Source organism: Chionomys nivalis, chromosome 15 (assembly GCF_950005125.1).
Source record: "Chionomys nivalis chromosome 15, mChiNiv1.1, whole genome shotgun sequence".
In the NCBI taxonomy this organism is placed as follows: Eukaryota; Metazoa; Chordata; class Mammalia; order Rodentia; family Cricetidae; genus Chionomys; species Chionomys nivalis.
In genome coordinates, this window is record NC_080100.1 from 68,766,689 (window position 1) to 68,838,777 (window position 72,089).

At 38.5% G+C, this 72,089-nt stretch overlaps 1 pseudogene; it reads right to left on the bottom strand.

The window, feature by feature from the left end:
• Window positions 1-28,427: 28,427 nt before the first annotated feature.
• Window positions 28,428-37,114, bottom strand: LOC130887224 (NACHT, LRR and PYD domains-containing protein 4C-like; annotated as a pseudogene).
• Between the last annotated feature and the right edge of the window lie 34,975 nt (window positions 37,115-72,089).

Here is a 72,089-nt window from a genome sequence, read left to right on the forward strand (position 1 = left end):
ATTGTTTACAGTTGAAGATCATTGTCTTCATATATTGCACAGTTGTTTATTCTCTTAGTCTTCAAGTTAGATAGGTATTGATAATTATATATTTGTCATATTTATTTTTAAGTTAATCAGGTCTTTTAGTTACATAGAGATTATATTTAGTATAGATAGTATGATCTTCAGCCTCTTCGAAGAGCTGTAGAAAATGGCCTTTAATCTAACCTAAAATTTCTGTGCCAACGAGACACAATTACTCCTGGCAACGCCACTCTACTCCTGAGAGAACGTTGAGCACCAAAGACACTCCACTGGGAGCTTGTCTTCTTGGCAGAACTGGCCTTTGGGTTAAGAAAAGCCCATACCTCAACTTCTGACAAAGATACGGAATATCCCTAAGTGGATGAAACAGAATTGTCTTATCCTGCCAAGACAGGGTAGGATAGTTCTAAGAATGGTATGTCAGTTATGTTAGGCCTTAGCCAAAGTTGGTTGACTCAACATTGCAAACGAGACTTTGGGTGATTGCCCAGGTAGTCAGTTGTCTCTGTCAATTGTTGCACATTTTGGATATCTCTCGATTGTTAAGTAATATTTATTCCCTTCTCAGATCTTTGACAGAGTTGAAGATTATATAATTGTAGTTACTCTTTATGTTATTTAGACTCCTTGAGATAGAATGTTTAGCAAAAGTTTTGTCCTCAATATTGTTTGTTATATTTATTATTTGTTATTATTGCATATAGTTGTATTTGGTTTAGTTCTATCTTATTTAGACAAAAGGGGGAGATGTAGGGATATAGCCCCACCCATTGGGGGCGTGTTCGCCTTGGGCTAATGTTTACTGATAAATCTGCCAGGAATGATCCCAGCAGCCCCTTTTTTTCTGCTTTTCCTGTTCTCCAGGGGATCCTGTGATCCTGTAAGTCGATTTCCTTATTAAAGCTGTATATATTTTTATAATCTGTCTGCATTGATTTACGCCGTCACATATCCAGGTGCAAGACAACCAGGAATGGGCTTTGTCCTATATACATATCATCTCTGGCCCCATACAGGTCTTCCAGGTCCTCTAGCACAAGGTAATGCAGAAAATGCTCAATTATTGATTGGAAGCATGTTGCAGGCCTCAGAATTTTATATAAAAAAAATCATGGAAATAGCAAAGGTTTAAAGAAAGAGTTTTCTATTACATGGCAACAAACTAAGGAGATTATAAAGAGATATCCTACTTGCTCTTCCTATAACCAAACACTGCTACCTACAGGGACTAATCCAAAGGGTACTCAAATGAATGAAATCTGACAGATGGATGTGTTCCACTTTGCAGAATTTGGAAAATTAAAATGCGTACACCACACCATTGAAACTTATTCAGGTTTTCAGTGGGCGACTTCTTAAAACTCCGAAAAGGCTGATTCAGTAATCACATATTTTTTTTTTACAAGTTATGGCCATCATGGTTATACCCGCACAAATAAATACAGATGGTCTAGCATATGTCCCCAAGAAATGAAACAGTTTTTTGCTTATTATAATATTAAGTGTATTACAGGTATATACTTATATAGGTATAATAAACACAAACCTATAGGTCAGGCAGTTATAGAAAGTTCAAATGGAACTATAAAGGATATCTTAAACAAACAGAAAGGGGTGGAAAATAACCCAAGAAATAGAGTACATAATGCTTTATTAACCCTGAATTTTCATAATGCTAATGAGAAAGGAACAACAGCAGCACAGAGACATTAGATAATAGAAAATTCTTCTGAATGAATCAGAGAGTGTATTCAAAGGATGTGTTGACCTCACAATGGAATCTACAAGATGTGCTACATTGTAGAAGGGGTTTTTCTCATGTTTCCACAGGAGAAGAAAAACTATGGATATCATCAAAATTAATAAAGATTAACCTTGAAAATTAGAAACCTCTTGATAAAGAGAAATGACAGCTCATCTACAATGGTGGCAACCATACAGGTGGTAAGGAAACCCCATAAGGTTTGGGGCCGAGTTCGGTTCTTATTTTTACAGGAAAATACACATCTTCAAAAATTCAAGAGACCTGGATATTTGAATGCTGGCAGAAGGAAAAATAACTCTTCAATAAGGATCATTAAGAAAAAGCAATATAATTCATAAGGACAGATGATCAAAACATATAACCACACACATATGTGTGAATATATAGAGCTGGCTTTGGTGTTGGACAGCAGCTTTGTCCTTCTCTATATCTAAGCATGTTGTTAAAAAATACTCAGAATTTTTGTCTCATGTTATGAGCTGTCTGGTATGGGACAGAAAGAAGAAAGATTTTTAAAAAAAATTACTTTTATTCATACCTATTTTGTCTCTATTGTACCTTTTATTGAATATTTATGTCTGTATATTCTACATAAATAATGCTTAAATTTATACAATGAAAAATGAGTTTTCATGCAGCAATCTTTGAAGTTTCCAGGAAGAAGATGGGGCCCCACAACAACAACTCCACTTGGTTGATATTATGTCATGGTGCTGATAATACTACTTACAGCCCTGTTTTGGGTACTAGCCGCTCAAGACGGTTCCAGCTTGGTTTGCTGAAATGGTGCACTTTTTACAACATTATGGCCAGAGCTCCAAACAGAAAACTCAGAAAAACCCTACCAAATACTCAGAGAATATTTGCAATTATACTAGACAGTAATCTAGGAACTTAACCATCATTTTACTTTTACAGGATCCTATAGAAAGAATATAATTCCCATGACATCTGGGAGTAATTCTAGAAGATGATGTCCCCTCTCCCAACAAAATTTGTCCTCTGGGTTAGCAACATCATTTAGGGTTTGATTATAATTGGTATAAGGTTGGGGTTGGGGGATTATGTAGGCTCAGGGATCTCTTTGGGAAAAAACAGGGAGGAATTGGATGGGATAATATTAGTGTGAGCTTACTCACACTAATAATAATAGTGATTAATAGAGTGAATACTTGTGTGATATTATTTATTATTTATTGGCAATTTATATTGAGCATGTTCCTATTCTCATCTACAGTATTTGCATATCTAGGCAAACTTATTTTGTCATATTGTATGCATATATGCTTCTTCCTTTGCTTAAAACGTTTTTGCATATTGATACAAATTTAGGATATATTTGTCATATTGCAATGTACATTTCTACCTCTGATCATAATACTTACACATTGTTTACATTTTGAGGTCATTGTCCTCATTTGTTGCACAGTTGTTTATTATATAATATTCTAATATGAAATCTTAGTCTTTAAGTTATGTAGGTATTAAGACAAATCAGGTTCTTTAGATACATAGAGACTGTATTCTGCATTGATAGGTAATCTTCAACCACTTCAAAGAGCTGTAGAATATGACATTTAAATAACTTAGGGTTCTGTTGAAGTGAGGCACAATTGCTCCTGGCAGCATAAATCTGTTCCCAAGAGCACCAAAGACACTCCACTCAGAGTTTGTTTTCTTATTGGCACAATTGGCCTTTGGGCAAGGAACTGCCCATGCCTCAACCACTGACAAGGTACATGATATCTGGAAATGAATAAGCAACACACAAGGAATAAGACTGTCAAACCTTGACAAGACAGGGTAATATGGTTTTGAAATTTTTCCTGTCTCTGAAAATGGTCTGTCAGTTTTGCTAGGCCTTAGCCAAAGTTGGTTGCTCCAATGTTGCAAATGAGACTTTGGGTGATTGCCCAAGTGGATAGTTGTCTCTGTCATTTTTGCACATTTTGGAAGTTGCTTGATTTCACTTCATGCTTATTTAAGTAATATTACTTCCCTTCTTGGATCTTTGATGAGGTTGAAAACTAGATAGTTGTAGTTACTTTCCTCTTATGACTTGGCCAAGCTATTTATTATATAAGACTTAAAATAATTAGGATAGGATAATGATTGAATATATTTATTCTTATTGTATATAATTTTGTATTAGGCTTAAAACTCTCTTATTTAAACACAAGGGGGAGGTGCTGTAGAAAAACATACAGCAAATAGCTTTTAAGTTAACTGCCCACTGGGGCATGGCCTCTTATACTATTTATGCCAATGCAAAGCATTTGTTTGGCCTCTTTCCCAGCTGTGGAATTTGGTTGCTATTTTACATTCCTGCAGAGGATTCTGATTCGTGAGTCTAACCCTAAATAAATAACCATCTATTATTCTCTATTCTGAGCTAATGTGGCATTTCTTTTAAGCATCCTTCAAACATCTGCATAATGGTCAACAGTAGATTGTATTATTACTATTTTTTGTAAATTTCCAGAATAATGCACCAATCTGTGATGACAACATTGTGAAGTGGTGGTTTGTAGAACTCTGGCCCACCAGGTTCTTGATTTTTCTGTTTACACAAGTCAGGACTTGTACTAGTGACTTGGAGACTATAGGCCATGGATAGCAGTTGTTGGAAGGTGGCCTAGGCCTAGTTATCAAGATAAGAGGCAACTTCAAGTCTGAGGTGGTGGGTCAAATGTTCTCAAAAGGCTTGCTACCTTGCAGCGCTGACATGTTGCTAGGGAAATGAATTCAAAGTTGACTAAATCAGAGTCTTAAAGTCATGAGTGAATAATAAATACATAATAAACGAATCTTTTCTCAACCATCATAGATTGGTTTATTTGCTTATACACTGCTGAAGACAACTAAAAACTCTCAATTTCAAGATTATTTTGAGACTTTTTGGCTTCTCTTCCCTCTCATCCTCATTTTCCTGTCTTCTCCTCCTCACCCTTTTCCCCCTGATTCTTTTATAAAAAGTTATTTTATTTTGTTAATATTGTGTGTGTGTGTGTGTGTGTGTGCATGAATGCTCTCTCCATCCTTTGTTAGCGAGCAAGGCCACACCATTCCTGAGTCAGGACATCCTTATCACCAGATGGTCCCATCCTGACTCTATGCTTTGTATTCTTTTGAGTGGGGAGGGGCCATTATCTTTCCTGGAGCATGAAGATAGCCTGGGGTTTCTAATTTTAAAACATTTTGCTAGCAAATTCCTTCTCACCCCTTAAGAATAAGGGGTGAGGATCTTACACTTGTGTAAGCATTGTAGGTAACGAACAATGTATACTCCATAAAAGATGAGAATCTGCTTGACTCCAGCAGAAATTAGCCAATTAACTTTGAGATAGTGGCAAAGGCTGTTACCCAAAAGACATGTTGACCTTTGATTTTTAAACAAACCATGACTTTTGAAATGGTTGTGTCATAACTGACTGGGCTGTTGGATTTCTCATTGGAAGTAAACCATATTTTAACTCACCTCCAGATGCACAAGGTCTGTTCATTGACTCAATGAGTCACCATTACCTTTAAAATTTCATTAAAAACAAGGACATTATTAAGGCCCTGTGTTAGTCACACTTTGATCCATGTTCAGCTAAACATCTGAGGCAATAATTCATAACATACCAATTATGTCAAAAAGTACCAGCTAATATGGCTGGGCTTTCTCCACTACTGAGGTCCCAATGAGAAAAGCATGTGTGTTTGTGTGTGTGAATGTGTGTGTGTGTGTATGTATGTATATCAGTTACTTGATGTCATAAATCGTATTCCTTTTTCTTGATGATCCTTAGTGGATTGTTATTTTTCTGTCTGTCAGCATTCAAACATCCAGGATCTCTTGAATTTTTGAAGATGAGTATTTTCCTACAAAGACAAGAACTGAACTCTGCCCCAAACATATATGCTTTTCTTACCATCTGTATGGTTGTCACCTCTGTGGATGTGCTGCCATTTCTCTTTTTTAAGAGGTTTCTCATTTTCAAACCGAATCTTTATTAATTTGATGATATTCATAGTTTTTCTTCTCCTGTGGAAACAAGATTAAAAACCCCTTCCCCAACATAGCACATCTCCTGGCTTCCATTGTGAGGTCAACACTGAGTTAATTCAGAAGAGTTTTCTATTATCTAATGTCTCTCTGCTGCTGTTGTTCCTTTCTCATTAGCATTAAGAAAATTCAAGGTTAATAAAGCATTATGTAATCTATTTCTTGGGTTATTTTCCACACCTTTCTGTTTGGTTAACATATCCTTTATAGTTCCATTTGGTCTTTCAATAACTGTTTGACCTGTAGGATTGTGTGGTATACCTGTAATATGCATAATATTATAATAAACAAAACACTGTTTCATTTTCTTAGAGACATATGCTGGATCATTATCTGTCTTTATTTGTGGAAGTATACCCATGATGGCCATAACTTGTAAAAAAATATGTGATTACTGAATCAGCCTTTTCTGAGCTTTAAGAAGTTGCTCACTGAAAACCTGCAAAGTGGAACACATCCATTTGCCAGTTTTCAATTTTTTTGTGTGTACCCTTTGGGTTAGTCCCTGCAGGTAGCAGTGTTTGGTTATAGAAAGAGCAAATAGGGCATCTCTTTATAATATCCTTAGCTTGTCGCCATGTAATAGAAAACTCTTTAAGCCTTTGTCATTAACATGATGATTTTTATGAAACTCTGAGGCATGCAACACACTTCCAATCAATAATTGATCAATTTCTGCATTACCTTGTGCTAGAGGACCTGGCAGATAGTAATGGGATTGGATGTATGTTATGCATATAGGACAAAGCCCATTCCTGGTTATGTCTTGCACCTGGATATATAATGAAGTCAGTTCTGTATCATCTGGTATAAATTAAGTGGTTTCAATATGCAGGACAACTCTTTCTGCATATTGTAAATATTGTGCTTTTCTCTGTTGTTCCAAACTTTTTTGCCTTTTCCATGAAATAACATTTATACATCAACTGGGGCCCATCATCCAGGACTGCTGAAACTAACCGAAGCCAATTATGTGGTGTTGCCTTGATGATAGAAGGCCATGTTTTTATCATCTCCTTAACAAATGCAGAATACAAGCCATAAGTTACAACAGCTTGCTTAATTTCTTTTAGATCATTCATTCCTATAGGTATCCATCTACCTTCTTTGGATCCTTTTGGGCCTTTATAACTGGATGCTTTGTCAGAGTAAATTACAGGTTAGGAAGCTAAAACTCTGGATCTCTGACAGCTACTGGTGATGTTGAATCCTGTCCTTGCGCCTTCTTTCCCTATTCATCAGCTCCAATAATTTCCTCAATTATTTCAAATCTTTTTACCATTGTCTTTTGTAAAACCTGAGTCTCCTGGCCTGTATATATTTCTAGTGATTTCATTGAGGCACCTAGCCTCTGACTTTTAATCTGCACATGTGATTCCAAGGTCTGAAGTTTCTCCTTTAAAGATAACACCTCATCCTTGGACATTACTTGCATGCAGATTGCCATTCTGGAGAGTTACCCTATCTACTAATTTATCATAACTTTTTAACAAATTTAATTGTCAAGTTCAACAGTATGAATTCTTTCAGATAATTTCTCAGTACCCTTAGTCATGGATTCAATTTTGTCTGTCAAATTAATGTTACCCTTTTTAATAGTATTAATTTTTCCAAGTAACTTTTGATTTTCAATGGTATTAATCCTATCAACTAGCTATTCATTATTAGTCTGTAAAGACTGTATCATTTCTAAAAGTGTCACATTCTTTCTTAATGATAGAATATGAAGAAAAAACTGAGTCCCAATATCCAACAAATTGAAGTATCACCATAACTATAAAAGCCTCACAGAATACCATCCATAGTATTAGCAAAAAAAATTACTAAAAGTTTCTAAATCAATGTAGTCTGCCATATTGATTTATTAATTATCTGTTATAAAATCCAGTCATTTGTTTTAGGTGTAATAATCTTTATGGTTTAGTAGATGTCATGTTGCAGAGTCACAGTGGCGACAGAAATGGTCCGGAGCAGATTTAGTTTCCTGCCTTGGTATTTGTTAAATACTGAGAAATTAGAATTGATTTAGTTGCTTTTAATATGTCAAGCAAAGCATATTTCTTTCTTTATTTTATATATATATATATATTATTATATTAAATATATTGTATACTAAGTATATACTAAGTATATAATATATTTAATATATCAAGCTTTGCCTGACATATTAAAAGCAACTAAATCAATTCTATACATGGAGCAAAAAACCCAGAACTCATGGGCAGAGATCACAAACTGGAAGCTGCAGAAGCCGCCATGCTACAAGGAACCACACCAGGAAATGTGGCAGTTGTGCGTGTGCTTGGGAAATTTCCAAGTTACCACATGCAGTAAGCTCCACTGTGGCGGGGGATCCTTAAAACAAACAAACAAAAAACCCACTTAGGTAAAAGCAAGCTAAGCTAGGCCTTTAGGTCACCCACCCAGTAGGTGTGGCATCAGAATCCACATGGGCACTGGATGAAGAAGGACGCATAAAAGAAATCCCACACTAGCTCGGAATTGAGAATAGTAGACAGTTATTTATTTAGGGGTAGACTAGACTCACAAATCAGAATCCTCTGCTGGAATAGAGAATAGAAACCAAATTCTGCAGCCAGAAAAGAGGCCAGGTGCATGCTTTACACTGGCATAAATAGTATAAGAGGCTACACCACAGTGGGCGGTTAACTTAAAGGCTATTGGCTGTACGATTTCCTATAGCATAACAGAGTTCTGTTTTCTTCCACTTCTTGTCAAACCATCTGAACAGGATTGGATGACGCACACAATTCTAAGAAACAAAGATAGCAATACAAAAATCCATAGCAAGCACATAAAGGTTGATGTGAGTACCCTGTTATTATTATTATTATTTTGAGTGTTCTTTCTTTTGCAAATAATTTTTTATTAAAATACATATGATTTGTTTTTTAAAAAGTAAAAAAAAAATCCCTGACTATATAAGCATCAACATTTGAGAATAAAAGTCAGTAATTTGGAAAATGCCTAAATTATTATTTAGTACAAAACAGAAAACAACAGTTTCCATTATTTGAGTGGGTGCCTGGTCTAGGCTCTTTGCTAAGGGTTTCTCATGAATAGCCAATTAAAATTTCCCCCCAAACCTCTAGGGTGACATTGTTGCCTATATAACCTATTAGGGCTCTAGTAATCCAACAGATAAATCTCATTTTAAGATATTTCCAAAGTATTTACAAATAAAACACTTTATTAGATACTTAGCATACCTATGTTGAATAAATAAGGTAGTCATTTTTAGCACACAGGTCTTTGGATGCCCTCCAAATAAAAAGCCCCATCTATCTTATGAAACATCTGGATGGGAGGGGGAAAGAATTGCTATCTCATTGGAATGTTAGTGATCTGTTAATTTTTGTTTGCAAGTGGGCTGAAAGCAGTACCACACTCTTTTGGGTTCAGAATACACTCATTTTTCCTGCACTGGAATGTTCACTCTTGTTTTCTGCTGTATCAAGTTTTATGTTGGGGTGCCAGTCCCCTTAAACCTCTCAGGTTTCAGAAGGAACACTATCACAGGCAAAAACTGACTGAAAAGATCTGAGGGTAAATAAATTAACTCACATAAGTCTTTTCATCATATTCTATTTATTCTTCCTATGCTCACTCCAATGCTCTCTCCAAAATTCCCTCAATATTTGTCTTGATTTTCCTCACTGTCCCTTGCTATTTGCTTTTGATGTTCCTCCAAATTTCACAAGGTTTCCAGTTTATTATATACTCATACACACATAGTTAGCAATTACATAGGCCATAGCAATGATAACGAGCATGCATTTCTTAGTGCTAACAAGATGAATGGAAACTGACAAAATAGGCATAGGCACTTTATGTCTCAGAAGAGGTATGGCTATGAAGCTCCTCTGTAAATAATGGGAGGATTAGGATGAGCTTTAAATCAGTACAGAATTCTAAGAAGAGAAAAAAATGTGTGTTAACTACATTGGTGTTGTTAGTTAAGCTAGAGTTTGCAATTGGTAAATGTAGAAAATGAGAGAGGAAAAATGTTCTGGTGTTGTGGACTCTCTAAGTACTTCTAGTTGTGGCTGGGAACACAGGCTTTGTGGTTGCTGTGGCAACCACATAAGCCACAAGGGAGGATATCTCTTGGTCCCAGGGCCAACAGAGAACTGTGGAGTGCTATATCTGCTGGCAGTAAGGTGAGAAGGAATTCCTTTCTCTGGGGCTGGTTTAGCAAATCAGGTTTTATTCCTGTATGTTTTAGTGGTACAGGTATAAGCAGTTAATTTCCTAGACTAAGACTTTGCATCAAATGAAATGTGAAGTTAAGCACAAAATATTAATAACCTGTAAGGGTAGAACAAACACTAGTGGATTACACCTTCCTGAGTCTTCTGCTAGAAAATTCAGAGCCTCCCAGATGTGTTTATCAGTAAGAGCACACTGCGCTGTCTCTCCTACTCAATGTCAGTCCCTACTAATATTCTTATATGACCACATATTTTCAAGGTTTCTTTTTTTGTTAAAAGTCCTGTTAGTAAAAATAATTGTCTGGGACTAGCTTTGTGTAGATTTGACTATGAGAACAAATGTTTGGTCTAGTGAATATTTTTACACTATGGCCCAAAGTGTGGTAAGGTCATCCAGTTGCCAGTACTGGAAAAGTCATGTTTAAAGAATGATTTATACACTGCTGGGATATTTTGGGAAGAATTCCTAAATAAAAAGGCAAGAACATTATGGCTTCACAAGGGTTTCTACAGGAATAATAGTGACTATTCAGAAAGCAGGTTTCCAAAGCCTTACAAGTTGGATGTTAGCCTAGAGACTGTCAGTGTACTTTCACTGTACAATGCTTGTGGTCACCAACATCACCCCCTCTTTTATTTAATAAATGCTGCATGTGTTTGTCTGGGTAACAAGTAATGTAGATAATTAGAAGTTTGGGAATGACTGGAAGAATAATAATGATTTAAAATTGATAGTCAATAATTTATAATGATGGCAAGCTGAGAACTAGATTGGTCATCTTGCAGATGAGTTGTATATGATTTTAGAGTAACTCTCATCTACATTAAGACAGAGAAGTAATAAAAATCTATAATAGTATGACATGATGTGGTTAATTGTGTCTGAAAGTTGTAGATTTGAGTTGTTAAAAGTTTCTGGGCTATAGAGCTCAATACAGTACAATGGTGAGATAGGGTGTAGACGTCATTCAAGTTGCTTCTAGCTAATATGGGTCAAAGTTGTAGGTCTTGAATCTTGGAACACAGTGGAAACCTGGGAAGATCAGGCTGTCTCAGACTCTGTGAGGCATGTAGGCGGCTCTGGAGCAGTCTGTGTGCAGAGGATGCAATGGGGCCTACTTGAGTGAGAGCTGGAGGACAGGGCACAAAGCTGCAAAAAGGCAGTGACCAGAGCAAGAGCAATCTGTAACACCTTAAATGATTATAAGTCTGGTGGAATAAATATGTATTAATGGAAAAACATGAAGTTAAGGAATCTTAGAGAGGATTTTTTTCTCTTAAGTGCTTACTTGGAATTTTTAAGGGCACAGTTTTGGCAGATGGGAGAAAGGCATTTCAGGCCAGGAAGAGAGGGAAAGTTCTCCCCAAAATAGGCAGGTGGGAAAACAAACTGTAGATAAGTAATACTTATCTGAGTTTATCTTTACCTGTGATGATGTTGGTGTATTTAAATTTATCTATTAAAGTTCATAAGAGCCTTTCTTAAGAGGTAAAAAAATCAGATATTATTTGTGGTTTGTATTGAAATTCATGCTGTAGAAGAGGCAAAGAGACTCATTTTGTGAGTCATATTAGAAGTTTGGAAACCTAAAAATAATTTAGTTAAAAGTAGTAACATCCCCTTTCCTTGTTTAGAAGGCTGTATGTATATAAATCAAAGAGATGTCTCCATCAAGATGAAGAGAATTTTTTAGTTTCACATTTAAAAAATAGCTAAAGGAAATATAAAATATTAAGCTTGTGGCTAAAGAATATATATTGCCATAGCCTCATAGGGGGCAATGATTATAGATGTTAAATTTAGGTTTTGCGATTACTTTTGGAAAGGAGTAACTTGAAGAATTGATCCTGTCTTTTTAACAGATAAGGGAGAACAATTTACTCCAAAGTATACATAATTAAAACAGAGATTTAGCAGAAAATAGAACAAGACATAGTTTTGTTTATTATGAGTTTAAACATTTTAAAGGGCAGGAAGCTAAACAAGGAATTATTTCCATGAATAATAGTATGTTTATAAATGTAGTTTTGAACATATAAGAGAATATATTCAAAGATTATTCAAATATGTTTGAATAATATTTATAAGATTAGTCAATAATTTGAATTTTAATTATTAATAGTTTATAATTTAAGCAAATTTTCTATTAATAAGTTGTATAGTTTATAATTAAATTTATTTTATAGTAAATTTATTTTTAACAGTTTTTTATCTAAATTAATTACATATTTATAGAAATATCATATAAATATATAGTATATTTATACATATATAATAATATTACAGTAATTAAATTATCCAAACAGTTGATTAGATAATTAATTATTAGGCTGTATCTCTTAATTATCTTTAATAGTTTATGATTTAAGTAAAGTTACTGTTAATAATTTATGTTAGCTGTCTTATACATTGGGAATTTGTGCTTTATCTCTGATACATTTGGCAAACAAAATAATAATGAAGATATTTTAATATGGAGATGAAAGCTCTTGACCAGAAATAAAAAGTTGGTAATTATGAATCCTTTGTAATGTATTATAAGATAAAGCAGAAAGAAAAAAAGATTAATACAAGTGCTTTGTGGGTGAAGAAAGGGGGAAAGTGTATTTTAAACTGCTATGTGAATAGCAGAATAACACAGAGAATATGTAAACTCAGATTATTTAAAAAGAAGACAAAAAGATAGATGAAGAAATATTCCTAGTGTTAGGATGAGAGATTTTAGTGTTAAATGAAAATGTAGAGTTCAAACTTAAAAAACAAATATTAGCGTGTTTTTTAGACTTCCTGGATGGGAGGGCCTGGTAAGTGCAGGAAAGTGGCAGAGTGCTGAAATCTGAGCAAGCTGGGACAGACAGTGAAAGGAGCAATGAGCAGGGGCAGAGAGATAGACAAAGGTGTGGGAGAGTATAGGCAATTAGACAGACACAGAATATCAGGGGCCTTCAGTACCAGCCTCAGCACCTCCTTGGGGCTCAGAGTAGGACATGTACAGCAAGTAAAAATATGACTCTTAAGGTCTGAGAGTAAATGAAATAAATTAACACACATAAATTCTTTTATCCTACCATATTTATTCTTTCTATACTCTCTCTCTAATACCCATGCTGTTTCTGATTCTTTGCTGATTCTGTTGTTCTTGCTGTATTTATTGCTCTCCCCTGTTTTTTGCTGTCCCCCCATAAAGTTTCCAGTCTATATAATCTACAAAGACATCGGCAATGATTCCAACAAGCATTTTGGAATTATAGGAAAAAACAGATAGGACCTGAGAAAGCAGAGCTCCAGGAAAAGGTGACACCATCCAAAACAGGCAGCATCCAAGGAGAAATATCTGATTTTCCAAACCATTAGATAAGATCAGTTGACATCCCGGAATCCTGGAATCACCCACTCCTCTTACTCCAATCTCTCTTGTAATAACCAGTTTTGGGGAAGTCCAGACCTGTTTGTTGGTAAAGACAGACACCATCTTCCTATCTTTTTGAAATTCATACATGATTTATTAGCATAGATAACTGTGGGGAATTGCCTTTATGCAGATTTGACTATTAGAAGAAAGGGTGAATGTTATCACTCTAAGGCCCCATGGAAGGTTATTGGTTATTCCATTGCCTGTAGAGGAGGAAGTTACACTGCTGAAGTATTTTGGGAATGAATCCCATTTTGAAGGGGAGAAGAGTAATGGCTTCACATTGTTTTTACAGAATCGACAGTGACTATCCAAAAGACAAGTATTTCCTAGGTTCTGCAATCAAATTCCCATAAGTTGTATACTTGTGGGTCTGTCTAGGAATTTGTCAGCTGTACATTTAATGCACAATACTTGTGGCTCCAACAGCAGAGAACAGAGATCTAAGGAGATAGGGCTTATGAATTAATGTTTGTAAAGTCCACTCAGGTGTCTCTAAGTGAACTGAGAATCCCTGTAGAATTTTTACAAATTGTCAGAGAGTATCTTGTCTCCAAGATTTAGTCTCACATAGGCTAACTGAAAGTTTCTATATGTGGCAACATGTTTTTGTAAACAAACCAGGAGTGGAATAGCCTTGTCTGACTAAAGAGAAAGGCAGACACTTATTGTAGCTGTAGGAAGAAGAGCTGTAGGAATATTCTATGAAAATTTGAGCAATTATTGAAGCTTTTAAAGCAACTGAAATAGTTTGTCTACCCAGCCTAATGCTATACATATTATGGTTTAGAAAAAGGCTGAATGGAGTTCCCCAAGGGGCAGCTGGGTCCCAGGCAGGGAGCCACACAAGGCCTCTGTGGGTCTCAGGTGAGTAGAAGGTGACAGGTGAGAGACTTCTGTGGGTTGGCTTCAGGGCAGCCAGTCCCACAAGGACCCATAGCAGGTGAGAGATAGAGAAGAATAGGTATGACATGTGGAGAGAGGGTTGGGTTATTATTTATTTAGTGGGTTATGGGAGGGAAGAGATTCAGGGGAGGGAAGAGAGAGAGAAAGAAACAGAGAAAAACAGAGAGGGGGAGAGGAAGGGAGAGGAGCCATGATAGCGACCACCTTTTCCAAAGAGAGACTGGGCAGAGAGTGAGCCAGGGCTGGATCGAAAGGAAGATCCACTTGCCTCAGCAGAACAGGGAGGAGTGGGCAGGTCTTGTCTCTTCAAGGGACAAGACAGACCATTATATTCCCATCTCTTTTTTGTAATAAGAAGGGCGGGAAGTTAGGCACAACAGGTTAAAAGTATCGGGGCTGCAAATTTTCAAGACTGCTTCTTGCTTATTTGTGGGCATTGTCTGAGAAAGCTGTTTGCTGGTCATATCCTGGGGTAGCTGGTCTCTTTGCATCTGTCTGGTGTTTGTGGTATGGAAATGTCCAGTTTCTTTCAGACCTGTTTAAGGTATTGGCAGAACAGAGGACTGATGTGGGATTCCCCTCTATATACTGTGAATACCATTGGTTAATAGAAGACTGCTTTGGACCTATTGCAGGGCAGAGCAAAGCTAGGTGAAAAAACTAAATTGAATGGGAGAAAGGAGGAGGAGTTAGAGAGAAGCCATGTAGCCCCACCAGACACAGTTGCTGGAACTTTTCCTGTGGTAAGCCACAGGCTTGTGGTAATACACAGATTAGTGGAGATGGATTGAATTGAGATATAAGAGTTACCGGGTGGGGAGTGAGAGCTAATGGGGTAAGCAGTGATTTAAATAATATGATTTCTGTGTGACTATTTTGGGGCCAAGTGGCTGGAATAATGAAGTGGCCACACAACAAATTGGCACAAATATGGTTGAAGAAAATCAACTTACAACCTGAGAGGGCATAAGAAGAAATTCTAGACAAAAAAAAAAAATACAGAATATAACACAGGATCTTGCAGTTTGCTGGTGGCATGCCACAGCTCCATTTAGAGAGGTTTTCCTGACTCAGCAGCAGCAGAAAAATGCCATGACATTTTGAAATGCCAGCTTTCTGGGCCATGTTACCAGCACAAACTCTGGCTCTTTGACCAAGCATTTGAATGGGGTTTGTGATCAATGTGCTATGGCTTGCTTGGTGGTAACATGGACTGGCTGTGTGCCTAGAGATGGGAAATTGTACATGGCTCTCGAGACAGCAAGCAGCTCTTTCATGCTAGACTGGGTGGGCATGGAGGAAGTGACATATTTCCCCTAGCAATAGAACAGCTTAAGTTCATAAGAAGTACTTAGCATTTTAAGAAGTGCTTCTGGACAGAAAAGAATTATGGATATGCAATAAAGACAAATACAGACATAAAAGACCTCTAAATGATACACAGTGTGTTTAAAAAATGCACATAAGCTTAAGTGAGAAAAGATAAAGAGTAGAAAAAGGTATAAAAAGAAGTAAATGGTTTATAAAAATAATGAAAGAGACAAAGTATACACAATCATAGATTAAAGGAGTAAAGAAAATAAATATTAAAAAGTAATAGAGTAAGAAAAGCTGCATAAAGATGAAATATGCACAGAGAGTCTAGATTATGTATTAATTGTGTTTTTTCTGAATTTTTTGAGTGTAAAGGAGCTAAGTAAAAAGAGACATTTCATTGTATGGGCTGATAAGTTAAACTAGCATGTATATTATAAAGGTATATTGACCTCAGAATTTATGTCTAAGGATATGTTGTTTCTTTTGCTTCCACAGAGGATGAGAACCTGTGGACTCCTTCTATACTAACGTGGTTTGATGGACTAAAACCCCTTGAAAGTTTGCCAAAAACACCCCCAAAATTACTTCGCCCAACTCCTGACTAAGATGAACCTAGCACACAGGATATACACCATGCAAAACCTGATGAACAGCACCCCAATCAGCAGAAAGTAGTCTAGAAGAACTACACCCATATTCCCAAATATTGTTTATAAATGTTTGCTTACATTTTAAAGGGGATATGCTATAGAAATGAATACATTGCATTGATATGTATGTTGGTTTATTGATACAAATTTAAGGTCAATATATATTTTTCTGCTCGTGATAAGGTATTGTGTTTGTTCAACTCATTTAAAAATATAATGTACAGTTAAGAAATATAGGATAGTAGATAATCATCTACAATAGTCAAGCTTGTAATCACATTAGATTTTCTAGATGTACAGAGATGTATTTCAGATGCATAGGAATTCTTTAAATCTTTCAGAGAATTTCAGAATATGGCACTTAAAATGTTTTAAGAGCTCAAGATTTTTTATGACAGCAAGACACATATGCTCCTGGCAGCACTAATTACTTCAAGAGGAAGATGGGCATTGAAGAGGTTCCATATGTTTGCTAGCCATTTTTGCAAAACCTTGCTCTTGTCTGTAGTGCTTGATGAACTGGACATACAGGAACCACAGAGAAATGACCACTGAACTTGCCTAAATGTGAGATGATCTTTTGGGCTTCTGCTTCAGGAAAGAATTGAGTCTGCCAGACATTCTACAGGACACAGAAAATACTATGGGCCTATAGGTTGAAGATGGATGCCCCAACAGTACAGAAAACTTTGGGTGACTGTCCAGGCAGCAAGATGTCTCTGTCATTTCTAGAATTTTATAAGTTGCTTACAATGAACCTATTGTTTATTTAGGTAATATTATATCCTTCTGTAGTTTTTGATGGAGTTGAAGAGTATTATTATAGTTTTCCTTATTTATGATAAAAGATAAAGTAGATATAAATATTATGACTGTAATTCTTGCTTGATACCTGTTTTGTAATATGTAATTTTACTATGGTAAAGTTAAAACCTTCCTTTTTATTTAAAGGGAAGGTGATGTGGGATTCCCCCCTGTAATGCTGTGAATACCATTGTTTAATAAAGGACTGCTTTGGCCTTATAGCAGGGCAGAATAGAGCTTGACAGGGAAAACTAAACTGAATGCTGGGAGAAAGGAGAAGCCATGTAGTCCCGCTGGACACAGATGATGAAACTTTTCCCAGTAAACCACAGCCTCATGGTGATACACAGATTAGTGGAGATGGGTTGAATTGAGGTGCAAGAGTTAGCTGGTGGGATGCTAGAGCTAATGGGCCAATCAATGATTTAAATAATATGATATCTGTGTGATTATTTTGGGGCCAAGCAGTCAGAATAACCAAGACACCCTCCAACAGAGGACAAAATTAAGTTTAGGAAAAAAGTATTATAGAACCAGGGAATTGAGAGGGGTATATCTGACCTATTTAAGGGAGATTCTTTAATTTGGCTCCCTGAACCTCACAAGAATTTTTTATGACAAGCGACTAGCTTTTTCAGGTTCCCCCACCCAAGACAGCACCCACAAATAAGAAAGAAACAGTCTTGAAAATTCGCCATTTCAATTCCTTTAACCTGTTGTGGCCAACTTTCTGCCTTTTTATTATAAAAAAGAAAAAGAAATGAGCAGGTAATGGTCTATTCTGTTCCTTTAAGAGACAAGCCCTGCCCACTCCCCCTTTCATGGAGGCAAGTAGATCTTCCTTCTGCTTCCAGCCTGTGCCCTCTCTGCCCCATCTCTCTTTAGAAGAGGTGGCTAAGGCCTCTGCTCTTCTCCCTCCTCCTCCTCCTCCTCCTTCTTCTTCCTCTCTCTCTCTCTGTCTCTCTGTCTCTGTCTCTGTCTCTGTCTCTCTCTCTCTCTCTCTTCCTTTCCTTTCTTTCCCTTTTACTGAACAAACTCCATCCAAACTCACTTTGCATGGTGTGCCTATATGTCTGTCTGCCTCTGTGGAGTGGTCACCCACCTTCTGCCACTTTTGCCATCCCTCAGGGAACAGCACTGTTAGTGAAACTTGCTGTTGTTTAAATGAAGAACATCAGGGGCATCTGACTCCAGAATGCAAGGCAATTTTAGAGTTTAAAGTCCAGGTTTAACCATTTAGCTTCCATGAGTTATGGTAAAGAAAGCCACTTGGAGCAGGCAGGGAGCTGAACTGTCAGTTTTTAAGGCTGGGGGAAAGCATAGAGACCATTACTGACCTTTGTTTATAGACAAAGGTTTGGCTAAATGAATGCTTTCACACCATTGGCCCATAGTGTGGTTAAGTCCATCCAGTTGCCAGTACAGAAAAAGTCTTGTTTAAAGGATGATTTATACATTGCTGGGATATTTTGAGAAGAATTCCATAATGAACGGGCAAGAATGTTATGGATTAACAAGGATTTCTACAGGAATAACAGTGACTATTCAGAAGGCAGGTTTCTAAAATCTTGCAAATTGTGTGTTAGACTAGAGACTGTCAGTGTCCTTTCATTGAATAATGCTTGTGTCACCAACACTGCTCCAGCTTTCAAACTGCTTAGGATGGTCAATCAGAACTCCTGGGTTTCCTTATCAGAAACTCCTGGTAATTTGCAGCACAAGTATGATTTGGGAGTCCCCTCTATGTTTTGCTTTCATTGGTTAATGAATGGCCTGATATGGTAGAACAGAACTTAGGTAGGTGGCCTGCTGCACGAAAGAAAGCAGAATCAGGAAGATGCCATGGACCTACCACTGGAGATAGATGTGCTGAGACTTTGCTCATAGGCCATGACCTCATGGTAATATGGAGATTAATAGAAATAGGTTAACCTAATATATAAGAGTTAGCCAATAAGAAGTTAGAGCTAATAGGTCAAGCAGTGATTTAATTAATACAATTTCTGTGTGATTATTTTGGTGTTAAGCTAGCTGGTGGCTGGGGTGAACAAGAAACCTTGCAATAATTGGAGCTCCAAAGTGGTTCACTATATCCACATAAAACCTGAGAAAGCTTAAAAAGTAATTCTAAACCAAAAAAATTTACAGAGTTTAACACAGCTTCTTGCTGTTTCCTAGTGGCATGCCACAGCTCCTTTAAGAGAGATTTTTCTGATTCAGTCATACCAGGAAAAAGTCACAGCAGTTTTGAAATTTAGGCTTTCTTGGCCCTGCCAGCACTAACTCTGACTCTTTCAGATAGGCTGTCTTTCTACAGAGCATTTGATTAGTTTGTGAGCAGAGTGCTGTGGCTTGCTTGATGGAAACTTGGACTGGCTGTGTGCCTGAAATTAGAGTGGTATGCATGGCTAAGAGGTGCAAGCAGCACTGCCATGCTGAACTGTGCTGAGTGAGCAGGAAGTACCATATTTATCATCATAATAGCACAGCTAAAGTTTTAGACTGGGCAGGAAAACATGCAGTACCAAATTACTCCTAACAATGTTGCAGCTGAAGTTCTTAAGAAGCCCTTAAAATTTGTAAGAAGTGTTGCTGGACAGTAAAGAATTACAGATTCACAATAGGACAGATTCAGACATAAAAGACCTCTAAATGAGTCATAGTGTTGGATAAATGTATGTAGGCTAGGGATAGAGAAGAAAAAAAGTATAGAGAGTCATAAGATAAAGTTAATGCTTTTTTAAAAAAAGTCTTTAAAGAGACAGAGTACATATAGCCATAATTAGGAGTAAAAAAAAATAAGCCACATTGTGGCGGTGTAAATGAATGCAGACAGATTATATAGATATATAAAGCTTTAATAAGGAAATAGACTTACAGGATCACAGGTTCCCGCGGAGAACAGGAAAAGCGGAGCAAAAAAGGGCTGCTGGGATCACGCCCGGCAGATTTATCAGCAAACATTAGCCCAAGGTGAACACGCCCCCAATGGGTGGGGCTATATCCCTACACCACATAAAAATTGAAAATTCACAGAGAGTCTAGATTATGTACATTGTGGGTTTTTTGAATTTTTTGACTGTGAAGGAGGTAAGTACAGAGAGACATTTCATTGTCTGGTCTGCTAATCTAAACCAGCATGTATACTGTAAAGGTATCTTGATTTCAGAACTTCGGCTAAGAATATGGTGCTTTGAAAAAGAGGTTCTTTTGTTTTCACAGAAGATGTGAACCTGTGGATTGCTTCTAGACCAATGTGATTTAATAGACCATTCCCTCCTGAAAAGTTGCCATGAACACCCTAAAAATTAACTTTGCCCAACTTCTGACTGAGGTGAACCTAGTAAACAGGATACACCTGATTAATATCTCCCCCAAACAGCAGGATAGTGTTTATAAATGTTCTTTTACATTTAAGGGAGGATATGATATAGATAAGAATAATTTGCATTAGTATGGATATTGGTTTGTTGATAAAAAATTTAAGGTCAGTTTTATTATACTGTGTATATGTATTCTGATCTTGATTAAGGTATTGTGTTTGTGTTTAAAAATATAATGTATAATTAAGAAATATAGGTTAAGAGGTGCTGAGGAGTTTCATCTGGACGGGTGAGTGTGTGCTATCCAGTGGCGGACTGTCCCGGAAGAGAGCACAAATCCCCCTCCCCCAGCTCCTGCTGCAGGCCCCTTTTCTTACACATGACCCAGCCCCCAAGCTACCCCCCCAAGCCTGCCCTGCTGTCTGCTAGGTCCTCTGCTCAAGAACAATTTTCCCGCTTCTACACTAAGGCTACCCACCCTGAGCAGTGAGTGCCTGCCTACCAGCCAGGCCTCAAGGTCCCCTGCAAGAGAGTGCAGGGACCTTCAGCTTGGGCTGCAGGGTCTCCTATGCTCTACTGGACCCCGTCCTGCCTGCCACATTCTTCCCTTTGTCCCTGGCTCATTGGACTACCAGGCGTCCCTGTTTAGGTGCTGAGGAGTTCCATCTGGACGGGTGAGTGTGTGCTATCCAGGGGCGGACTGTACCGGAAGAGAGCACAACCCCCCTCCCCCAGCTCCTGCTGCAGGGCTTTCTTTACTACACACGACCTCCCCCCAAGCTTGCCCTGTCTGCAAGGTCCATTGCTGAGGAAGAGTTTCCTGCTCCTACACTAAGGCTACCTACTCAGAGTGGTGAGTGCCTGTCTACTGGGCAGGCCTCAAGGACCCCCTGAAAGGGAGTGCAGGCACCTTCAGCTTCTGCTACAGGGTCTTCTGTGTTCTACTTGACCCCGCCCTACCCCACATATTTGCCCTTTTTTTCCTCAGGTCATTGGACTACCAGGCGTCCATATTTTGGTGTTGAGGAGTCCATCTGGAAGGGAACGATTCCTGCTCCTATGCTGAAGAGATACACCCAGGGAGACAGTCACAGCAAAGACTGGACTAAGACACCAGGCCTCTCCTGGCTCCATTTGAAGGAAGAGATGGGCAGACGCCAATGCAAGAATTCCTCCAACAATTTGAAAGGCAACATGACATCACCAGAATCCAGGAATCCTGAAATAAGAAGAATTGTACACCCTATTCCAGAAGAATTAGAAGAATTTGACTCAAAAGTGAATTATATGAAAATAATAGAGGACCTTAAACAGAAGGTAAAAACTGCCATAAAAAATTAGAGATTACAAACAAAAAGGTAGAGGAAATGAATATATCAAAGATACACAAGAAAAACAAGAAAAACAAGAAAAAGCAATCAAACAGGTAAGGGAAACAGTTGAAGACTTAAAGAATGAAATGGAAGTAATGAAGAAAACACAAACTGAGGGAAGGATGGAGATGGAAAAATCTGGGTAAATGAACAGGAACTACAGAGACAAGTACTACCAACAGATTACAAGAGATAGAAGAAAGAATCTCAGACACTGGAGATACATAGAGAAAATAAACACACTGATCAAAGAAAACAGCAAAACCAACAAGTTCTCATCACAAAACATTCAGGAAATCTGGGACACAATAAAAAGACCAAACCTAAGAATAATAGGAATAGAAAAAGGAGAAGTACAGCTCAATGGTCCAGAAAATATATTTAATAAAATTAGAGAAGAAAACTTTCCCAACCTTAAGAGAGATATTCCTTTGAAGGTCCAAGAAGCATACAGAACACCGAATAGACTGGATCAAAAAAAAAATCTCCTTGCCATATAATAATCAAAACACAAAACATACAGAATAAAGAAAGAATATTAAGAGCTGCAAAGGAAAAAGGTCAAGTTACTTGTAAAGGTAAACCTATCAGTCTTACACCTGACTTCTCTATGGAAACCATGAAAGCCAGAAGGTCCTGGATAGATGTACTGCAGAAACTAAGAGACCATGGATGCAAGCCCAGACTATTATACCCAGTCAAGCTTTCATTCACTATAAATGGAGAAAACAAAATTTTCCAGGATAAAAACAAATTTAAACAATACGTAGCCACATATCCAGGCTTAGAGAAAGTAATTGAAGGAAAATCACAAACCAAGGAGTCCAACAATGCCCACAATAACTCAAACATCTAATGACCCTTCACCAGCACAACACGAAGAAGGGAAACACACAAATTCTATTACAAAAAAAAGAAAGAAAGAAAGAAAGGAAGGAAGGAAGGAAGGAAGGAAGGAAGGAAGGAAGGAAGAAAGAAAGAAAGAAAAAATGACCAGAGTTAACAACCACTGGTCATTAATATCACTTAAAATCAATGGACTCAAATTACCTATAAAAAGGGACAGGATAAGAGATTGGATAAGAAAACAGGATCCAACATTCTGCTGTTTACAAGAAACACACCTCAACCACAAAGACAGATATCTTTACTCAGAGTAAAGGGCTGGAAAAAGGTTTATCAAGCAAACGGACCTAAGAAACAAGCAGGTGTGGCCATACTAATTTCTAACAAAGTTGACTTCAAACTAAAATCAATCAGAAGAGATGGAGAGGGACATTTTTTACTCATAACAGGAACAATAAATCAGGGCAAAGTCTCAATCCTGAATATCTATGCCCCTAATATAAAAGTACTCACTTATGTAAAAGAAACATTACTAAAACTCAAGGCAGTCATCAAACCACACACACTAATAGTAGGAGATTTCAACACTCCTCTCTCACCAATGGACAGGTCAATCAGACAGAAACCTAACAGAGAAATAATAGAATTAAGGGAGGTAAGGAATCAAATGGACTTAACAGACATCTATAGAACATTCCACCCAAATAGGAAAGAATATACCTTCTTCTCTGCAGCTCATGGAACCTTCTCGAAAATTGACCACATACTCGGTAACAAAGCAAACTTACATAGCTACAAAAAAATATTAGTAACCACCTCTGTCTTATCACATCACCATGGATTAAAGTTAGAATTCAACAACAATGCTACCCCCAGAAAGCCTACGAACTCATGGAAACTGGACAGTCAACAACTGAACCACACCTGGATCAAGGAAGAAATAAAGAAAGAAATTAAAGTCTTTCTTGAATTCAATGAAAACGAAGACTCAACATACTCAAACCTATGGGACACTATGAAAGCAGTGCTAAGAGGAAAGTTCATAGCACTAAGTGCCCACTTAAAGAAAACAGAGAAAGCACACATTGGAGACTTAATAGCCCACCTGAAAGCTTTGGAAAAAAAAGAAGCAGACTCACCTAGGAGGAGTAGAAGACTGGAAATAATCAAACTAAGGGCTGAAATCAACAAAATAGAAACACAGAAAACAATCCAAAGAATCAATGAAACAAAAAGCTGGTTCTTGGAGAAAATAAAAAAAGATTGATAAACCCCTATCCAAATTAATCAAATAGCAGAGAGAGAATATGCAAATTAACAAGATCAGAAACAAAAAGGGAGACATAACCACAGACACAGAGGAAATTCAGAGAATTATTAGATCTTACTACAAAAGCCTGTATGCCACAAAATTGGAAAATGTACAAGAAATGGACACTTTTTTAGATAAGTACCATATACCAAAGTTAAACCAGGACCAGGTGAACAATCTAAATAGACCTGTTAGTCACGAAGAATTAGAAGTTGTTATAAAAAAACCTCCCTACCAAAAAAAGCCCGGGTCCAGACGGCTTCAATGCAGAATTCTACCAGAACTTCTAAGAAGACCTAATACCTATACTCCTTATTGTATTTCACAATATAGAAACAGAGAAGTCATTGCCAAATTCCTTTTATGAAGCTGCACTTACTCTGATACCAAAACCACACAAAGACACAACCAAGAAAGAGAACTACAGGCCAATCTCGCTCATGAACATCGATGCGAAAATCCTCAATAAAATACTGGCAAACCGAATCCAAGAACACATTAGAAAAATTATCCATTATGATCAAGTAGGCTTCATCCCAGGGATGCAGGGCTAGTTCAACATATGAAATTCTATTAATGTAATCAATCATATAAATAAACTGAAAGATAAAAACCATATGATCATTTCATTAGATGCTGAAAAAGCATGTAACAAAATTCAACATCCATTTATGATAAAGGTATTAGAGAGATTAGGGATACAAGGGTCGTACCTAACTATAATAAAAGCTATTTATAGCAAGCCGACAGCTAAGAACAAATTAAATGGAGAGAAACTCAAAGCCATCCAACTAAAACCAGGAACACAAGGCTGTCCACTCTCTCCATACCTCTTCAATATAGTGCTTGAAGTTCTAGCAATAGCAATAAGACAACATAAGGGGATCAAGTTGATTCGAATTGGAACGGAAGAAGTTAAACTTTCATTATTTGCAGATGATATGATAATATACGTATGCGACCACAAAAACTCCACTAAAGAACTCCTACAGCTGATAAACACCTTTAGTAGCATGGCAGGATACAAGATCAATTCCAAAAAATCAGTTGCCCTGCTATACACAAAGGATAAGGAAGCAGAGAGGGAAATCAGAGAAGCATCACCCTTCACGATAGCCACAAATAGCATAAAATATCTTGGGGTAACTCTAACCAAGGAAGGAAACAATCTATTTGACAAGAACTTTAAGTCTTTGAAGAAAGAAATTGAGGAGGATACCAGAAAATGGAAGGTCTCCCTTGCTCTTGGATTGGGAGGATCAACATAGTAAAAATGGCAATTCTACCAAGGGCAATTTATAGATTCAATGCAATCCCCATTAAAATCCCATCAAAATTCTTCACAGAACTTGAGAGGACATTAATCAACTTTATATGGAAAAACAAAAAAAACAGGATAGCCAAAACAATCTTATACAATAAAGGAACTTCTGGAGTCATTACCATCCCTGACTTCAAACTCTATTACAGAGCTTCAGTATTGAAAACACCTTGGTATTGACATAAAAACATAGAAGTCGATCAATGGAATCGAGTAGAAGACCCTGATTTTAACCCACAAACCTATGAACACCTGATTTTTGATAAAGGAGCTAAAAGTATTCAATGGAAGAAAGAAAGCATCTTCAACAAATGGTGCTGGCAGAACTGGTTGTCAACCTGTAGAAGAATGAAAATAGATCCATATCTATCGTCATGCACAAAACTCAAGTCCAAATGGATCAAAGTCCTCAATATCAGTCTGAACACACTAAACCTGATAGAAGAAAAAGTGGGAAGTACTTTACAACATATGGGCACAGGAGATCACTTCCTACGTATATCCCCAGCATCACACACATTAAGGACAACATTGAATAAATGGGACCTCCTGAAATTGAGAAGCTTCTGTAAAGCAAAGGATACTGTCACTAAGACAAAAAGGCAAGCCACTGACTGGGAGAAGATCTTCACCAACCCTGCCACAGACAAGGGTCTGATCTCCAAAATATATAAAGAACTCAAGAAACTAGACTTTAAAATGCTAATTAACCCAATTACAAAAATGGGGCACTGAACTGAAGAGAGAATTCTCAACAGAAGAAATTCAAATGGCCAAAAGACACTTAAGGTCATGCTCAACCTCCTTAGCAATAAGGGAAATGCAAATTAAAACAACTTTGAGATTCCATCTTACACCTGTCAGAATGGCTAAAATCAAAAACACCAAATGATAGCCTTTGCTGGAGAGGTTGTGAAGGAAGGGGCACACTCATCCATTGCTGGTGGGAATGCAAACTTATGCAACCACTTTGGAAATCAGTGTGGCGATTTCTCAGGAAATTTGGAATCAATCTACCCCAAGATCCAGTAATATCACTCTTGGGAATATACCCAAGAGATGCCCTATCATATGACAAAAGTATCTGTTCAACTATGTTCATAGCAGCATTGTTTGTAATAGCCAGAACCTGGAAACAACCTAGATGCCCTTCAATGGAAAAATGGATGAAGAAAATGTGGAATATATACATATTAGAACACTACTCAGGGGTAAAAAACAATGAAATGTGAATTTTGCATGCAAATGGATGGAAAAAGAAAACACTATCCTGAGTGAGGTATACCAGACCCAAAAAGATGAACATGGGATGTACTCACTCATAACTGGTTTCTAGCCATAAATAAAGGACATTGAGCATATAATTTGTTGTAGTGGGGAGCTGCGGGCTGCGTTCCTGCTGCCCCAGCTCCTGGTCGCCTGGCTAGCTCATGCCCCAAAATAACAACACAGAAACTCTATTCATTTAAACACTGCTTGACCCATTTCTGTTCATGTGTGTAGCACCCTAAGGTGCACTTACCGGGAAGATTCTAGCCTAAGTCCATCCTGGGTCAGAGCTTCATCGCATCTGCTCTGGAGAGGAGAGCATGCTGTCTGTCTCTCAGAGGAGCTGTCCTGCATCTGAGCTCACTTCCTCTTCCTCCCAGCATTCTGTTCTGTTTACTCCACCCACCTATGTTCTAACCTATGAGGGCCAAGCAGTTTCTTTATTTTTAACCAATGACCTTCCTCCATCAATTTGTGATCCTAGAGAAGCTAAATAAGAAGGTGAACCCAAAGAAAAACATATAGTCATCTGCCTGGATAGGGGAAGTAGACAAGATTGCCGGGCAAAAACTGGCAACTTGCAGGTAAGGTGGCATGGGGCTAAGGGGAAATGGGGTGAGAAACGTGAGAAAGGGAGGATGGGGGGAACTTGGGGGAATAGGATGGTTGGGATATAGGAAGGGTGTATACAGGAACAGAGAAATATATATCCTAGTTAAGGGAGCCATCTTAGGGTTGGCAAGAGACTTGACTCTAGAGGGACTCCCAGGTGTCCAGGGAGATGTCCCCAGCTGGTACCTTGGGCAACTGAGGAGAGGGACCCTGAAATGACCCTATCCTATAGCCATACTGATGAATATCTTGTATATCACCTTAGAACCTTCATCTGGCAATGGATCGAGATAGAGACAGAGACCCAATTTGGAGCAATGGTGTGAGCTCTTAAGGTCCAAATGAGGAGCTGAAGGAGGGAGAACATGAGCAAGGAAGTCAGGACTACGAGGGGTGCACCCACCCACTGTGACAGTGGAACTGATCTATTGGGAGCTCACCAAGGTCAGCTGGACTGGGACTGAATAAGCGTGGGATGAAACCGGACTCTCTGAACATGGCGGACAATGAAAGTTGATGAGAAGTGAAATACAATGGCACTAGGTTTCGATCCTAATACATGAATTGGCTTTGTGTGAGCCTAGCCTGTTTGGATGCTCACCTTCCTGGACCTAGATAGAAGTGGAAGGACTTCCCACAGGGCAGGGAATTTGGACTGCTCTTCAGTACCTACAGGGAGGGGGATGGAGTGGGTAGAGGTAGAGAGGAGTGGGGAGAGGGGGTGGGGAGCTGGGGGAGGGGGAGAGGAGTGGGTAGAGGGGGCGATGTGTGGGAGGACAGGGAGAGAAATGGGAAATGGGGAGGAGGCGGAAATTTTAATTAAAAAGAATAAAATAAAGAAAAAAAAGAAATATAGGTTAATAGATAATCATCTATAATAGTCAAGCTTGTAGTCATATTAGTTAGATTTTTCTAGATGTATAGAGGCATAGTTCAGTTAGATTGGTATTTTTCAAATGTTTCAGAGACCTTCAGTATATGGCATTTAAAATGTTTAAAAGCTTAAGACATTCATGACAGTGAGACACATCTGCTCCTGGCAAAACCAATCTACTTCAAGAGAAAGATGGGCATTGAAGAGGCTCCTTATAGAGTTGGTTAGCCACTAGGGCAAGAAACTGCTCTTGTCTCGACTGTTGCATAAACTGGACATACAGGACCCACGAAGCAATGACTGCTGAACTTGCCTAAAGGTGAGACAATCCTTCAGCATTCCTGTTTCCTGAAAGAGTCTGCCAGAAATTCTGCAGGACACAGAAGAAAATGACAGAAAACTGCCAATATAGGTGGAACTGTCTTTGAAATTTCTTGCTTCATGGAAAAGTCTGCTGGATACTATCAGCCTGTGGGCTGAAGATGGATGCCCCAATGGTATCGATGAACTTTGGTTTACTGTCCAGGCAGTGAGATGTCTCTGTCAATTCTAGAGTTTTGGAAGTTATTTATAATTCACTTTCTATTTTCTTAGGTAATATTATATCATTCTGGAGTCTTTGATGGAGTTTAACAATTTATAGTTAATCTTGTCTACTTCCCCTATTCAGGCAGATGCCTATACGTTTTTCTTTGGGTTCATTTTCTTATTTAGCTTCTCTAGGATCACAAATTATATGCTCATTGTCCTTTATTTATGGCTAGAAACTCATTATGAGTGAGTACATCCCATGTTCCTCTTTTTGGGTCTGAGATACCTCACTCAGGATAGTGTTTTCTATTTCCATCCATTTGCATGCAAAATTCGAGAAGTCATTGTTTTTTACCGCTGAGTAGTACTCTAATATGTATATATTCCACACTTTCTTCATCCATTCCTCCATTGAAGGGCATCTAGGTTGTTTCCAGTTTCTGGCTATTACAAACAATGCTGCTATGAACATAGTTGAACAGATACTTTTGTCATATTATAGGGCATCTCTTGGGTATATTCCCAATAGTGGTATTACTGGATCTTGGGGTAGATTGATCCCAAATTTCCTGAGAAATCGCCACACTGATTTCCAAAGTGGTTGCACAAGTTTGCATTCCCACTAGCAATGGATGAGTGTGCCCCTTCCTTCACAACCTCTCCAGCAAAGGCTATCATTGGTGTTTTTGATTTTAGCCATTCTGACAGGTGTAAGATGGAATCTCAAAGTGGTTTTAATTTGCATTTCCCTTATCACTAAGGAGGTTGAGCATGACCTTAAGTGTCTTTTGGCCATTTGAATTTCTTCTGTTGAGAATTCTCTGTTCAGCTCAGTGCCCCATTTTTTAATTGGGTTAATTAGCATTTTAAAGTCAGGTTTCTTGACTTCTTTATATATTTTGGAGATCAGACCTTTGTCTGTTGCAGGGTTGGTGAAGATCTTCTCCCAGTCAGTGGGTTCCATTTTTGTCTTAATGACAGTATCCTTTGCTTTACAGAAGCTTCTCAATTTCAGGAGGTCCCATTTATTCAATGTTGTCCTTAATGTCTGTGCTGCTGGGGATAGGGGAAGTAGACAAGATTGCCGGGCAAAAACTGGGAACTTGCGGGTGAGGTGGCCTGGGGTTAAGGGGAAATGGGGTGAGAAACGTGAGAAGGGGAAGATGTGAGTAGCTTGGGGGAATGGGATGGTTGGGATATAGGAAGGGTGGATACAGGAGCAGTGAAGTATTTATCCTAACTAAGGGAGCCATCTTAGGGTTGGCAAGAGACTTGACTCTAGAGGGGCTCGCAGGTGTCCAGGGAGATGTCCCCAGCTGGTACCTTGGGCAACTGAGGAGAGGGAACCTGAAATGACCCTATCCTATACTGATGAATATCTTGCATATCACCTTAGAACCTTCATCTGGTGATGGATCTAGATAGAGACAGAGACCCAATTTGGAGCAACGGTGTGAGCTCTTAAGGTCCAAATGAGGAGCAGAAGGAGGGAGAACATGAGCAAGGAAGTCAGGACTACGAGGGGTGCACCCACCCACTGTGACAGTGGAACTGATCTATTGGGAGCCCACCAAGGCCAGCTGAACTGGGACTGAATAAGCATGATGTGAAACTGGACTCTGTGAACATGGCGGACAATGAAGGCTGATGAGAAGCCAAGGACAATGGCACTAGGTTTCCATCCTAATACATGAACTGGCTTTGCGGGAGCTTAGCCTGTTTGGATGCTCACCTTCCTGGGCCTAGATAGAAGTGGGAGGACCTTGGTCTTCCCGCAGGGCAGGGAATTTGGACTGCTCTTCAGTATTGAGAGGGAGGGGGAATGGAGTGGGGGGAGGAGAAAAGGAGTGGGGATAGGGGAGGGGAGTGGGGGGAGGGGGCAATATGTGGGAGGAGGGGGAGGGAAATGGGAAACGGGGAGCAGGTGGAAATTTTAATTAAAAACGAATAAAAAAGAAAAAATATATAATTATAGTTTTCCTTAGTATGATAAAAGATAAAGTAGATATAAATATTATAACTGTAATTCTTGCTTGATAACTGTTTTATTATATGTAATTTTACCATGTTAAAGTTCAAACCTTCTTTCTATTAATCAGAAAAGGGGAGGTGGTGTGGGAGTCCCCTCTATGTGTTGTTTTCATTAGTTAATGAATAAAGAAACTGATTTGCCTTGATACGGTAGAACTTAGCTGGGTCTGGAAAACTCAACAGCATGCTGCGGGAAAGAAAGCAGAGTCAGGAAGACGCTATGGATTCACCCCTGGAAATAAATGTCCTGAGACTTTTCTGGTAGGCTATGACCTCGTGGTGATATCCAGATTAATAGAAATAAGTTAACCTAATATGTAAGAGTTAGCCAATAAGAAGTTAGAGCTAATGGGCCAAGCATTGATTTAATTAATACAATTTCTGCGTGATTATTTGGGAGCTAAGCTAGCTGGGTGGCCGGACAAACAAGCAGCTTTCTGATGTGAGAGTCTTCTGTTTTGTGTTGATTTCATTGGTTAAATATAGAAACTGCCTTGGCCCTTTAATAGGACAGAAAATTAGGTAGGCGGAGTAAACAGAACAGAATGCTGGGAGAAAGAAGCCAAGTCAGTCACCATGATTCTCCTTTTCGAGGCAGACGCAGGTTAGGATCTTACCAGTAAACTACCACCTTGTGGTGGTACACAGATTATTAGAAATGGGTTAATCTAGATGTGAGAGCTAGCCAGTAAGAGGCTAGAGCTAATGGTCCAAGCAGTGTTTAAAAGAATACAGTTTCCATGTAATTATTTCGGGGCATAAGCTAGCTGGTGGCCAGGAGCCGGACGGCAGGAACGCGGCCCGCAGCTCCTTCAACAACCTTCCCTTGTAACACAGTTGATATAAGGTACATCTGTGCTGTTGCAGAGCCTTACACAAAATAACCAACTCATTGCAGTCCAAGGTATTCTCCAGCAGGTTGATTGCCCACAGGGTCTGACTTGGGTAAAACCAGAATAAGGTCCTCACAACAGGCACCAGTTAGCCCACAGGCTTCCTGTAATGCCATATTATTTGTCTTTTTATAAGTAAATCTTTCCTGAAGATCAGATGCAAAGTTAAAGTCACTAGAGGTCAGATAATGCTGACACACACCTTTAATCCCAGGATTTGGGAGTCAGAGTCAAAGGGATCTTTCTTCATTCTAGGCTACCCTGTCTTACACAAGATCAGAGCAGAAACAAATCCAGGTAGTTGTGGCCCACACCTTTAATTGCATTCTTGAGGAGTCACACACATTTAATTTCAGTAGCAGAGCGAGTATAAAATGGGAGGAGAGAGAGGCTCTGTCTGCTTAGTTTGTGGTCACCCAGCCTTGGTAGAGCTAAAACTTCTTTATTGACTTGGTTGCCTTGCTTTTCTGGGTTTCCAGTTGAACCCCAATTTCTGTCTCTGGGTTTTTATTATTTGTGCTACATTTGGTTCCCAATGTTTGGAGCACAAATTCACACAAAATAAGCCATTTTTCATGAGGCTTTTTAGTGAACAACACAGGCCAGGGTTGAACATGGGGCTCCCACCAGAGCTACACATGGAGCCTCAACCTAGATTTGTTTTTAGTTTTTAAATATCATTCTCATCTCTCTCTCTCTCTCTCTCTCTCTCTCTCTCTCTCTCTCTCTCTCTCTCTCTCTCCCATCAGTTGTAGGCTCTCCCTAAATCCCATTCTTGGGATGCTGCCAAACTAGGTTTGAGTCTCTGTTTTCTGCAGTGAACCATGAGCATGCCTAACAATGACCTTTGACGTCTCCAAAACGAGGATGGGGTCCTACAACAATGACTCCTCCAGGACTCTGATGTCATCACTAAGTTGGAAAACAATTTGAAGATTGGCTTTAGACTACAAACTGATCAGAATAATTTTAAGGTGTCTAGCTGAGATGATTTAGCCTAATAGATTAGCCCGGACTTGAAATAAGCCTTGCACTTTTCCACTATGAATAGATTGGACAAAAATGATACAGCTTCCTCTTGCAGGACTTGACAATAACCAAAATTTTTATTTTCAGGATCCCCTATAGATGCTGTCACCCCCAGAGAGCAGGAAGTAAACTGAGAAATGCCTACATTCCCAAAAGGTGTGTTAGGTGGTGTTTGGTTGTTCAATGGATATTTTTAGATTGTTTAGGGGGTTACTTACAAATTACTATTGGTAATCGTCAGGGAAAGAGTTGAAATAGAGGAAATTAGATTCCAGGTTCTTTCTTTTAAAAGAAAAAAAGGGAATATATATGATAGGGGAGATTATTGAATTTACTCTGAAAAGAAAAAAGGGGAGATATAGATGTGATAAGATATAAAGATAGGTGTTTAATCTATTTTTAAAAAAACAATTACTAGTTTTAAACGTTTACATTGGATTGGACTTTTTTATATTGCATACAAATTGCTTTGTATATTGATACAAATTTGAGATTAATTTGTTAAAACATACTGTACATACATTTCTAATCATGTAACATAAGGTATTGTACCTAAATTGTAAATTTCTAGTTCTTGAAAATTATTATTACCAACTGTTTAGGATAAGAAGGAAATACAAGTTAGGAGTTAATCACCTAGTATAATTGAACTTGTAATCATATTAGGTATGTTCTCAAGGTCAAACAAAGAGATATTTTAGATCAGATTATGGCATTTAAGACGTTATAATAACCAAAGTTCTTTTTTTTTTTTTTTTTTTTTTTTTTTGGACAATGAGACATGTCTGCTCCTGGCAGCACCAATCTACTTCAGAGAAGATAATGGGAATCAAAGAAACTTCACATGGAGTTTACCAGCTTTGTGGCAAAAGTAAGCTACTGGGCAAGCCTTGCCTTGACTTCTGGCAGTATGTTGTCTTAAATAGGCAAGCAAGACACAAAAGAAAGTGACTTCCAAACATTGTCAAGACAATAAAAGACAGCCTTTCAGAATATCCTGCTTCATAGAAAAGTCTATTAGATATGCTAGGCTTGTAAACCAAAGATGGATACCCCAGTGTTGCAGAAGAATATTGGGTGACTGTCTAGGTAGCCAACCATTTCTGTCATTACTCACATTTTTGTTCACACTTCCTGCTTGCTCAATTGAAATATTATCTCCTTCTTGAGGTAGCTGAAGACGTTATAGTTACAGTCCCCTTTGTTTACAAAGACTCAGAAAAGAAATTCACTAAAGAAATGTAATGCATATAAGGTTGAGAGATATCAAAAGATAGTCGTGGATGGTAATGCAAGTTGTGGTGAAAAGTAAATTAGGTACAAAAACTTGAGCTCACCAAGAAAAGATAGATGTGAAGTATTTCCTTTGATTTTGTCAAATGCAAATGGACTAGATATTGTTGATGTATTTGTTTTCTGTATATATTGTTTATAGTTATTATACTTATTGTATATAGTTTTTCTTATATTATGTATAACTTTTTCTTATTTTAGTCAAAAATGGGGAAATGTCGTGGTATATTATTTGTATTTTGATAAATAAATCTTACCTGAAGACAAGAGGCAAAGCTAAAGCCACTAGAGGTCAGGCAATAGTGATACTCACCTTTAATCCCATGATTTGGGAGACAGAGTCAAATGGATCTCTGTGATCTCAGGTCTACCCTTGGCTACACAAGAACAGTGCAGAAACAAATCCAGGTGGTGGTGGCTCACATCTTTAATTACTGTCTTAGGGAGTCACACACCTTTAATTTTAGTAGTAGATGTTCTGTCTGTGGTCTTTCAGCCTTGGTAGAGTTAAGAATTCTTTAGTGGCTTGGCCACTTTGCTTTTCTTGTTTTCAGGCTGAACCCCAATTTCTGTCCCTGGGTTTTTTACTATGCATGCTATGGCTTCCAACCTGAGATTCTCTGGTAGTTGGGCCGTTTGATAGCGTCACACAGAACCTTTATGCCAATGTCTTCTATCTTATTGTTGGAAACCTGGAGGCTTCTCAGGTTTTGGTTTCTGCTGAGGACTTCATCCAGGTCTCAGCAGGTGCTAGTGGTGTTGAGAAATGCCTCTAACAAAGTGACTTCAGGACACTGTCCAGGAGACTCAGAATCTTACAGAGAACCTTTAGTCCTTCATCCTTCAGGTCACTGGAGCTGATGTCTAGGTGCCTGGGGGTTTTGTTTCACTTAAGAACATCAGAAAGGTAATCCCAACACTGCTCACTGAGGGAGCACTTGGACAGTACTACATGCTTCAGACTGCAGTCTGGATGGCACAAAGCCTTGCACAAGAGTACATCCCTTTGTCCAAGTTGTTCGATGCAACATTAAGATGCTTCAATGTCTTGCTTCTAGTCAGGTAGAGGCAAAGATCTTACAGTTATCAGGGAAAAGCTGGCAACCTGCCACTAGCAGCTTTTCTATATTGCATTCTCCCTGGCCCAAGGAACAGTTTCTTGCAGGAGAGGAATGTGATGCTGAGGTTTAAGTGCTGCAGTTTACAGTTCTGTGTCAATGGCTCAAAGAACATGTGGTTATCATACAAGAAGGACATGCTATTTTCTTTGAGTACTTGAGGGGTACAACTGGGATGTCTCAGATGATTATACAAAACCAAAAGAAAAAAATCTAATTTATTGAGATTAGTGTCTTTCACCTGGAGTACCTGGACTTGCTTACTACTTTCTCGCATGGAACAGACATCTTGTCAACAAATCTGTTGCTTTTCCATATAGCTATATTCTTGTTCTTTCTGCAGGACATCTTGGATTGAAAAGAAGAATTTCTTGAGTATAGAACAGTACTTTAAGCAGTAGGCAGCTACAATCTCAGCAAAATTATCCTAAGCCACAAACGTAATCTGCTGCTTGAAGTTCATCATCTGCATGACAAAGGCTTCATCCTCCATCTCAAACAGACAGTAAAACAACTTCATGCCATCTACTTGTTCCTTGTTGACTCTTAGTCATTTCCATACAACTTCTCTTTTACCTCCTGGGACAAATAGTAGCCAAAAAATGCCTCTAGCTTTTCTTGTTCCAGTTGGTATAAAAGGCCAAAGACAAAAAGGGCCCCCAAATCCTCTTTGAATTGACTTTCTTTAGAAACCTAAACAGGAACGTCTGTATACATTGAACATCCTTACTAGCATAGTTTCTGTGGCTTTACACCAAATAAAAGATGGCAGCCGAGAATTCCTGGATGGATAAGAATGTGTAAAAATTCTTGAAGTCCCTGTTCGTCAGAAGTATTTTGATGTTCAGCAGTGTGGGAATGTCTGAGTTGACAGTCCCATAATTCCCGCCCCAGATCATCCTTGTTAAATGCAAATTTGTCAGTCCACTTGCCCTCAGCAGCTAGGGAACACAGGACCCAGGGCAGGTCTTGCTTTTCCTTACTCGATTAATGGGCACTTTGGGAAATGAACAAATTGAAGATGTAAGTGGTGTACATCAGCAGACAGAGGCCAGGTCTCATCCCTTCTCTGTCTCACTTTTTAGACAAGTAGAATCACCCAACTGAGCAAAGGGCAAAGGGACCTGACATACTGCGAATACCTGCTTGTTTCCTCTCACCGATCTGAAGACTTCCTGGACTCTGTTCTAATCTTGGAACAAACTTCAGAAATTCATCCACCTACGGCTTTCATCACTTCCCATCTTTATTTTCATTTCTGTGTAGTCCTGATCACCAGTTTATTAAAAGTGTCTAGAGTAGCTGTGATTAGGAGAGAGGCTTCTGGGAGTATCTCCCTCCTGAGCAAACTACTCAGCAGTATAGTCACTGCTGCTTCTCAATACAATTATCACACAGCTCCAATTCTGATTTAATGAAATCACAATTTAGCCCTTCCAAGATATCAATGATAAATGAGAGTTTCTCAGGTTGGGTTATTATTTCCATGATGGGAGCTGAGGAGCTGGGATACTCTCTGGACATCAGTTGGACCAGGCTTATTGTCTTCAATTGCTAAACTTCTTGACATTAGAAGTAAAAGATGTAGGAGAATTTCTTCTGAAACACCAGGCCTTCTGACCAGGTCAGCACTAACTTTTCCTACATCAGTGTCTTGCTGATTCCTGCCACTCCTTTCAGGAGCACCGTGTGTGGCTTCTTGGTTGTCTTTGATACAAAAAGGTGCTCAAAACAACTGCATTTATCCTGGGTGAATTTCTGCTTCAGAAAATCCTGAACTGGGATGTTGAACTTTCTGGACCAATTCCAGGTCAGCTTCATCTTCAAATGAGCTTGATCTATCATTGAATGTCCAGCAATCTCTCTTGCTGCCCACTCACTGAGATCCTTCCTATTGATCTTCTTGAAGGTTTTGAAGGTTGCATCCCAGGCTTTCTTCTCAGAATAGTTCATCAGTAAGTTTTTAAGGTCTTCCCAAGATGTTTTCTTCACTTCGGTTCAAGGAATCTTTCAGCCCATACTGCATGATCTCCTGCTTGAGGACTTCCTTAAACTTCATGAATTCTTCCTGTTTAGTTCTTCTAGGTATCATTTAAAGCCATACTCAGGAAGGAAAGACACCATTCCATCTTAAAGTAGAATTGACGAGTCTTCAGAGAGACAAGTGCCAGGAGTCAGACACAGGATTTTTAAAAGGATGGGGGAGAGCCAGATTAAAGTTGGTGGGATTGTCATTGGATCCAGTCCAAGTAAGTGTTGAAGGGTTCAGTCTAGTAGCAAATTTTGTTTTTCCTTAAAAAAAATTAAATAGAAGTACTGCAAAGTGTCTTGACTACCCTACTAAACTACGTCCAAATAGGCACAACATGGGGTGTCAACTGTTCTTGGTGGGTCAAGGCATGACAAAGGAAAAAGAGGAGAAAAAAATTAGTGCTCTTTTTAGACATTAACATAGAAGCATTAATATAGAAGCAATTTTTAAAAATTGTTTAGCTCTTGGGGATTGGAGCATTTTGGTTCTGTCACTAGAACTAAATAAAATAAAACAAATAAAACTAAATGAATTAACTAATGGTTTTCAAAGTGACTTTTTAAATGTTATTTTATTTGGTCATCTTCCAAACACTTAAGCAAGCTAGACAAAATGTTATTACCTTCCATTTACAAACAAAGAGGCTGATATTGGAAAATATTAAAGGGCTGTCCAAGAGCACTCAGCAGTCCTTTATTGGAACCAGAAACAGGATCCTGATAATGAGCTGGAACATTGTTCATCTGTATTACTGCTCCTAACTCCCTTAAATATTCATTCAGTAACTACAACAGACTCAGCTTCACTGCCCTGGAGTCAACTAGTGTTACCATTTATTTGTTTCAGATGCTTTTTGCTTTTGGTGTTTTAAGGCAGTTTTGTAAGTGCATCTCCCACTGTCAGCTCTTACCTTTTCTCTTCCTTCCACCCCACAGGCAGGAGTCACTACACTCTTGAAATGGTAGATAGTAATTTCATGAAATGATCTATATATTTTTCCATGTGCTTGTCTCCATGAACCTATAAAGTATCTTATATTTCAAAAATGTAAACACATGGCATCATATATGTGGTCCTTCCTATGTAGCAGTGTATATCTGAGATCTATCTATGTCAGTCTAGTTATTTATTTCCATAGCTATACCACATTCCATATCTGAATAAAGTACTGTTTCTTTACTCATTCATTATTTATGTTCAGATGTTTTCATTATTTTAAAATAACTCCTTAATGAACATCTTTGTACAATTTTTTTTCTGATCACCAAAATAAGAATTTCTTGAGGACTGCAGGAGATAACAGAATTATAATGTGTTATATATATTTTCACTTTTATGAGTATTGTTCAAGTACTTCTAGTTTAGCAGTTTGATCTTCTACAAGCAATATATAAATTTTCTTCTTCTGTTTTATATTTTGTGATTAATATTGTCTTCAATTTATTGATTTAGACATCATTTTATTTTTAAATTAAAATATAATTTTATTATTTTATCCCTTTCTTTTCTCCTTATAATTGTTTCCATGCACCACCTTTGCTCTATCTGTAATTCATGGAATTTATTTCTTTTATTGTTATTGCATATATATGGGTATATAATACATATATGTATATGTATGTATATATATGTATATATATATATATATATATATATATATATTACAAATATAACCTGTTCAGTTTTATAATGTTATCTGTACATATATAATTTTAGAGCTGACCATTTAGTATTAAGTAAGCAATTTGGGGGCTTTTACCTGAGGAAGACTATTTATTCACTTTGAATATCCTAGTTGCCTATAGTTCTTTATTGAGGCTCCATGAGATGTCTCCCTTCCATGTTAGCATATCTATTGCTGTGATCCTTGTTCAGGTCTTATTTAGACAGTTTATGTTGTTGAGACTTCATGAGAGTAGCTTCCCTGTCATTTCTAGGAGACATCACCTCACAGTAAACATCCTGATCTTCTGTCTCTTACAATCTTTCCATCCTCTCTTCCACAATGATCCCTGATCATTAGGTACAGGAGTTGTGTAGTAGGTACATCATTTAGGGATGAGCACTCTAGAGTCACTTGTTCTTTGTACTTTGATGGGTTGTGGTTTTCTGTAATAATCTCTCTCTGTTGCAAGGACATATTTCTTTGGTGGTGGTAAGACTAAATTTATCTGTGGGCATAAGGTTAAATATTTAGAATGTAGTTAGGAACTATGCTGAGTTGGTAAGTAGTAGTTGTATGTATCCTCCAAGATGTGTAATTCACTAGCACCTGGTAGTTGGTTGCATTCCCAATACTAGGCATAATTTTCCTCCTATTTAGAGGCTTTTAAATTCAATTACAGAGCTATTGGCTTCCACCAAGCTATGTATACCTCAATTGCACCCTTAGGGATAAAATACCATTCTTGTCATTACTTAGTTCATAGGCATCATGACTGGGTAAGTCTATTGGTTGTTTCTCTCTCTTGGAAGCTTGTATGGTGTCTTCTGGCACCATGAAATCTATCCCTCAACACAGAATCTTTAAGGTCAGAATCAGTTCAGATCTTGTGTCCCAAGTACATGGTGTCTTTAAAAATAGGAACTTCCTTCAACCTCTGGATGACAAGGACAATAGCAATCAACTATGTGTTGAAAATGTCTTGGACAATCATAACCAACTACTCAAAATGTGGCTTCTTGTGCCTGGTTTTAGGGAATTTTTGTTAGTCTCTTGTTCTTTGGAGAAGCACTGTTAGCCAAGATAGAAAAAAATTATTTAAACTATATATGTATATAAAGACTTCTATATAATTTTAGGTAGATAGATAATGATATGATTCTTTATGACTTTTCCAGACATCCTTACTGTTATTTTACCCCCACCTTTCCTTCTTCTGTATGTATTTCCACACCCAACATACTGATTAAAGCTACCAATTTCCCCCTTCTCATCACTTGTACCCCACTATTGCTCTCAATTCTATGGTACTATTTTACTCTTCTGGTTTCTGCAGTTATTCCATGTTATATACTCACATCTGAAGATTTGGACCTAGAAACCATAGATGAGAGAAAACTCATCATTTCTGCTTTACTTCACTCAATATGACCTTTTTCAGTTACATACATTTACACGCAAATTTTACAATTTACTTTTTATTTACAACTGAATATTAGTACTAATGGTTAAGTGCCACGTCTTTATTATCTACTTGTCAGTTGGATGATATTGTCTACTTTTATATGGGCTTCTCCTTAAATTCCAGTGGAAGATAATAATTTTTCTTAGTTTCAATTTGATTACTAGCAAATTTGTCTGCATTTGTTTATGCTCGTTTGCCATTAAAATACCTTTTCCCACAAGTTACTTGAACTTGTACTTCACTTGTTAGTTCTAGCCTTTTGTTTATAGAAGGGTGGACTGCTGTCTTAATATTCAGCCAAAGGCTTTCTGGAATGTGGAACATTAGTGTCCATCAAATTGAGAGTAGCAGTAATTAGAAAGCCTTTAGGAGAATCTGTTGTGTATACCCAGGAGTTATAGATTTTCTTTTCAGGAATGACACTACATAGTATTTTCTTATATGAAACTCTCCAACAACAGTATGGGGCTAAGTTAGAAAGTAGAAAGAACCAACTTAGAAGATAAATGGCATGGGAATTTCTTGTCTTCCACACTAGAGTAGGCAGGTTTAAATCATATTTCAGAAAGACATTTTATGAACTTGCTTCTAGGAAAGGAGATAATACAATAAAGAGGCTTGGATGTACTTCTTGAGTCAAGACACAGGGTACAAGCAGCAACCTGGAAAGCCATTATTGCAATGAAGATGCTGCATAGTTGGGGTGGGGTCTGCCACCTACATGACTCCAGCAGTCAAGTTTCAGTAGAACTTTGGAGATGTTCTCCAGTTGTACTCGGTTTACTATACAAAGAAACACTGCAGATACTGGTGGGGAAAGCGCTTCAATGACAAGAAGAAGTTAAAGGGAAACAATCAAGCATGAAAACAGGAATATTATTAAGTTTATTTTCTCCAAAATGTTTTAAGGGATAAATTTAGGGAAGGAGATAACTATTACCACCCCAGAACTAAAACTATACATAATGTATGCACAGTAGAGGAGTAGAGGCCTGGAGGGGATAAATGTATACTGAACATCCAGCCTATGCAATACTCTATTGGAGGGCCCGGGTCTGCTACTGCTTCTGGGGTTCATCTTGAGGACAGTTTCTGGTCAGCCAACTAAAACATTCTGTTTGTTCCTGTGCTCCCTCTGCCCTCCCCCCCCCCCCCCCCGGGATTTGCTGTAGGGCATTTTTTACTCCATCTTTGGTGTGGTAGTTTCCCACCTGCCTGAGGGGAATTCCTTAAGCAGCAGGAGGTATATAAGGATTTCCCCAAAGTTGAATAAATGGTATTCAGCTGATCTCCTTTCGAATGACCCAGGTCTCTTGTGTGTTCTTTCAATATCCAGGCCCTTGCCTGGCTCATGTATGAGACAGTGGTGCGCGAACTGTACCAAAAGGGTAACACAAAATATGGTGTTACACTCTATGACCAAGCAACTTTTTGTTTCCAAAGAAAATATAAAGATGGTTCAACATCTGAAAATCTCACTTAGTTTTAATATGTTTACCATTATAAAGAAAAGTCATGCAGCAACAAAATACAAGAAGTAATTTTTTTTTGCTCACATCTATCCTATGGTAAGATTGTGGTAGGAAAGTATAAAATAAATAGCCATGAATCTGGCTGTTTCTGGAGCCTGGTGACCTTCTAGTAGACAGCTCTGTCTTCAGTGAAGGGAGAGAAATACATCTTAGCTTTGAATGAAAACAGGGATTGTTCTTAATTCAACTGTCTATCTCAGGTTGTATTATATCCACAGAGTCCATAGGGAGCTTGGGGACCAAACATTAAGGGATGCTTTTTAGAAACATATTAGCAAAGATGGGCATATAGGGGAGGAAAACTGAGCAAAGGAAGACTTGAGATGGAGTCTAGTGTTGGCCTCATCTGTAGGATAAGGTTACCCCACACTGCTACAAGCAAAGTGGCTCCTCCTAGAGCCACAAGATTGGCTGCCTTGGTATCCTTTCTTTCTTACCCAGATAAAATGGTGCCTGTCAGTCAAAGGCAATTCTAAAAGAATTCTCAAAGAGCCTTTCAGGGACAAACTTCACAGCAGCTACAGAATGTGTGCCACCCCAGTAAAGGGGGCAGGATATGGGATATTCTAGAGTTGAACATACTGAACTGCTGAATTTCTGAATCAAGATTGCATATCAGAACTTGACATAGTTATAGAAATTTTTATATACTATCTCTACTCTGAAAATAATCACATGGCTGCCTATGTGTATTATTATTTGGGGACAGGATTGATATTCCATAACTAAAATAAACAGCAAAGTGGAAAACAAAACCTAAATGCATGTATATGCTATATCTAATGAGTGTTGCTTCTTGGTATACTATTCATGTATGCACATTCATACATGTATCATGGGCACCTGCATACATATTCCATTGTATACTAGGTCAAATACATGTATCTCTCTCTTATACTTGCATAACAATGTGTTTCATGTACTATCCTATATTCTATAGTTTAGAAAATGATAAATTCTTACAATGATCTTGTAAGCAGCCATTGTTAACATAATTTCTGTATAACTATTAATATCTATAAAGTTATTTTTGCCATAGAAAAGCTGTAGACAGTTCTAACATTTCCCTGTCAGCATTCTGCTTTTCTGTACTTGAGAAAGTTGAAAAGAGGGCACTTCTTTTCCTGCCAAAGCTCTGGAAACACTTTGTCCCTGGAGTGGACTTTCAGTCAAATAAGAATCTCCATAGGAATGGAAAAAAATCACACACTCTGTTCCAGGATTGTGTCTGCCAGATCAGAGTGTTGTGCTTCGGATTTCTACCATTTCATCAATTATCAATCCAAAGATCAACTTTGGTACTGCAGATGACGGCACATCATGAGGGAAATGTGTCCCCTGACATCTTCGTCAGGTTAGTATCTGAAGATGAGATATTTGTATCCCTAGTACCTCAAATTTTGCACCAAACCAGAACTTCCTGTTAGAAGTTCCCCTGCCAACTTTCCTTTATTAAAAAGATGTTCCTTTCCATGCCCAAGGATAACATTCTGGAAAGGGATACCCATGTAGCTGTATTTGACCACAGTCCTAAGGAATTCAACAGGATCCCACAGAATTTCAAACAACGCGTATTGCAGTTCCCAAGCAGAGGATGGTCATAGCAAGAACAGAAAATATTCCAGAACCTTATGCTGTGACAAGAGCTTGAAATATCAAGATAATGAAGGTTGCTGTTCATCACCAGTGCCCAAGGTATACAATACATTTTATCATACATTAACTAGCAAAAACATGCTTCTTTGGAAGCTGTGAAAACTGACTGACCATTAAAATTTGTTATTTAGTCTGCTGCAAAGAAAAATAACACAGGGCTTCGCGCCCCTCATTTAGGAGTTTATATAAGCACAGTGGGTACTGCTAGACATAAACAGCATCCCCTGCTTCTGCAGCTCAGTCAGCTCTGCTAGCACTCAAAGTCTGCAGACACACACTGCGTCATTGTTTCAAAGCACATCTTGTAGTGCCAGACAACAGGCAAACACTAACCAAGTTCAAGGTGGAGGCATGTTTGTTTTCTGTGGTCCAGAAACCTTTTCCGTTTGCTTGAATAAGACACTGTCTAAAAGCAATTTCCTTTCTCTTTGCCTGGCTTCTTGAATGGTAAATTATTAATATCATCAGAGATATTGATACAATGACAAGAGAAAAATGATCTCACTACACTGAGCAAAGGAAAAAATTCTTAAAAATGAACACAAATCCATCCTAAGGAACTCAAAGTTGTAGTTTGTCACTGTTTGGTAACCCCTTCCCCATTTCTGGATTTCTAACTTTGAATTATAAAGACGATTCACCTAAGGATATCTTTAAATTTACATCACTGCTCAGGGGAGATCATGAAATGATGAAGAATGATAGACAAAATTAAATTGAACTTTCTGAAAAAAACAATTCACAACCCTTTGTTTATGAATGTGACTGTGCAGAGTCAAAACCAATCATCAGTCAGTCTGGATTCTTACCTATACTTTGACCATGTAATGTGGGGCAAGATCCACCAACACTATGCATTGATCTTCAGTTCTGTAAAATGGCATCATGAGACCTTCCAAGGAATTATTGTCAAAAGAGACAATATATGTCCAATTAGTTAATGAACTAAAAGCATCTCATACCAAACAGTCCGTGTGCTACAGCTAGGGGTTAGACTGCTTTCATTAAGGTTTGCCTTTCCTGTTCACTCACTGTAACTAAGGCTCTGCCATGTCATCTCCTCCTCATATCTGTTGTTATCCACTCATTCCATCCTTCAATCCCTTTGGGCTGTCTTGTATCTTGAAGAAAAGTGAATCTTCCTGAATTATCAGTTTCCAAGGAAATGTTATAAGTCTTATAAGTGTAAAAGAGTACCATGTAATATTTTTTAATTATTAAAACCCCAACAGGCCAATGTAAAGGAGTCATGTACTTGTTAATGTTGCCCAGATGCCAGTTTATAACTTTGTTTCTCTGGAAATCATGGAGATATCAAGGTAGACTAATTCCAACTTTATTACATGCAATTGGTCAAAATAATTTCATACACATTACTGGGAACATACTTCACAATTTCTGCATGCATCCTGACTTTGTTGTCATTGCAAATGACAAAAATTAAATTCTAAGTACTTAAGCAAAAGAGAAGTTTGATGGTTTAACTGAAAAATTCAAAAGACAGTATGGCTCCATGCATGATTAAGTTCAATGACTCACTTTATATCAACAGACTTATTTCCCCCATTCCTCTTCATAGTCCTCATACCTAGTTTTTCTCTATGTGGCCCACATACCGAGGAAGAATCCAGCATTAATTGAGATTAACCAATAGTTAATTGTTGGTGTAAGTATTAAAATGTGTTTTCCTGTTATTAAGCATATTCTCATAAATCATAATCTGAATATAGTTTTTCCTCTCTACTCCTCCCAGTTCCTTGACATATTCTCTCCCACCCAGATTCACTTCCTTTTTGTCTCTCATTAAGAAAGGAACAAGCTTCTAAGAGATAACAACAAAACATTACAAAATAAAATATAATAAGATAAAATAATAACTGTTATAGGGAATTTGAATGAGCAAGTCAACAGAAAAATAAAACAGCCCTAAGAGAAAGGAAAAGAATCAGAGACCCACTTATTTACACATTGAGGAGTCCCATAAAAGTTCTAAACTGAAAGCTATTGTAAATATGCAGAGAACCTGGCCCAGAATCATGTAGGCTCTGGAATTACTACTTCAGTCTCTGTGATTTTATATAAGTTTTGTTGCTGAGTGTTTTAAAGGGCCTTGTTTTCCATGTGTTCTCCACCCCCCAGTTCTCAAACTAACTTTTGCCTTTTTTCCATGGGATCCCCTGAGCTGCAGGGGGAGAGACTTGATGGAGGCATCTTGTTTAGAGTTGTGTTCTAAGCTCTCTCTCTCTCTCTCTCTCTCTCTCTCTCTCTCTCTCTCTCTCTCTCTCTTTCTCTGTGTGTGTGTGTGTGTGTGTGTGTGTGTGGTGTGGTGTGATGTGATGTCAGCTGTGAGTCTCTGTATTTGTTCCCATCTGTTGCAGGAGCAAGCCTTTCTGATGATGACTGAATAACATACTGATCTATGAGTATACTGAATATCATCAGGAGTCATTTTATTATTAGAAGTAGTATTTTGTTTTACCCTAAGTCTCTTGTATATCTAGACTCTAATTCTTGGTCACGCAAGTAGTGTCAGATATGTGTTCTATCTCATGGAGTTGGCCTTAAATGAGACATAGGGTGGACCTTACTCCCTCAGTTTGTACCACCCTAGCATATTTTGCAGACAAACCAGACTACAGATCAAAGTTCTATGGTTGAGTTGGTGTTTACTTTTCACATGTGGTATTTGCTTTTTCATGTAACAGAAACTAGAACATGAGAGTGAATGTTCTATGTAGGTACCAGCTGAATCTCTTCATGTTCAATGAGTTGCATGGGTGTTGTTGTCAATAATGTTGTCTTCAATAATTGCCGACAGTTTTTGGAGAGCAAACTATTGTCTTGGCAATAACCTGGGTTGACTGAAGATTTCCATTGGACTCTTTTGGCCAACAACTCGATTAGACAAAACCCAGTTCCAGCATTGGAAGCTCAGTTTGGTGATGAGAGATGACTAGTAGGAGTTATGTCTTTCTCATTATTTGGAGATTTCATTAGAATTGCCTTCAAATAGTATAGAAAGTTTCCCCTGCAGTATAGGTTTTCATTCTACCCTTCAAATGCACTTCAATTCTAGCTGTCTCTTCTCCCATTCTTTCCCTCAATCCCATCTCCCTTCCCCCTTTCCACCTGATAAAAAAAACAGATCAAAATATAAATAAAGAAAAAAGTGAAAGACTTTCTAGAATTGAATGAAAATGAATATACATCATACCAAAAACTTACGTGACACAATGGAAGCAGTTTTTTAGAGGCAAGTTCATAGCAGTAAGCACCTATATTAAAAAAAAAAAACTGGAGAAATATCATACTAGCAACTTAATAGAACATCTTAAAGCTCTAGCACAAAAATACATAATCACATCCAAGAAGAGTAGACAGAAAGAAATAATCCAACTGAGGGATGAAATCAATGAAATAGGAACAAAGATATTAATAAAATAATCAGTGAAACAAAGAGCTTGTTCTTTGAGAAAACCAATAAGATTAATAAACTCTTATAAAAGGCAGAGGAAGGATATCTAAATAAATAAGTCATAGATGAAAAGTGGAGGCCGGGCGGTGGTGGCGCACGCCTTTAATCCCAGCACTTGGGAGGCAGAGGCAGGCGGATCTCTGGGAGTTCAAGACCAGCCTGGTCTACAAGAGCTAGTTCCAGGACAGGCTCCAAAGCTACAGAGAAACCCTGTCTCGAAAAACTAAAAACAAAAAGAAAAGTGAACATAAGAATAAACCCTGAGGAAATCTAAGAGCCATACAGACATACTTTAAAAACCTATGCTCCTTCAAAAATCTGAAAGAAATCTAGAAGAAATGAGTGACTGTCTCCATATATACTACTTACAAAAGTGAAATCAAGATCAGATAGGCAATTTAAACAGACCTATAACCTTTAGTGAAATAGAAACAGTCATTTAAAAAAAGCTGAGGGGTCTGCAAGGTCCTTTGCTGAGGAACAGCTTCCTGCTCCTACACTAAGGCTACCCACCCAGAGCAGTGAGTGCCTGACTAGCAGGCAGGCCTCAAGGTCGCCCACGAGGGAGCACGGGCCCCTGCCGCTGGGGCTGCAGTGTCTGCTGTGCTCTCCTGGACCCACTCTGCCTGCCCCCTACTTCCCTTGGTCCCTGGCTCATTGGGGCTACCAGGCATCCCTGTGTAGGTGCTGAGAAGTTCCATCTGGATGGGTGAGTGTGTGCTATCCAGGGGCAGACTGTCCCGGAAGAGAGCACAAACCCCCCACCCCCAGCTCCTGCTGCAGGGCTTTCTTTCTTACACATGCCCTTCTCCCCCCAAGCCTGCCTTGTCTGCAAGGTCCTTTGCTGAGGAACAGCTTCCTGCTCCTACACTAAGGCTACCCACTCAGAGCAGTGAGTGCCTGCCTACTGGGCAGGCCTCAAGAACCTCCGAAAGGCAGTGCAGGCACCTCCAGCTTGTGCTGCAGGGTCGCCTGTGTTCTACTGGACCCTGCCCTACCCCCCACATTCGCCCTTTTGTCCACCGGTCATTGGACTACCAGGCATCCTTGTTTTGGTGTTGAGGAATCCATCTAGAAGGGAATGGTTCCTGCCCCTACACTGAGGAGATACACCCAGAGAGTTAGTCACAGCAAAGACTGGTCCAAGACACCAGGTCTCTCCTGGCTCCATTTGAAGGAAGAAATGGGCAGGCGCCAATGCAAGAATTCCTCCAACAACCTGAAAGGTAATGTGACATCACCAGAATCCAGGAATCCTGAAATAGGAAGAATTGTACACCCTATTCCAGAAGAATTAGAAGAATTCTACTCAAAAGTGAATTATATGAAAATAATAGAGGACCTTAAACAGGAGGTGAAAAACTGCCATAATCAATTAGAGATTACAAACAAAAAGGTAGAAGAAATGAAAAAATCTCTCAAAGATACCCAAGAAAACCAAGAGAAACAAGAAAAAGCAATCAAACAGGTAAGGGAAACGGTTGAAGACTTGAAGAATGAAATGAAAGTAATGAAGAAAACACAAACTGAGGGAAGGATGGAGATGGAAAATTTGGATAAATGAACAGGAACTACAGAGATAAGTGCTACCAACAGATTACAAGAGATAGAAGAATCTCAGACACTGAAGATGCCATAGAGAAAATAAACACACTGATCAAAGAAAACAGCAAAACCAACAAATTCTCATCACAAAACATTCAGGAAATCTGGGACACAATAAAAAGACCAAACCCAAGAATAATAGGGATAGAAGAAGGAGAAGAAGTACAGCTCAATGGTCCAGAAAATATATTTAATAAAATTATAGAAGAAAATTTTCCCAACCTTAAGAAAGATATTCCTTTGAAGGTCCAAGAAGCATACAGAACACAGAATAGACTGGATCAAAAAAAAATCTCCTTACCATATAATAATCAAAACACAAAACATACAGAATAAAGAAAGAATATTAAGAGCTGCAAAGGAAAAAGGTCAAGTTACTTCTATGGAAACCATGAAAGCCATGAAAGCCAGAAGGTCATGGATAGATGTACTGCATGTAAGAGACCATGGATGCAAGCCCAGACTACTATACCCAGCCAAGCTTTTGTTCACTATAAATGGAGAAAACAAAATTTTCCAGGATAAAAACAAATTTAAAAAATATGTAGCCACAAATCCATCCTTACAGAAAGTAATTGAAGGAAAATCACAAACCAAGGAGTCCAACAATGCCCACAATAACTCAGACATCTAATGACCCTTCACCAGCACAACTTGAAGAAGGGAAACACACAAACTCAACTACAAAAAAAAAAGAAAGAAAGAAAGAAAAAAATGACCAGAGTTAACAACCACTGGTCATTAATATCACTTAATATCAATGGACTCAACTGACCTATAAAGAGGCACAGGATAAGAGATTGGATAAGAAAACAGGATCCAACATTCTGCAATTTACAAGAAAAACACCTCAACCACAAAGACAGACATCTACTCAGAGTAAAGGGCTGGGAAAAGGTTTACCAAGCAAACGGACCTAAGAAATAAGCAGATGTGGCCATACTAATTTCTAACAAAGTTGACTTCAAACTAAAATCAATCAGAAGAGATGGAGAGGGACATTTTTTACTCATAACAGGAACAGTGTATCAGGATGAAGTCTCAATCCTGAATATCTATGCTCCTAATATAAAAGCACCCACTTATGTAAAAGAAACATTACTAAAACTCAAGGCAGTCATCAAACCACACACACTAATAGTAGGAGATTTCAACACTCCTCTCTCATCAATGGACAGGTCAATCAAACAGAAACCTAACAGAGAAATAATAGAATTAAGGGAGGTAAGGAATCAAATGGACTTAACAGACATCTATAGAACATTCCACCCAAATAGGAAAGAATATACCTTCTTCTCTGCAGCTCATGGAACCTTCTCGAAAATTGACCACATACTCGGTAACAAATAAAACTTACACAGTTACAAAAAAATATTAGTAACCACCTCTGTCTTATCACATCACCATGGATTAAAGTTAGAATTCAACAACAATGCTACCCCCAGAAAGCCTACGAACTCATGGAAACTGGACAGTCAACAACTGAACCACACCTGGATCAAGGAAGAAATAAAGAAAGAAATTAAAGTCTTTCTTGAATTCAATGAAAACGAAGACTCAACATACTCAAACCTATGGGACACTATGAAAGCAGTGCTAAGAGGAAAGTTCATAGCACTAAGTGCCCACTTAAAGAAAATGGAGAAAGCACACATTGGAGACTTAACAGCCCACCTGAAAGCCCTAGAAAAAAAAGAAGCAGACTCACCTAGGAGGAGTAGAAGACTGGAAATAATCAAACTAAGGGCTGAAATCAACAAAATAGAAACACAGAAAACAATCCAAGGAATCAATGAAAACAAAAAGCTGGTTCTTGGAGAAAATCAACAAGATGGATAAACCCCTATCCAACCTAATCAAACGGCAGAGAGAGAATACACAAATTAACAAGATCAGAAACGAAAAGGGGGACATAACCACAGACACAGAGGAAATTCAGAGAATCATTAGATCTTACTACAAAAGCCTGTATGCCACAAAATTGGAAAATGTACAAGAAATGGACACTTTTTTAGATAAGTACCATATACCAATGTTAAACCAGGACCAGGTGAACAATCTAAATAGACCTATTAGTCACGAAGAATTAGAAGTTGTTATAAAAAACCTCCCTACCAAAAAAAGCCCGGGTCCAGACGGCTTCAATGCAGAATTCTACCAGAACTTCTAAGAAGACCTAATACCTATGCTCCTTAATGTATTTCACAATATAGAAACAGAGAAGTCATTGCCAAATTCCTTTTATGAAGCTGCACTTACTCTGATACCAAATCCACACAAAGACACAACCAAGAAAGAGAACTACAGGCCAATCTCACTCATTAACATTGATGCGAAAATCCTCAATAAAATACTGGCAAACCGAATCCAAGAACGCATTAGAAAAATTATCCATTATGATCAAGTAGGCTTCATCCTAGAGATGCAGTGCTGGTTCAACATATGAAAATCTATCAATGTAATCCATCATATAAATAAACTGAAAGAAAAAAACCATTTGATCATTTCATTAGATGCTGAAAAAGCATTTGACAAAATTCAACATCCCTTTATGATAAAGGTCTTAGAGAGATTAGGGATACAAGGGTTGTACCTAACTATAATAAAAGCTATTTATAGCAAGCCGTCAGCTAACAACAAATTAAATGGAGAGAAACTCAAAGCTATTCCACTAAAATCAGGAAAACAACAAGGCTGTCCACTCTCTCCATACCTCTTCAATATAGTGCTTGAAATTCTAGCAATATCCATAAGACAACATAAGGGGATCAAAGGGATTCAAATTGGAAAGGAAAAAGTTAAACTTTCATTATTTGCAGATGATATGATAGTGTACATAAGCGACCCCAAAAACTCTAGCAAAGAACTACTACAGCTGATAAACACCTTTAGTAGCATGGCAGGATACAAGATCAATTCCAAAAAATCAATCGCCCTCCTATCCACAAAGGATAAGGAAGCAGAGTGCAAAATCAGAGAAGCATCACCCTTCACGATAGCCACAAATAGCATAAAATATCTTGGGGTAACTCTAACCAAGGAAGTAAAGGATCTATTTGACAAGAACTTTAAGTCTTTGAAGAAAAAAATTGAGGATAGCAGAAAATGGAAGGATCACCCTTGCTCTTGGATTGGGAGGATCAACATAGCAAAAATGGCAATTCTACCAAGGGCAATTTATAGATTCAATGCAATCCCCATTAAAATCCCATCAAAATTCTTCACAGATCTTGAGAGGACATTAATCAACTTTATATGGAAAAACAAAAAACCCAGGATAGCCAAAACAATCTTATATATTAAAGGATCGTCTAGAGGCATTACCATTCCTGACTTCAAACTCTATTACAGAGCTCCAGTATTGAAAACACCTTGGTATTGACATAAAAACAGAGAAGTCAATCAATGGAACTGAATAGAAGACTATGATTTTAACCCACAAACATATGAACACCTAATTTTTGATAAAGGAGCTAAAAGTATTCAATGGAAGAAAGAAAGCATCTTCAACAAATGGTGCTGGCAGAACTGGTTGTCAACCTGTAGAAGAATGAAAATAGATCCATATCTATCGTCATGCACAAAACTCAAGTCCAAATGGATTAAAGACCTCAATATCAGTCTGAACACACTGAACCTGATAGAAGAAAAAGTGGGAAGTACTCTACAACATATGGGTACAGGAGATCACTTCCTACGTATATCCCCAGCAGCACAGACATTAAGGACAACATTGAATAAATGGGACCTCCTGAAACTGAGAAGGTTCTGTAAAGCAAAGGACACTGTCACTAAGACAAAAAGGCAAGCCACTGACTGGGAGAAGATCTTCACCAACCCTGCAACAGACAAAGGTCCGATCTCCAAAATATATAAAGAATTCAAGACACTAGACTTTAAAATGCTAATTAACCCAATTACAAAAATGGGGCACTGAACTGAAGAGAGAATTCTCAACAGAAGAAATTCAAATGGCCAAAAGTGTAACGACCTAAATGAATGCAGACAGATTATAAAAACATATACAGTTTTAATGGGGAAATAGACTTATAGGACCACAGGTTCCCATGGAGAAGAAGAAAAGCAGAGAAAAATGGCTGCTGGGAACACGCCCGGCAGATTTATCAGTAAACATTAGCCCGAGTCGAACACACCCCCAATGGGTGGGGCTTATCACTACATCTTCCCCTTTTGTCTAAATAAGACAGAACTAAACCAAATACAACCATATACAATAATAACAAATAATAAATATAATACACAATATTGAGAACAAAACTTTTGCTAAACCTTCTATCTCAAGGAGTCTAAATAACATAAAGAGTAACTACAATTGTATAATCTTCAACTCTGTCAAAGATCTGAGAAGGGAATAAATATTACTTAACAATCGAGAGATATCCAAAATGTGCAACAATTGAGAGACAACTGACTACCTTGGCAATCACCCAAAGTCTCGTTTGCAATGTTGAGTCAACCAACTTTGGCTAAGGCCTAACATAACTGACATACCATTCTTAGAACTATCCTACCCTGTCTTGGCATGATAAGACAATCCTGTTTCATCCACTTAGGGATATTTTGTATCTTTGTCAGAAGTTGAGGTATGGGCTTTTCTTAACCCAAAGGCCAGTTGTGCCAAGAAGACAAGCTCCCAGTGGAGTGTCTTTGGTGCTCAATGTTCTCTTGGGAGTAGAGTGGCCTTGCCAGGAGTAATTGTGTCTCGTTGGCACAGAAATTTTAGGCTAGATTAAAGTCCATTTTCTACAGCACGTTGAAGAGGCTAAAGATCATACTATCTATACTAAATATAATCTCTATGTAACTAAAAGACCTGATTAACCTAAAAATAAATATGACAAATATATAATTCTCAATACCTATCTAACTTGAAGACTAAAAGAATAAACAACTGTGCAATATATGAAGACAATGATCTTCAACTGTAAACAATGTCATAGTATCAGAGGTAGAAATGTACATTGCAATATGGTAGATGTATCAATACAATATAGACAAAATTATAAGCATACAAAAATAGAGGTAGGAACACTCACATTCAATATTCAATATATCAATATACAAGAAACAGTACCAATACAATTTTCTATAAACAGTAATTCCCAAATACCAATCATCCCATAAAAACAGTTAATCCTTCTTCTTCTTCTTCTTCTTCTTCTTCTTCTTCTTCTTCTTCTTCTTCTTCTTCTTCTTCTTCTTCTTCTTCTTCTTCTTCTTCTTTTGCTTTTTTTGAAAATACCCCCAATTCCATAAAAATATCACCCCATCCCCTCAACCCTAAACCAACCACTAAAAGATGTCCCTAACCCTGAGGGCAAACTCTGTTGGGAGAGGGGATGTCGTCCTCTAAGATTGCTTATAGCTGACATGGGGGCGATGTTCTTCTTAGGGCATCCTGTGAAAGCAAATGATGGTAAAATTCCCAATTTAACCTTTGACCTAAGAAAAATGTAACTAGTCTCTGAGCATTTTGAGAAGGTCCGGCCAGAGTGTTGTCAAAAATGTGCACCATTCGAAATTGTTTCGTGTAGTTGGTACCAAAAAACAGGTCTAATATTAATGCTTTAAAAAAAAATTCATGACGTCATAAAATCCAGATTGAGTTGATGTCGTGGGGCCCCATCTTCATCCTGGAAACTTCAAAGATTACTGTAGGAAAATTTGTTGCTTGTTATGGGAAATTTAAACATTAACAACAAGGACATATACTGACATATAAAGAAAGACACAGATTTGAGGAAAGGCAAACAAAGTTTAAGATATATATATATATATATATATATATATATATATATATATATAAATTGATACTTACAAAACATGTCCCTCCATCAGTAATTAAATATTCAGGGTCCCTTAAATTCTTTGAAGATGGGTATTTTCCTGTGGAGATAAGAAGAGAACCCTGCCCCCAACGTATCTGGATTACTTACCATCAATATGATTGCCATCCATGTGATTGAATTGTTATTTATCTTTCCCAAGTGGCTTCTCTTCATCAAAATGAACCTTTATCAATTTTGATGGTATCCACAATTTTTCCTCACCTGTGGAGACAAGAGCAAATCCCCTTCCCCAATGCAGCACATCTCCTGGCTTCCATTGTGAGGTCAGCACATCCTTGAAATAAACTGGTTGATTTAGTTCAGTAGACTTTTCCATTATCCAATGTCTTTCTGTAGCCGATGTTCTCTTCTCATTAGCGCTGAAAAAATTCAAGGTTAACAAAGCATTATGTAACCTATTTCTGGGGGTGTTTTCCACCCCTTTCTGTCTGTTCAACATATCCTTTATAGTTCGATTTGATCTTTCTATGACTGCTTGACCTGTAGGATTGTATGGTATACCTGTAACATGCTTGATATTGTAATAATGAAAAAACCATTTCATTTTCCTAGAGACATAAGCAGGACCATTATCTGCCTTTATTTGTGTAGGTATACCCATGATAGCCATGACTTCTAATAAATGAGTCATTACTGAATCAGCTTTTTCTGAACTTAAAGCCGTTGCCCACTGAAAGCCTGAATACGTGTCAATAGTGTGATGAACATATTTTAATTTGCCAAATTCTGCAAAGTGGAACACATCCATCTGCTAGATTTCATTCCTTTGGGTGCCCTTTGTATTAGCCCCTGCAGGCAGTGGTGTTTGGTTATAGCAAGAGCAAGTAGGGCATTTCTGTACAATTTCCTTAGCTTGTTGCCATGTAATAGAAAACTCTTTCTTCAAACCTTTGCTATTAACATGGTGTTTTTTATGAAATTCAGAGGCTTGTAGCACACTACCAATCAATAATTGATCAATTTCTGCATTACCTTGTGCTAGAGGACCTAGCAGACCCGTATGGGATCGGATGTGTGTTATGTACATAGGGCAAAGCCTGTTCCTAATCAAATCTTGCACCTGGATAAACAAAGAGGTTAGTTCTGTATCATCAGGTATAAATTCAGCAGTTTCAATATGTAAAATAACTCTTTCTGCATATTGTGAATCAGTAACTATATTAATAGATTCTTTAAAATCCCTTAGTACCATAAGAATGGCATATAATTCTGCCTTCTGGACAGAATTATAAGGACTTTGTTCCACCTTACCCAAGTCTTCTGATTTGTAACCTGCCATCCCTGACTTATTGGCATCAGTATAGAATTTACGGACTCCAGTTATTGGAGTATCACGGACGGTTTGAGGAAGGATCCAAGAAGTTCTCTTTATGAAGTTAAGCCTCTTGCTTTTTGGATAGTTGTTATTAATTTCTCCCAAAAAATTAGCACAATCTCTTTGACATGGTTTATTATCTTCCCATAATTTTTTTAGTTCATCAGCAGTGAAAAGCACTATAATTTCTGCTGGATCTATGCCTGCTAGTTGACGAAGTCTCAACTTGCCTTTTATAATTAACTCAGAGACTTCTTCCACATAAGTTTTCAGTTTCTTACTTGGTTTGTGTATTAAAAAGATCCATTCCAAGATAATATCATCTCTCTGCATTAAAATTCCTGTAGGGGAAATTTTTGATGGTAGTATGACGAGAATACAATCGAGCTCTGGATTTACCCTGTCCACATGTGCCTGTTGTAATTTTTCCTCAATCATTGTCAGTTCCTTTTCTGCTTCAGCTGTTAATTCTCTGGGACTGTTTAAAACTTTGTCACCATCCAAGGTTTTGTTCAAATGAATTATTAGATCAGGTGTTATCCCAATAGCTGGTCGTAGACTGGAAATGTCCCCTAACAGTCTTTGAAAGTCATTAAGTGTCCGTAAGCCATCTCTCCGAATTTGTGCCTTTTGTGTCTTAATTTTTTGCAAACCTATTTTATAACCTAAATAATTAACAGAATCTCCCTTCTGAATCTTTTCAGGAGCAATTTGTAATCCCCATTTAGGTAAAAGTATTTTTATTTCTTCAAACAGTCTGTTCAAGGTATCCATGTTTGAATCGGATAACAAAATGTCATCCATATAATGATATACTATCGATTTTGGAAATTTCTTGCATATTATTTGCAATGGTTGATTCAGAAAATATTGGCACAGGGAGGGGTTATTTAACATACCCAGGGGGAGGACAGCCCAGTGGTACCTCCTCGAAGGTTGAGAATTATTATATGTAGGCACTGTGAAGGCAAATTTTTCTCTATCTTCTTTTTGTAAAGGTATAGTGAAAAAACAATCCTTTAAATCAATAACTATGAGAGGCCATCCTTTTGGCAATAAAGAGGGCAAAGGAATTCCAGATTGCAGAGGGCCCATAGATTGAATAACCTTGTTGATAGTCCTGAGATCTGTCATCATTCTCCATTTACCTAATTTTTTCTTAACCACAAATACAGGAGAATTCCAAGGGCTGGTAGATTCTTCTATATGTCCAGCATCTAATTGCTCTTGTACCAACTGTTCTAAAGCCTGTAACTTTTCCTCAGCTAAAGGCCATTGCTTTGTTCATATTGGTTTCTCAGTCAACTATTTTAGAGGCAAGGCTGTTGGTATCTCTGAAGGGACATCAATTGCTTGTTCTTGTACAGCCCAAATGGCTGGTTTTCTCTGTTTGTAATATCTTTTAATATTATTCTCAGAAATATAGGCTCTAGAAGTAGCAGGAATGTTAATTTGGGTATTCCATTGTTGTAAGAGGTCACGACCCCATAAATTCATTGCAATATTGGCTACATATGACCTTAATTTTCCTATTTGTCCCTCTGGTCCTATACATTCAACCCATCTCATGCTCTGCCTTACTCGAGATAGGGTTCCAATTCCCAGGAGCTGAACATTTACATTCTGAAGAGGCCAATACAGATGCCAAGATTCTGGGATAATGATACTTACATCCTCACCTGTGTCCAGCAGGCCAGTAATAAAAATGCCTTTTACACACACTCTTAGCTTTGGTCTTTGATCATTTATAGAAGTTTGCCAAAACACACGGAACTCATCTTTCTGATCATTATTGCTTGTAACAGTAGGCATGGGGCGTCCTAATTGCCCTGACGAGTCACGTTCTCTGCGGCAACTGGAAATGACTGAACCATGTTTGCCATGGGGGCCTGTGAGGCCCCCCTCTCACGTTTCCCGTCTGTATCAGGTTGCCTTGTCTATCTCTTGTAGACCTGCATCATTCGTCCAATGTCTGCCCTTTCCACATCTTCTACATGAACCTGAAGGCTGAGTCCTCCTATTTCTGTTATTTCTAGAAGATGCATTATTATTATTTCTGAAAATCTGTTGTCTACAATTCCTTTTCACATGACCCGTTTTGCCACAATTAAAACATTTGGTATTCTGATGTCTCCTTTTACCACTGGAAATTGCTTCTTCTACCCATGCTTCAGTGCCATAGTCAAATGTATCAACATTCAGTGTATGCAAGACCCATTCTTCTAATGGTGCTGATCTGAGCTTTAAAGGTCTGCAAATCCTTTTGCATTCCACATTTGCATTTTCATAAGCCAAAGACTCGATCATTATACGTCTTGCTTCTGGGTCAGATATCCCTATTTGTACAGCTTTAGTTAGTCTTTGTAAAAAGTCACTAAAGGGTTCTCTCTGACCCTGTTCAACTCTGACAAATGATTCCATTTTCTGTCCTGGGTCTTGCACCCTGTCCCAAGCCCTTAAGGCTGCTGTAGTACACATGGAGAGTGTGTTTTCATTCAAATTAGCTTGTTCCTGAGGGTCAGAAAAGAGTCCCTCTCCTAGAATTTGATCTAGGGAAATCTCAATTCCCTCTGCTCTTTCCTGCTGTTCTAAAAGTCTAGCCTCTTGCCTGAATAAGCATTTCCATTTCAATTGCTGTCCTCTCTCAAGTACAGCAGAGCTCAGCTGTAACCAGTCAGAGGGAGTTACTTTGCTTGTCGTGGCCCAAGATTTTAGCATCTCTAACAAAAGAGGCATGCATCCCAAAAGTCATTACAGCCTGTTTAATTTCTTTGAGATCATTCATACGGACAGGTTCCCATGTATCTTCCTTGATGACCCTAGGGTTTCTGGAACCAACCACTTTCTCTGTTGTTATTACTGGAAAGGCAGGTAGAACTGTAGGTAGAGCTTTGTGGGAATTGTCCCGGAGAGATTTACCCACAGATGTAGTTAAAATTTGCCTTTCTACCCCTTGCTCTTCTTCATCAGAATTTAGAAATTCCTCAATCTTTTCAATTCTATTCACCATTGCCTTCTGCAATGTCTGAATCTCCTGTTTAGAATTATGTTCTAAAGCTTTCATTGAGGATTCTAAAGTATGAAGTTTGTCCATTAGAGATAACATCTCATCTTGGACATAATATTTATAGCATATACCGTGCCTTCTTGTATTGACAATCTTTCCACCAATCTGTCATAAGCTTTAGACAAAATCTGATTGTCACATTCAGCAGTTTTGATTCTCTCAGTTAATGTTTCAGTTCCTACTGAAAGGGACTGATGCTTACGATGCAAATCAGCTGTTTCCCCTTCCATAGTAATGAATTTCTCCTTAACATCAGCCTGTACCTCTTCTAAATTTTGTTCAGTTTGTCAAGTTGTGTTAAACAAAGATCTGTTCTCTGCCTGGAGAACTTCAAACTGATTTTTGAGAAGATTGTTGTCATTCTCAATTGTTTTTAAGCATTCAACCTCGTCTCGTAAAGACTTTATCATATTTCTATTATCAAACCATATAGTACCAAGGAAAACTACAAATCCCAGAAATATCCATATCTGTGGGCTGACAGACACTTCTTGTAAAATCTCCCACATGGTACAATTGAAAAGGCTGTTAAAGTCTTGAATGGTAATGTTTTCAGACATTTCTCTTATTTATAAAAGAAAATTATTCACCTGTAATGACGTTTTCCTGCCAGTGGTGGAAAACTTAGTCCACATGGTCTAAGCCAGAGCCGGTCTGAAATAATTAACTCAAAACGAAAATTATTGTACTGCCTGAGAATTTAGATTGGTTGCGGAAGGGGTCACTTTGTCTGCTGCTGTGGCGGCTTTTGCTTCAACATCGCAGGTGCTTCCATTAATTCAGGCAGTGGGGCTTTGGAAGGCAGGCAGGGAGCAGTTAACTGCTCTGGCCTGAGTAAGTCTGAAAGAAGGGGCAGGCCCACCGTAGGCATAAGGGACCGAGTGGGGGTCAGCGCTCTGCGACTATATCGTGGCCTGGAGTGGGAGAAGGGAAAGCGAGCAGGGAGCGCGCTTGAAAGCTAGCAGGCTATGGCCCAATTGCACTTCCTGAGCTCCAGTAACTAACTTGCTAGCAAAGGCTGGGAAAGATGGAGCTTGCGCCACCCCAATGCCAGCGGAGGGGGGCAAAAGAGCCAGACGTTGAATGCCAAATGTAACGACGTAAATGAATGCAGACAGATTATAAAAATATATACATCTTTAATGGGGAAATAGACTTACACAAAAGACACTTAAAGTCATGCTCAACCTCCTTAGTGATAAGGGAAATCCAAATTAAAACAACTTTGAGATACCATCTTACACCTGTCAGAATGGCTAAAATCAAAAACACCAATGATAGCCTTTGCAGGAGAGGTTGTGGAGGAAGGGGCACACTCATCCATTGCTGGTGGGAATGCAATCTTGTGCAACCACTTTGGAAATCAGTGTGGCGATTTCTCAGGAAATTTGGGATCAACCTACCCCAAGATCCAGTAATACCACTATTGGGAATATATCCAAGAGATGCCCTATCATATGACAAAAGTATCTGTTCAGCTATGTTCATAGCAGCATTGTTTGTAATAGCCAGAACCTGGAAACAACCTAGATGCCCTTCAATGGAAGAATGGATGAATAAAGTGTGGAATATATACATATTAGAGTACTACTCAGTGGTAAAAAACAATGACTTCTCGAATTTTGCATGCAAATGGATGGAAATAGAAAACACTATCCTGAGTGAGGTATCCCAGACCCAAAAAGAGGAACATGGGATGTACTCACTCATAATTGTTTTCTAGCCATAAATAAAGGACATTGAGCATATAATTTGTGATCCTAGAGAAGCTAAATAAGAAAGTGAACCCAAAGAAAAATGTATAGTCATTCGCCTGGGTAGGGGAAGTAGACAAGATTGCGGGGCAAAAACAGGGAACTTGCAGGTGAGGTGGCATGGGGCTAAGGGGAAATGGGGTGAGAAACGTGAGAAGGGGAGGATGGGGAGAGCTTGGGGGAATGGGATGGTTGGGATATAGGAAGGGTGGATAAGGGAGCAGAGAAATATATATCCTAACGAAGGAAGCCATCTTAGGGGTGGCAATAGACTTGACTCTAGAGGGGCTCGCAGGTGTCCAGGGAGATGTCCCCAGCTGGTACCTTGGGCAACTGAGGAGAGGGACCCTGAAATGACCCTATCCTATAGCCATACTGAAGAATATCTTGCATATCACCATAGAACCTTCATCTGGCGATGGATCTAGATAGAGACAGAGACCCAATTTGGAGCAACGGACTGAGCTCTTAAGGTCCAAATGAGGAGCAGAAGGAGGGAGAACATGAGCAAGGAAGTCAGGACCACGAGGGGTGCACCCACCCACTGTGACAGTGGAACTGAGCTATTGGGAGCCCACCAAGGCCAGCTGGACTGGGACTGAAAAAGTATGGGTTGAAACTGGACTCTCTGAACATGGCGGACAATGAAGGCGATGAGAAGTCAATGACAATGGCACTAGGTTTTCATCCTAATACATGAACTGGCTTTGTGGGAGCTTAGCCTGTTTGGATGCTCACCTTCCTGGACCTAGATAGAAGTGGGAGGACCTTGGTCTTCCCGCAGGGCAGGGAATTTGAACTGTTCTTCAGTCTCGAGAGGGAGGGAGAATGGAGTGGGGGGAGGAGAAGAGGAGTGGGGATAGGGGAAGGGGAGTGGAAGGAGGGGGCAATATGTGGGAGGAGGGGGAGGAAAATGGGAAATGGGGAGGAGGCGGAAATTTTAATTAAAAAAGAATAAAATAAAAAAAATACTACAATTGCTAACCAAACACAAGCAGACATTCCTAAAAGTAAGAATATAAGTAACACACACACACACAAAAAAAAGCTGAGGACCAGATGGTTTTAGAGAAGAATTCTGCCAGACTTTCAAAGAAATGCCAATACTCCTCAAATTCTTTCACAAGCTAGAAAGAGAAGGAATAATGCCCAATTCATTCTATGGTGCCATAGTTACTCTAATAACCAAACTACACAACGGCCCAACAAAGAAACAAAATTACAGGTCAATTTCTCTTATAAGCAGAGATGCAAAAATACTCAATACAGTCTGAAAAATCAAATCAAAGAACACAGAAAAGAGGTCATTTATGGTGACTAAGTAGACTTCATTTCGTAGGTGCAGGGATGGTTCAATATATGAATATCAATAAAAGTAATCCCCTATATAAACAAAATGAAAGATAAAACCACATGATCATCTCATTAGATGCAGAAAAGGCGTCTGACAAAATCCAACATCCTGTCATGATGAAAGTCTTGGAAAAATTAGGGATGCAAGAGACATACCTAAATATAATAAATTCAGCTTACAGCAAGCCCATATCCAATATAAGATTAAATGGAGAAAAACTCAAAGCAATTCCACTAAAATCGGGAAAAAGGCAGTTTTCCACTCTCTCCATATTTTTTCAACATAGTACTTGAAGTCTTAGCTAGAGCAATTTCTTAGTCAGGGTTATGATTGCTGTGATGGAAACACCATGACCAAAAACAACTTGAAGAAGAAAGGGTTTGTTTGGCTTACACTTTCATATCATAGTCTATCATTGGAGGAAGACAGGGCAAAAACTCAGGCAGGGATGAAACCTGGAAGCAGGATCTGATGCAGAGGCAATGGGGGGGAGGTGCTATTTACTGGCTTGCCCAGCCTGCTTTCTTATAGAACCAAGATTACCAGTCCATGGATGGCACTACCCTCAATGGGCTAGTCCCTCCTCCACCTGTCACTAATTAAGAAAATACCTTACAAATGGATCATATAGAAGCATTTTCTCAATTGAAATTTACTTCTTCCATATAAGTCTAGCTTGTGTCAAGTTGACATAAAATTACCAAGCCCAAATAATAAGGCAAATGAAGGAGATCAAGGGATACACATCAGAAAGAAAAAAGTCAAAGTATCTTATTTTCAGATGATATGATAGTATATATAAATGACACTAAAAATTCCACCAAGAAAATCTTCTATAGCTGATAAATACTTTCAGCAACGTAGCTGAATACAAAATTAGCTCACAAAAATAAGTAGTCCCGCTCTATATAAATGACAGACTGAGAAAGAAATCAGAGAAACAATACCCTTCACAATAGCCTCAAATAATATAAAATAAAGTAACTTTAACAAAGCAAGTAAAAGACTTATATGATGAGTCTTTGTAAAATGAAATTGAAGAAGTTACCAGAAGATGAAAAGATCCTCCATACTCATAGGTTGTTATGATTGACATAGTAAAAATAATCATTCTACCAAAAGCAATCTACAGGTTCAATGAAATCTCCACCAAAATTTTAACACAATTCTTCACAGATCTTGAAAAGGCCACTATCAATGTTATAAGGATTCCCCCCAACCCAGGATAGCTAAAACAATCCTGAACAATAAAAGAACCACTGGAGGTCTCACCATTCCTGATTTCAAGTTACACTACAGAGCTATAGCAATAAAACAGAATGATAGGATGATATTGACTTAAAAACAGACATGCTGCTCAATGGAGTAGAATTGAAGACAGATATATAAGCCTATACACCTATGGACACCTGATTTTTGATAAAGAAGCCAGAAATAACACACTGAGAAAAAGACAGCATTCAATAAATTGTGCAGGTCAAACTGGAAGGTTACATGTAGAATAATGCAAATAGATCTATACTTGTCAACCTTCACAAAACTCAACTCTAAATGGACCAAAGACCTCAACATAAAGCCAAACACTCTGAACCTGATAGAAGAGAAAGTGGGCAGTAGCCTTGAACTCATTGGCACAGGAGCTGACTTCCTGAACAGAACACTGATAACAAAGGGAATAAGATCAACAATAAATGGGACCTCGTGAAATAAAAAGTTTCTGTAAAGCAAAGGACACTGTCAATCAGACAAAATGCAGCCTACAGATTTTTACCAACTCCACATCCAAAAGAGAATTAATGTTCAAAATACATAAAGAACTCAAGAAACTTGATATAAAACAATCAAGTAATCCAAATAAAAATGGGGTCCAGATCTAAACAGAGAATTCTCAATAGAGGAAATTCAAATGGCTGAGAAACACTTGAAGAAATACTCACTGTCCTTAGTTACCAGAGAAATGCAAATCAAAACAACTCTGGGAATCCATTTATACCTGTCTGAATGGCTAAGATCGATAACACAAATGACAGTTCATGCTGGTGAGATATGGAGCAAGGGGAATAAACACTCCATTTTGAATGGGAGTGAAAAATTGTTCAGTCACTAAGAAAATCAGTATGGTGGTTCCTCATAAAAATGAGAATCAATTTACTTCAAGATCCAGCTACAGAACTCTTGGGCATATACCCAAAGGATACTCCATCACATTACAGACACTCTCAAACAAGTTCAATGCTGCTCTATTCATAATAGTCAGGAACTGGAAGAACCTAGATGTCCCTCAACAGAAAAATGAATAAAGAAATTATGATATATTTACACAATGGAATATTACTCAGCACGTTAACAATGACATCTTGAAATTTGCAGGCAAAATGGATGTAACTAGAAAAAAATCATCCTGAGTGAAGTAACCTAGCTCTAGAAAGATGAATATGGTATGTTTTTCCTTTTATCTGGATGTTAGGCATTATACCAGGCTTTTTCTTTTAGACCAACAACCAGCTCCCAAATAATAATACAGAGACTTATTATTAGTTTTGAATGCTTGGCCAAGCTTAGACTTGTTTCTGGCTAGCTCTTTTAACTAAATTAACCATTTCTCTTTATCTACCTTTTACCTCTGGGAGTTTTATTTTTTTTTTCTTCTGTATATCTTACTTTCACTATTTTTGTTTCTGCTGGCTGGCAAATGTCTGACTTTTGGTCCCAGGCATGTCTCTCTCCTCCTCATTCTCTTCTTTCTTATTTTGTCCTGTCTTTTCAGCCTAGATATCTCCTCCTACCTGTTCTCTCTGACTGCCAGCCCTGATTATCTCTTCTCCTGCCTACCTATTGGCCATTTGGATCTTTATTAGACCAAACAGGTGCCTTAGGCAGGCAAGGTGAAATGGATGCAACACATTTTTACACAATCAAACAAATGCAGCATAAACAAAAGTAATACACCCTTACCCAGTTAAAGTAATATTCTGTACCATAAGCAAATGTAACAAATCTTTGCTTAGTTAATTTTTCACAAAAAGCCATTAAATATAACCACGCTACAATCTGTAGACCTGGAGGGTTTAGTGGTAGAGGAAGGAAGTAGAGGAGACAGATGAATCTCCCTGGGAGGGGGGAACTGGGATAGATTTTATGGGTGTACTAGAGCAGAGAGTGAAGGAAGGAAGAGAACAGGAGGATCAAGTGGGAGAGGACAGATAGGATAAAAGTTCTTCCAGTAATTTTATTGTTAGTACGTGTCTCTTGTTACACCTAGCCCATTATGCACCATGAGGAAGGAGAGATACAATCCTTATGGGTTCCAAAGATTTTATTATTTTACTACAGTGGGTCACTAAAGGATCAGGGCTGAAGGACAAGGACTCAGGAACCTTGTTTCTCCTGACAGCTCTGAGAAGGGGCAGAAAAGGGGCTTATAAATTCATTAACACTTGTTGCCAAGTTACAGTTGCAATTTTCACCAATCAAAAATAAAATATTAGGGACTTTCCTTGTTATATGTCATTTGACAATGACATATAATACAAATCTTTTAGTACAATCAATCAGACTCATTTGTTCTCTTTGTTGTTAGTCATAATGTTTCTAAAAATGTTTAACAACTATTTTCTATGGTTTAGGTCAGTCATTGGAAAATCCTCAGCTCCCCTAGAGCTTGGAAACCTGAACTTTATTTCACTCTTCAGGTAAAATAAAATCTAAAGTCAAAAATGGCAGAAGTCAGGCCAAAGTGCTTTGTTTGTTCCCATCACTCTTATATAAGGATCAATTGGGAAATGATTTGACCCATGAATTTTTCAGGTACCCATCTTTGTATGTTTGTGCACTGCCTTCACGATCACAAGCACACTGGCATGCACACATATGCATATACATGTGAGCATACACATGAACACACATATACATACACATACACACCAGGTTCTCTCTCTCTCTCTCTCCACACACACACACACTCACACACACACACCTGCAGAAGTGTAGCCATAAAGACAGTGTATGTAAAAAACTTTTTAACTGTGAAGAACTACACAAATTTAGAATTTTTACCCTCAGTCAATTGGCTAATAGAATGCATTTGGCACTGGAGAGAATAGATGATCCTTTCAAACCAGAATTCCCATCATCACTTCTTATAGGATCACCTTATAAGACTTAGCTTCTCATTATGACCTAAAGCCTCCTATGGGAATGAAGTTACTGAATTTAAATCAGCATCAGAAATATCTAGAAGAGAGTGTATTCAAAACTCTAATTACAGTATTCCTCTGTCTATGTTTTTGGAGTAAACATTTTCTTTTCTTTTATTCTGTAACCTCCTGATACCTGAGGGTAATCTCTCTTTGAGAATTACTAAGTGCTTTGTTTTTTCCTTGGGACTGAAGAAAACAGAATTAAGCCATTTTTGAGTTACATATTAAATATTAACCTTTAATAGCAGTTATCCTCCATTCATCTTCTGTAACTTCTTGATTAATGTTAAAAGCACACCTCTCAAACATTTGAGAGCATTTGCCATTGAATAGAGAGAATAGAAAATGACTTATTTCTCACCCTGGATTGTTACAGCTGAATTACATAGTGAGGCTAAAAGGGCCCACACATATTTTGTCTTCATATATGAACATCTCACCCAATAGCTGACTACCAGTAATGCTACCAGGAAGACAGCTAAGAAAGGTTGCTCTTGAGCAGGGAGTGCCAGCTCCAAAACACTGAGGTCATGCCATGTAATATAAATTTAGATATTTATTCTATTAGGCTACATTATTTTTAAAGTGGCATTCCCTATTCGGTACTGACAGTCTATTAGCTCCATTCTAAGATGCTTTAAACACTTTCTAGGTAATTTCTTGCTGCTGACAGGCATCTGAACTAAAGAAAAATTTCCCAAACCTGTCTTACAGAGACAGGACATTGGTGTGGAAGGAAAAGGGGCTAATGGATGGGCTCTGAGAAGTAGCTGTGGAGAAGGCACCCATTCCTGCTCTCTGTCTCAAGAACACGAATTAAAGGAACTGGTAGAATTCTTTTGAAGAGGGCGAGCCTCCTGCAAGAGGGCCAAGAAATGTGCTGAACTGTGCTGTAAAGTTTGCAGTAGTAACAAACACTGTCAGCAATGAACTCTTTAAAGTCTATTGACACAAGGATTTATTTTATCATAAATTATTTTCTCTGGAAGAATTTAATTTCTCTAAAGTAAGAAAGAACCTTGCATTTTATTGTTTAAAACTTGCTAAGAAGCCTAGAGATTATGGTAATATTAAGATCACAAAACTTGAAATCCAATTTTACAGTCTCAGCATGAGGATATTTTCAAAAGTAATGACTGTTATCATTTTCATGTCTCCAATCCATTCCATCTTTTTAATTAACTTCAAGTCAAGGTTTAATTCCTTTGCAGTTTGCTAAATGAAATAAAGTTGTGATGCGAATGCTAAAATGAACAGTAGTTTAATTTCATGCTGGGCCTCCTTAGCCTTATTCCCCAGGGAGAGGTGAATACACTATCTGCCCATTGCACAGCCCCACAATGTAGGACAATCAAATATGATAGGGAGTCAAGTCAAAGCAGGAACTCATTTATTACTGTGAGTATCAGCTTATATAGGTTAAATGACATCGTGTGATGCAGGGGTAACTCCAGCCAATAAGAGACAGCCAAGCCCTCCCTCTGGCTGGAGGGGCATCTTCCTAGATTTTGCTGTTTCATCTTCACTCAATAGCTTTGAGACTATCCTTCAAATTTGACCCAGGCTTTTCTCTGTTCTACAGAACTCAAGGTACAGGCCCTGAGATAATTTTGGCCCAATATCTCCCCCTTTTTGTTTTATAGCCCACTCCCTACCCTGGTTACCAAGCCAGAATTGCCCACCCAGGGGAGGGTACAAGTCAGGGCCACACCTATCTGGAGTTTTGGCATAGATAAACTCAAATTGAGGGTTTATCCTTGGGGTGAGATGTATCAAGTCTATCATAATGTGCTCGAAGGGCCATGAGTTGTACCTTGTTATATCTGTTTTTGGAATGCTTGTTTTAGTCTTTGGAGAATGCATGGACCAAAAAGACAGATCAATAAACAAATGACCATTGGCCCAATTAGGGAAGAGATGAATGTGTTAAGCCATGGGGACCAATTAAAGCAGGTCTTACAGGGGATCCTTGACTTAAACAAATCAATATTTTTTCTTAACTCATCTAGGGATCTTGTACCTATCCCAGAATGGTCTACATAGAAGCAACATTCTTCCCCAAGGGCCCTGCAAATTCTTCCCTGTTGCATAAACATCAAGTCCAAGCCTCTCCTATTTTGTAAGGTTACCCTTGCTACGAAATCCAAAGACTTTTGTAAATAATGTGATGCAGTCTCTGTCTTTTCTAAGGTCACTGTCAATTGTGAGCAAATTACTCCCATTTCTTGTTGTAAAATCATCACGGATAAGGTGCCCAGGGCAGTTCTGGCCACCCCTAGGCCCATCAGTGTGGAGACATCCTGAGTCATTAGGGGCTCTCTCTTATGCTTTTGGGGCAGGGATTCTTCTTGCTTGTGGTAAAACACATGAGGGAAAATTAATGCAAGCAGACAAGTATTATTATGCTGAATGATCAATGGGTCAGACAGGCAGGGAGTAACTCCTGTCTTTTGGCAGATCCAAAAATACCCATGATCTGTGGGTACTCTCCATGAAGCTAAGACCCATTAGCCACAACACAAGTGAGATTAAGTCGAGGGTGTCTGGTGTATGAGATACAAGTTGTGTTCAACATCTGCTAAAGGGGGAATAGTCAGTACCGACATCTCCCCCATCTCAGGGTTCCCCATCTATAAATATCAGCTTTATTTAGTATATCATAAGAGCCATTTACCCCAAAGGCCTCAAAGTAGGGGAGCAGTGACTGTAAGCAAAGCCAACAAACCTTCCACCTAACCTTGAGGCAGGGCCTCGTTGGTAGGGATCTGATTTTTGAAAATTTAAAATATTGATGGTTAATAACCCATTTTGCAATTGTAGATTGGGGAGACTTCTCCCCCCTTTTGTTTTATAAGGACCTCTTTGAGATATTGGTAATGTCTTTCAACAATCACTTGACCCTGATTGTTTTATGGGATCCCAGTAGTATGGGATATGTTCCATCACTGGAAGAATTCTTTTAATGTTTTACTTATAAAACAGAGGCCATTGTCAGTCTTGACCTGTTGTGGTAGTTAAAGTGTAGCAAAATATTGTAAGAAATGGCTTTTGGCATGGGTTGCCATTCCCCTCAAGGGGCCCAGCATGCCTTAGAGTACGTGTCCATAGTCACAAAGATATATTTTAATTCGCCAAGTGGAGGATAATGTGTTACATCTGTAATGCAAAGATGATATTAGGTCCTAACCCTGTTGGGTTCACTCCTGCCCCTGGCTCTTATAAAGGGGGGTGCAGAGAAACTGTTGGCAAGTTTTACATATGTGAACAATTCTCTTTCATTCTGTTGCAGGGTATAGGTATTTGGGTCCTCTCCAGTTGACATGAATTAAGTCATGCATTTGAGTAGCATTTTGTATGGGCAGAGTTGAGACTTCTATGAGACAAGTCTCTGAAGCTGCAGCATTTGCAGCAGCATTCGCTTGGGAAATGAGACCAGGAAGGTTTTGGTGTCTTCTGAGATGTTGAATATATATGGGAATTTTTCTACCTTCTAAAAGTGATCTGAGTTGTATCATCAAGGCAGAAATAGGATTAGCATCCAATCTGATATAGGCATAGGGTAAGTATGGCAGCAGGTTCACCACATAAGAGCTGTCTAAATAGAGATTGCAGGGTACTGGGATCTCTTCCTTATATTTAGAAGATCCTCCACAAGCGGGAATTTTGGTAATCATTGTCTTCGTTCTCCCTGCAGGGAAACTACAAAGGCCGCGCATTCTTCCTGCCATCTGTGCAGACAGTGAATGCTTGGGGCAGGGGCCTAGAAGAAAAGGCAGTTCTCGATATAACTTCACTAGCTGTGACTCCCCAAAGTTGGTGTCCAGGGTCCCTAGAAATCCCTCCAGGGCGAGGCTCAATTGAGAACAATGTCTGGCCACCTATCATTTTAAATGGAATTAATAACTTAGAGGGATCTTTTCCATAATGTCAGAGGGACATGTCCCTTGAAGGCATAAATCACAAAACAATCCCACACCAGTTTGGAATTATGATTAATAAATGGGTTATTTGTTTAAGGGGGAAAATGTACAGATCACTGTCTTAGACAACAACCCTTGGTGCCACCAGGAACAGAGTCTAGTAGCTGGAAGAGGGAGCCAGAAGCAAAAGAACAAGAGCAGGGCTACTGCTGCTTTTTAAAGCAAAAGAGACCACGCCCAAGTGGGCTGGTATCTTAAAGGTTATTGGCTGAAGAAGCGGAAGGAGCTCCCACAGCAGTCCCTGATTTTTATGATCATATCAGCTATGTGATCGACTAGAGTACACTCTGGGAGTGCCCTCCAGGGTGGTGTGTACCCATTCTAGTGTTGTGACTGCTGAACAATGGCAGCCAGCACAGTCTTTTTCCCTAATAATATCCAGCCTTGGATTGGAATATTAGGATTATATCTCTCCAAAGAAGCCTGATGGAGCTTGTTGACGAATTCAGTGAGTGCTTGACGACCCTCTCGGGGTAAGAAAATGATCTCATAAGGTTGCCCCCCATTTAGGAGATCATAGAACACATGTAGTCTCCCATGTTGGCAACAAGGGCCTTACCCAATTAATTTTCCCCAGTATCTTTCATAACCCCAATAACGTGAGAGGCTCAGGCAGGATTAATTGTGGTCCATTCACTTTGTCTTGAGTGAGTGTTAACTGGAATCCCAATATATAAATTGGGGGTACTTTTTGTATTTTGTTTGTGGCTATTTTAAAGCCATGTTATTGGAGGATATCTATAATAGTGGTTACCTAGGGAGCTTAGCCCTGATTCCTCCAAATGCCCACTGATTAGATCATCCATATAAACATATAAAAATTATTGTCTTTATCAAAATAAGGAGAAAGATTACAATACACAAATTGTTGGCAAAAGGCTGGACTATTGGCCATCCCCTGGAGGAGAATAGCCTATTCATATCTCTTGTCAGGTCAAGAGGAGTTAACTGTAGAAATCATGAACTTTTTGCAATCCTCCTCATGAAAAGGAATTGAGAAGAATCAGTCCTTTAGATCAATTACAGTGAGGTGAAACTGGGAGGGGATTGCTGAGACCCAAGGTAAGCCCCTTAAAGGGGCCCCTACTAGCTCCATATGGGCATTGACTGCTCATAGGTCCTGTAATATTCTCCAGATCCCATAAGCTTACATATCACAAACACAGGGCTGTTCCAAGGGCTCATCAAGGGCTTTATCCATGCTTCTTTAAATAGATTTCTGGTGATTTCCTTGAGCATCTTAAGTTTATGTTTAGGTAATGGCCACTGCTCTACATATACTGGCTTACCAGATGCGCACCTAATGGGGGGGGGCCCTGGGGACAGTGGCCTCTACTTTAGGGAGTGAATCCAGGTGTTGAGGGTCTGCCTGATGACACCTTGCTCAATTTTATCATCATAAAAGGCTAGGTGGTCAGTGGTAATAATGGCACCTGATTGTCCTAACAAATCTTGTCCAAGGAGCTTTGCAGACAACCCCTAGAGGATGAGAGGCCTGGACTTTCCTTTGTCTCCATCTAGCCCCACCTAAGTTATGGAAATGGCCATTTCTTGGGACATAGACCTTCTACCAACCCCCATGATAGGCATACCCATTATGAGATTCCAGCTGGTTGGGACCTCTACCTTTCTGAGGACTGTCCTTTCAGCTTCCATATCTATCAAGCATTGGAATCTTTGTCTCCCAAAGATCATAGCCATATTGGGTCAGTACTCCTCTATCATTGGAATGGTCCGGTTAACTAGCCTCTTGGGCCAGTCTTCTAGCCTCTTGGTTATTTTGAGATTCTTTAGACATCTCCTAGTCTCTGGACTCTTCCTTACCTGCAATTGGGGGAGGTGGAGCAGTCAGGTGAAAACATGCCTTAAGGGCCATAACATTTGGATAGAGTCCCAATGGTGGGTGGGGTATATCAAAGTGGTTTTCCCTTTCTCTGGCCAGAATCTCCACCTAGTTCCACATGTCCCATGAGAAAAGATTTCGGGTGGGTACCCAGGGGGCCAGGGTAATTTCTATCCTCCCATGCCTGGATTGCACTGTAGTCTGACAATTCCAGGCCTCTGGTAGCATATATCTCAGAGTCTTAAATGCTGGGTCATTTTTGTGTGAAGTTGCATTAACCATCATGGGG